Below are 72089 nucleotides of genomic sequence, written 5' to 3'. Positions count from 1 at the left end.
GGTGCATTTTCTTAGGTTCCAGTAAATTAAATTTTTTAGCAACTTAATTTGACTGTCTGCAAACACATTTGTAATCTTTGGTATTCTTTATCCTGTTATTCTTTCTGTGTCATATATCATTGTACTGTATTGCATTCCTTAAAGAGAAAAATTATGGAAAGTATATTTTTTTTAAAAATCCTTTATTATTATGGCCTATAGCAATTAAAGCTTGAAATTAGAATTAAGGATTGTGCATTTTGATTCAGGCAGCAATATAGATGTATTAACACTGTAGTAAGGTTTTCTTTGCAGGCACAAAGTTGTCATTAGGAAATATAATACTCATTTTTTGCTTGATTAATTATAGCAGAGGCATAACAAAATATATATTGTGTGTTGAAGCATGCACCATTTGCAAAATTAAAGTCATGAATAAGCTGAGGTATGAATCCAAAACAATCTTTAAAAAACTTGCAGAGTAAGTGTGAAATTTATTTTTTGAAATACTTTTGGTTAAGAGAATTAATACACTTAAAGCGTCTTAAAGAAATACACCTTGAAAAAACAGTCCAAATCTAAATTAGTCTGAGTTCTCCTCCCAGCTTCCTAAATCTACCTTGCCTTTAGGTATGTATAACATTGCAGGATGTTCTGATAGTGATATAGAATAAATATTCTGTAACACATAATAAAAACATAATAAAGCTACTATTTTCTGGTAGTAACCAGATATCCAGATATCAGTGTTCTCCATGATTATCTGATATAATCCTTATGATGACTTTGCCAAATAGGTCTTGTTTTATTTATTGTTGTTGTTGTAAAACTTATGCTCAGTGAGATGTATATATCTTAATTCGTAACATTTTATAAGTTTTGGCAAACGTATACATTTCTGTATTCGGTACTCCAGTCAAAGAGAGAACATTCCCTACATCCCAGAAGTAGATACTATATTCATCTCTGATTTCCATATGAGAAAAAAGTAGGCTGAAAAGAATTAAACAATCTACCCATTATCACACCAGATACTGGTACTAAATAGTAAAACTGGTGTCCAAATGCATGTTCCTGACTGCGCTATGCTAGGGCATCTCTGGATTAGCTACAACATCTGTGGATGTTCTTCTCTTTGTATATGTGCATTAACGGTAGGGTTTGGAGAGAAACAGATTAGAAGGCTGAGTGAAACAAGTCTAACAGTGTTTCTAATAGTATTTTCAAAACTGCTAATCAGAATAGCCTAGCTTGTTGTAAAGACACAGATTCACAATCCATCCTTTTATTTGTTTTTTTTTTAAGATTAGTTTATTTATGTATACAAGAAGTGGGATACAGGCTAGAGGTGTGGGGGCGGGGGGAGGGGTTTGAGAGGATTCACCAGAGACAGTGGGGAACAGAACAGGCAGACATACACTGCTGAGGAGAGCAGAGGGAGAGACAGGAGAGGTCTGCTGTGCCATGTGGGTTGCTTCCTGGCCAGCCAGGGATCGAACTCCTGCTCAGTGCTGCAGTGGCTGCCAATAGCTTCATAGGTTGCTTCTTAACCCCTTGAGCCATGTGGGAGGCCCCATCATTTTATCTGTGTGTGCTTCCTGAGTGATCCTGATACAGTGTATTTATTAGGGAAGGCTGTGGAAAGCTGTTGTAACAAATTAACTTGGAAATGTCAGCAACTTAACACATCCCAGTTTATTCTTACAAAAGAAATGCCCTTTTTCATGTTATATTTCTAGCTTTATTGAGATGTAGTTGCCATATGTGTAAGTTTAAACTGATTTGATACACTTACATATTTTGCAGAATGATTACCAACATAGCCTTAATTCCCCATCATGTCATATAATTACCATTTATTTGTGGTGAGATCATTTAAGATTCTACTCTCACCAACCTTCAAGTATATAATACAGTATTATTAACTGTAATCACCATGCTGTACATTACATACTCAGTAATAATTCATCTTACATCTGGAATTTTGTATCTTTGGACCAACATCTCCCAATTTCCCCATCCTGGGGTTAATGCCCATTCTATTCTGTTTTTAGGATTTTTTTATATTGTACAAGAATATAGAGAAAGGGCAACCCTGTGCGCTATTGGTGTCTATTTAAATGGGTAGAGCAACTATGGAAACAGTGTGGAGTTTCCTAAAAAAAAAAAAAAAATGAACACTAGAATCACCTTATGATCTGCAGTCCCATATCTGGGTATATAGCCAAAAGAAATACCTGGATCTCAAAGAGATCTCTGCACTCCCATATTTGTTGAAGCATTAGTGACAATAGACAAGATATGGGTATGACTTAAGTGTCTGTCAACAGATGAATGAATGAAGATGTTACACACACAGAGCCACAGGAATTTTTTCAGATGTCCACTTTGCAGTAACAACTTGAGATTCTCTGTCCTTTGTACTGCCATTGAAATGGTTATGTCCTTGCAGCAGGTAGAGAGAAGAGCTGTAGGGTCATGCACTTAGCTCTTACACCTGTCCTAAATCCATCAGTCAGAAGTCATATCAACTTCTTGGAAAAGAACTGAGAACTGCGGAGGAGAACATAGACCTGGTGAGAATACAGTGAATGTCATCTCCACAGTTAGGTTTTGAGAATAATTTCCCTCTAAGTCCCTTCCTCTGAAAGTTTGTGGATATGATGTGGCATAGATAGATTTAATCTTCTGCATTCCTGAGAAGCAATACCCTCACTGTAACTACTCCACGATGGCATATGCTCTCCCATGTCTTCTCTTTGGCTAGTGTATGCGTAAAAACTATGATTCTGTTATATTGATGCTGGTCATCCTTGGCTTGTCCCCACTGGACTTGGTTGCTCTTTAATTCCTTTGAGATAGTGCTATTTAAAGTGTTCCTGGCCAGAATGGTTTGCATTCCCACCTGAACTTGCTACCACCTGGATGCTGGCTTTCTGCCTGCTGATACTTAGAAGGCAAGGGTTTTAAGGGTCTAGTCTCTGGTGGTTATAAACCTCCACTGGATTCAGACTGTCTTGGCTTCTCATCCAAGAAGGTTGTGTGAGTTTGGTAAGTGACTTGACCTCGCTGAACCCAATTCCTCTTGGTAAAATGGGTTCTTCATTTTGAATGCTTTTATAGTTCTAATATGAAGAACTCCCTCTGCATTGCCTCACCCAGAGAAGTGGATTTCACTGTTACAATGCTGAGAGAGAAACCTTTTGCCGTGTCTTCAAATTAAAGTAAATTCATTCCCCACCTTCTTGCAAGCTACCTTTGACCCTGTCTTTCAACTCTAGGTGATAATTTTATGGACGTTAAAATAAAATTAACAAAATGGTACTTTTCTGTCAACGAAAGGATATCAGCTATTAAAAGCTTGTGAACAATAACTCAGATTTCTCCTCCACTTTCCTACAGGAATCTGTGTGTTATCTAACAACAGGAGGATGTTAAATCATGCAACGTAAACTTTCTTCCCGCAGGGCGGCAAGTGAGCTATTTTAAACTTTCAGTTGTGACACCATTTTTTAGGTTGTGTCAGCATGCCTATTATCAATTTACCCCTTCACAAGGTGCATGCATCTTCTCCAAGGGAGTTTACTGAGATCTCTTTCCCAAGAAGGCCTGGATGTCTGAGTTTGTCCTTGAAAGGAGACTTTCTTGTTCAAATCTGAAAACACTGCAGATCTGTGTTTTCACTGCACATCAGTATACACAAGCCCATCCAGCATACATTCCTACACATTCTCAAGTAATACCTGCTTACCTTTCTTTACCCGATCATTTAGAAAACTAATTTGGCTGTGAAAAACTCATTTTCCCAAAAAGGGGTGTTTCAGTGAATGATGTATTTGTCAGAATCCTGGGCAGGATTGATCATCACCTACACCATGGTACTTGGCTGACACTTCAGGCTTAGAAAAATAATAACAAAGGAGCTATTTCTGGGTCTGATCTGATTCATAAAGCCTATGAGGACCATAAGCACATGACTAATCAGATTGACAGGACTGGGATTAGGGTGAAGACTAGAGCATGTGTTACAGGTGTCTCACTATTTAAGGAGGTAACAAAAAGCTTGATAGTCAAGAAAAATGCTATTTTAATGCTATATTTTAAAAAATTTTAAAAATGCAATACTTCCTGATGAAAAGAATTTTTAAATAAGGGTAGGATAGGTATTACTTTGTTTTCTTTTTCTTCCTGCTGTAATATGGCTCTATGCAGTACTGATACTATTCCTTTTCTTACTTAAAATGTGGTATTTTGTGCATCATGAATTTTTTGCATTAATTTTGAGATTTTTTTTTAAAAGAGTGCATTGAAATGCTATGTGCCTTAATTGCTGATTTTATTTTGAACTCTTTAAAATTTATACCCATGACAGATGCCTCATTGCCTCACTCTGCTTCCAGCTTTGCTCCTTGATCTTAGCCCAAATGCAACTGGAGAGGGAAGGGCAAACTCATTTTATCTTGCTCTGAGGTTCTGCATAACATTAAAATTAAGAAGAAATTACATGTTCAGGTACACAGAATTATTCCCAATAGCCAAAAGATGAAGCTATTTAGGTGTCTTATCAACTGGTGAATGGATAAGCAAACTGTGTTATAGAGATTCAGTGGACTATTACTAACCCCTTAAAAAGAAGGGACTTCTAATACATGCTATAGCATAATTAAATCTTCAGGAAATTAGGCAGAGTAAAATACATCAATCATGAAAAAACAGATACTGTACAATTTCACTTTAAAGTGATATTGAGAGTTGTCACAATAATAGAAAAAGAAAGTAAGAATGATGATTGTTAGGTTCTGGGGACATGGAAGTGGGAAGTATAGAGTTTCAATTTTGAAAGATTAAAAGATTCTGGAGATTGGAGCCACAACATACATACATACATACATACATATATATATATATATATATATATATGTTACTGAATCTACACATTAAAATGGTTAAGGTAGAATATTTTTAGAGTACTTAACACAAGTAAATAATTTTTAAAAAGACAAATAATGAGAGACAGAGAAGCACATTATCAAAAGCAGAACTTGAGGATGGAGACAAGGAACCAGAATGCCAGGAAAGAAGAGAGAAAGAGAGGTTGGGTGAATGGCCACAGGGCTTCTATCTCTTGCTGAAATTGGGTGCACAGAGAGTGGGACTGAAATATGTTTACTCAACTTCACATGTCTTTTCTGGCTCTTCTTCTTTGGTTACTTCCTAGGTAAAAAGTCCATAAATATAAGATATATTTTGATTAGAGAGTGTGTCTGTTAATGGACACCTTCATAGTGCTGTCGGACTGACCGAGATGTGCAGAGCATTTTGAATGCTTTTATAGAAAAGCTAAGACTTATTTTTCTAATAACTCTTTCATCTGCAGCATCTAGTTTTTCCATTAGGAAAACTAAAATAGCTTGTGGAATTGCTTTTTGTCCTTCTACAATAACAGACGCTGCAGTGAGCCCGTCGCTTTGGGATATATGTAGAATATGATGTGGATACAATGAGAAAAACCTCTCTTCACTCCACACCCTTTTGGCAGAAGGACATTTTTTGACATCCCCTTCATGTTTCCAGGTCAGAGAACATCTTCCCTTGTGTGAACAGAAAAGAGATAATTTATAACAGCATATGCTGAAATAATGGACTGTGATCTCTTTGAGGGCAAATAGCATCTATAAATAATTTTAGTAACTCACAAATAGCCTTGGCCATACTTAAGTTATAAGCAAGCATACTTTTTGGTTAGTTGGTTGACTTTACATTTCATTTAACCTGGATACACTAGATGCTTGTTTTTTCATTGGAGTGGGTAGAGAGAGTAGGCTAAGTTAAACTGTGATAATAACCTCTTCCAGAGCTCTCCCATATGCTCCATGTCCATTGAAGGTCAGCTCTAGCTCTGCCCTCTCTCATTATTCCTCTGCAATCCAACTAACAGAACAGTCTCCCTCAGGTTTTCATGACCTAGAGTATAAACAGGCATGATGCACCAAGCTTCTTTGTCAACTAACTAGTTGAGTGTGTTATTGTTGTAGACTCTCCTGAAAGGTCATCACTTAGTCTTCATTTCATTGGTAAAAAGAGGGTAGGTCTGTATACCTTTCCTTCCAGGAGCTTCTCTGCAACAACAGTAACCACACTATACTTGTTAGTTGACAAAGATAATCTAAGGGGAAGAGAGCTAATATCTCTACAATTTCCAAGAACTTTATATATTGTTCTTATTCAGTCTTGACCACAACCCAGTGAAGCGCATATTGTTCCTTTTATTTTTCTTCTACGTGAAGCAACTGAGATCAGACTGACTCAGAAATCTGGGTAAGGCCATAGAGTTAATATACATGATAGCTGGTGTTTCAATCCATCCCAGCTAACTCAAAGACCACATTCTTCCCAAGACAACATGATAATTCTCACACTTAGTTGTAGACCATGTAAGGTCTAAAACCCCATTGTGCCAACCATTTTTTTCAATAATTCAACCCAACATGAGCACTCATGTTCATTGATAGCTCAGCAAGTAAAGACTGATGCAAACATTTAAGTTATAGAAGCAGAATGGTAGTGAAAATGGCATAGTTATACCACATTACACATTTTTCTCATGAAAAACACATGAATCTCACTGCACATAAAAGTACAGGTGACCCAACTCCTCAAGAAAAAATATTACTGAAAATTGCTGTATTTCTGGAACATTGGAAATAGTACTTAAACTTGTATTTCTAGAAATGACTAAGAGTGGAGAATTAATAAGAATAAATTCATTAATAATGTAAGAAAAGAGTTTGCCAAGGCAGTGCATTCATATCACCATAAAGCCAGAGGTTGGAGTGCAAGTGGATTTTCCCTTCAGGAAGAATATATAAACAGCTTTTAAACTCACACTTAGAGAACCCAAACCCTTCCCCTCCCACATTCTGTTGTTATCTGATCCTCAGGACATGATTTTAAAGAATAAAAAAAAAAATTGGCACAAATGCTATTGTCCTGTTAATGAGAAGAGTGAAGGAAGAATGGAAAGAACCTAAATGTCCAGTAACGGGCAGATGGATAAGTAAAATCTGACTCATCTCTTTGAAGAAAGGTCATTCCACTGTCAGAAGTCTTCATTTCAAATAATGGGTGAAGATGGTTTGGCTTTCATTTTAAATGAAGTAATTAAAATAGAAAATGGAATGTCTCATAAGATCTCTACTTGTAAGACAAATGAATAGAAAAACAAAGGTGTGTGTATATGTAGGAAAAGGTAAAAAGGAAATATACACAGATGGGAAATCTATTCTTAGTATCTGCAGTATAGCCTGAATGACCATAGATGATTAGTATATTCTTTCATTTATTCTTCCAGTAGACATAATGCTAGACACAACAGTGAATAAAATTAACCAAACTACTATCTTGCGCTGTTTATAATGGGGGTAGGACATTGATAAAAATCAACTGGGAGAAGGCTAAGTAGGATAAACGAAATATAGTGCTATTGAGCAGGGAGTGTTTTACTTGTTGGTCATGAAAGGCTTCTCAAAAAAGATATCTTCAGTGGAGGCCTAAAGGAAGTTGGGAAAAGGCAAGTAACAGGAGATAAGCTTTCTTTCAGGCTGAGTGAATAGCAGGTGCAATGGCCCTGGGGGTACTCGGAGTTTTCAAGGAAAAAAAAAAAAAAAAGGACACAAATGTAACTTGAATAAAGTGAAAAAAAGACACGAGAACTGAGAGAGGTATGGTTGTTGGCAGGGATAATCATGTTGGTCTTGTAGACAAGTTTTAGAACTCTGGCTTTTATACTGAAAGATAAGACACTTTTTAGTGTGGGGAGATTCTGAGCCAAGGTTTAGAAAGCTCTATGTTACAAGGATTGTTCTAGCTACCCTGAGGGAATTTGACTGAGAGCAAGGTAGGGCACACGGAAACAGCTAATTCTAAATTGTACTTGGAGATAGCAGTGGGAAAAAGAGGAATGTCAGGATTCAAAATGTTTCAGAGATGAATGTGACAGGGTTTTGTTATGCATTGGAGATGTAATATGAGGAGACGAGAACTCAGTCTTGATACCCCGGTTGTACAGTGAGACACTGGTAAGATGAAATTGCCACTGCTGAGAAAAGATGGAAGAAGGCGCCATTAGGAGGGTGGCATGGGAAGAAATCAGGAATCTGATTCGGGATGGAATAATTTTGAGATGTCTAGTTAAATAGGAAGTTAAACACTTGAGTTCAAAGTTCAAGGGGTGGATGAAATAACCTAGGGATTAAGTACAGCTAGATGAGTTCCAGAACTCAGTCATGGGACACTTCTCTACTTACAGCTGGGGAAGGGGAAGGAAAACAAAAATAGGTGACTAAAAAGTGATGACCAGTGAGGTATGAGGAGTGGACTTTCTCCCAGAAGCCAAGTTAAATATCTAAAGATGAACAGAGTTTATGTCATTTGCTGCTGATGGAATGTATGTGAGAATATAAAAACATTATATTTTGCAACAGAAATAATTGACAGGTATGGTTCCAGTGGCAATGTCAGACTAAAAGCCTAATTAGAATTCATACAAGGGGAAATGGGAAGGGAAGTCAAGATACTGAACTTAGTCTTGTTCAAGAGTTCTGCTATGAAGGGAAAAATATATTGGGCAATGTTTTAGAGGGTTATGGGATAAAGGGAGAACTTCTTGTGAGATAAGAAATATTACATTTTTTTTGTATGATGATGGGAATGGTACAGTACATAGGGAAATTTGATAATGAGAGCGAGAATATTATGGTCAAAAAAATAGCCTTTGCTAGGTGGGAGAGGACCCAGGGGACACTGGGGAAGTTGGCCTTCACAGCAAGGTGAGTTCATTCTAACAGGAACAAAAAACATACCCTAGTGAATATACATGCAGAAACTTTGGGAATTTTGGTGATGGACACAGGTGGAACTTCTGATAGGCTCTTTTTTCTGAGTGAATCAGGAGAAATAATGTTGTTTTTTTTTTTCCAAGTCACATAGCAATAAATCATAGAGCCCTCTGGATCCCAGATTCCAAATTACCTTTTTTTCCATGACACCACAACGGTATTGCCTAACCTTCGTCAGAATAAAAACTAAAATGTCTCTACATTTTGAACATCTTCGTTTATGTTAACATTCTGATGAGGGTCATCATTCAATTTCTGAGTTTGTATTAGAACCTTTTTTATGGTCAAAGGCATCCAGTGAACTTTCCACTTCTATAACTGTAATCCCTTAGCTGATTTCCTAAAGTTTTCAAAGCTCAAACTTAATAATAATAACCTAATCTCCATAGCAAGATTATAAGGTCAGTATTAGTAGCATGACTTTACAAATTAGTAAATTAAGGCTCAGCAGGATTAAGAAACTTTATCACCATTACACCCTTCACGCCTAGCATGGCTCATAGGGCACACTAGGTATTTGGTGGATGAAAGGAGATCACCTGTCTTGTAAATTGTGTTACTTAGTGGGCTTTTAGTTGCAACAGAAAACACTGTAAAATTGTTATAGAGTGTGATCTTTATCAAAAGGATACTAGTGCCAGTTTCAGTCCAATAGTTAATTTAATGATTCAACGTTGTCTCAGTTCGCTCAGTTTCCACTAGCTTCGCGTTTTGCCACCCTCAACTTGTAGCTTCTCCAAATAAGGGGTCCTTATTTGGACAAGCTAGATTTTGTGCCTACATACTCCTACACCATTAAGTTGGTAAGATAAATGAGGCCACCGTAATATCACCTGAAACCAAAAAAGGTTCAGGTTGTGGAGCACAGCTGGGCTCAGCCTCCCTGGGGACATAGACATTTAGAGGAAAACAGAAACAAAATCTTGGTGGGGAAGGTAGAAAGAGAAAGCCTGTGGGTAGGCAGAGTCTCAGCCCTCACGACCAAGAGTGAGGGTTGGAATCGGAACTAGATTGAACTGATTCTGAAGTCTGGCTCTCTTCGTACTTGAGAGAATTGCTTACCTTTTTCTTTTCTTCTAGTTTCACCTTCTCCTTCTTTTCCATCTCCCTTCACCACTTTATCTTCCTCCCTCTTCTTTTATCTCCTTTCTCTCTCCTTTGTTCTTCTCTCTCCTCTTCTCTACTCTTATTCCTTCCCCCACCTCCCTCTCTCTCTCTCACAACAGTTTTTCACTGAGTGTTCTGGAAGCCAGTCAATTAAGTAAACTTAATCCCTCACATAATACTTTAGATTATTCCAAAAAGACCATATTCTTTAAAAACAAACAAACAAACAAACACAGACTTGAGAACAGTAAATTCAGATAGGATTAGTTTAGGGGCACCTCTCTCTTTGGACTTTATTAATTTTTGTTGAAAATTATTTTATCAGATCATTAAAGAGTAAATTTTTATAACCCCATGGACTTAACTATGAAACTTAAAATCACATTTGCAGAAGTCAAGGACTCTATTTCTACGAGCCCTGTCATTTATCTGATGATAACTCTACGTCAACGAGACAAGGAATGACATGTTCAAGGTCAAGGTGAAAAAAAACCAAAACAACTAAAGACCTATTGAACAGGAACCACATCAGGTGCTATAAACATAAACCAACGGTCTCAAAATGTCCTTCAGGCTTTCTGATGGGCAGACCCTCATGTTGTTTCTTTTCTGCATAGTTCATACATTCATGCTTTACGTTTTTTTGCAATAAGTGATCTTTTTTCCTGGAATTAGTGTCACCTTATTTTGGCACCTTTCTTGACCACTATTTATAAATACTTCTCTTACCTTCTAAACTCCAAAATCTACTTCTTGGATTCTTTTCCCAATAGCACTTACAACACCAGGCACACTCCATATTGTTAAATTCATATTTATCTTTATTTCCTTACCAGAAAGTAAACTATGATAGACTGGTATATATTTTTTCTGTTTTGTTCCTTGTTATGCCATGACTACCCTGAGCAATTCTTAGTATGTGGTAGACTTTGAGTGCTTCCAAAATAAAGGAATAAATTATAATCCTTAATTTCAGGAAGCTCCCATTCTATTGGGAAAGGTGTGAAAACCCACCAACCCACTCAACAGCCATCCACCAACTGTATTATTATTGCATTATTGCATTAATACCATGAGACTTAATAACGCCATACAGGGTTAGATGCTTGAGACGCCCTTCTAGCTCCATTACTGCATCCTGATATGTCTAGTAGGCTTCTAAAACTCTCTACTCATCAGTTCCTTCATCAATGACATGGAAATAATGGAAATAACATGATCTCATTGGAACTTTTTGAGGACTCAATCTCTGTAAAATTCTTTACACACCATCTGACATAGAATAAGTGCTCATACATGTGAAATATGTTTATGTATAAAAAGAGATAGATTCAGTGGAAACACAGATGAGCTCTGCCTAAGATGTTCAAGAAAACAAAAGGGCATGAACCTAAAACTTGGGTGTTGGTAGAACAGTAAGTCATCCTTGAAAAATGAGGACTAGGATATGAAAGATTTTAGTCCCTTATAACTTTTAAGTATAGAGAGACACACATATTTCTCTATGATCATCAATCTGTTTTAAAATTGTAGTGATTGGTGTAGGAACAGAATCATTTCCTTGGTGCTACAACACCAGCAAGTAGGATGTGCCTTAAAAGTATAGTTTGAGGGCCTCCCCGGTGGCGCAGCGGTTGAGCGCTGGGTTGCGAAGCTGCCCGCCGGTTCGATCCCCGGCTGCTCCCCGGCCACCGGAGGAGGGTCCCACATGGCGCGCAGACCTCTCCTGCTGCCCACTGCTCCCCTCAGCAGTGTACTTCGGTCCTTCTGCCTGCTCTGCTCCCCACTCTGGCTCTGGTGAATTCTCTCACCCTCCCGTGCCTCTGACTGTACCCAGTGCATGTATAAACAAAACAAACAAGCAAATAAAAAAATAAATAAATAAAGACATGCCTCTATTAAAAAAAAAAGTATAGTTTGATTTAATTTCTGCTACAAATTTTGCTCGTTTAATGTGCTACTGGGCAAAAACAGGGATGTTCAGAATTACAGTTCAACTTAAGTATAATATAATGCTATTAAATATAACTAGGTTACCTTTGTTGTCAGGAATTGTATAGGTGATTTCCGTAATATCAGAATTTCTCTATCATTTTAGTGCTTTCTCTGACTTTCACAGTAAATAAGAGTGCTTTATTTTGCTTAATTGTATATGCATAATATATAGACTATTAAACCATGATCTACACAGAGTAGGTGCACAAAAGAACATTGGAGTTCAAAACTATAAACAGACATGGTAATTTGTTTTTGCAAATAATATACAACTTGTGTCAGAGAAAGAAAAAATAAACATGTTATTTCACTTAATAACAATTATCAAGGAAATGTTGAGTCGTTATTATTCTGTATTAGTTCTACTTGCATTCATGGTAAATGGATGAAAGCTGAATTAAAATTTGACATTTGGGCCATTTCCTAAAAATATGTGATTTCTCAGTCTTTAAGTACATTTCCTGGCTCATGTTTTCATCTAGGCAACTTTGCAACTTTAATGTTGTTTAAAATTAAATTTGTTCTTTGGTTTGTTACAATACTTAGCAAGTTAATAAGTTTATAAATCATAATTAACTACTACTTTCTGTTCTGCTGCCCTCAGAATTGCTTTCCCTGTGACTCTTTTTTCTTTATCCTTGTAATTTGCCACAAGTGTATAGTATTTTAAAGATGGGTAGACCTTATTTTCAAGGTGTGTTATACTGGCTTCACTCAGATTGTGTAACCATGACATGAGTGACATGTATGTGAGCGTGTTGTCACATGTGCTTGCACATGTGTGTGAGCTTACAAGTATGCTCAAGTGCTTAACTGCCCTCTAGGGAACATCACATTTTTAATATTCTCTTCTACTGTGCTCGGTACAATTCCTGAAACATGTTGATTCCAGAATTCCATCAGGGACTTCCTGCTTCTGTACAATAAAAGGAAGTCAAATAAAGTGTAATGAATTTTCAAGTACTTCAGCAAGGAATTTAAAATGTTCAAAGAGAAGTCAAAATGCCTCAATCATTAGGATTCTGCTTAGGGAATGTGGGTGAGCTTCATTAGAATGTGAAATCACTGGGGGCAGAAAAGATTCCTGCAAATGCCTCTTACTTCATCATATACATCAGACAGATCTTCCCTAGTGGTTTATCTAGAAAGAACTGTGAGTTTAGCAAGACGGGGGCCAGAGGGAAATGCTTACAATAGTTAGGTCTTACACCTCACTGCACTCAAATATTTGCAAGTCCTTGCTCATCCTTGGCAAACCTTGCTCTCACAGGTGTTCTTGCTCACCTGCATGGCATGATACACACCTGCTTATCCTTCTTCTTAAGCCTAAGAAGAAATATAAAAATTTATATTTCCTTGCTAAATCTCTGCCTTTCTGTCTTTCTCAGCCATCCCAGGCTTTCTTTGTTATTTTCTTTCTTGTTGACAATTTACATTTTGTATTGATGCCAAAAAATATTTAACAGTGATAACTGTAGTACAGTTTATGTAATAGAGCTCAGGTACTTATTTTTTTTTTCAAGATTTATTTATTTATGCATACAAGAATCGGGTGCAGGCCAGCGGCGTGGGGGGTGAGGGGATTCACCAGAGACAGAGTGGGGAGCAGAACAGGCAGATCTACTGAAATACACTACTAAGGGGAGCAGCAGGTGAAACAGGAGAGGTCTGCTGCGTCTTGTGGGTAGTTCCCTGGCCTGGGATAGAACTCGTGCTACAGAGGCTGCAGATAGCTTCATAGTGCTGTGCTTAACCCCTTGTGCCACCAGGGAGGCCCCAGAGCTCAGTTACTTTTTACAGTTGGCTCATACTGTTCATCAGGATTGTTTACCTGCCACAAAACCTGAGAACAGGTGCTCCTCATTTCCTTCTTTTCTCTCCTCTCAAGTCCAGAGTGTTGATACAGCTTTATCCATCCTTCTTGGTCTGCTTTGCAGCTGTGGACAAGGCATGGCCTGAGGCTGTTTTCTATAGTGACCTTTTGATTGATGCCACTATAAGTTCAAAGCCTCCAGCACTTCCCTCTCACCCCGGAGAGCAGATAGGTAGATAGGTATACCTGGCCAACCTATTAGCTGGTCAGGGAAGCAACGGAAGAGCTTCCTGGATTGGTGATGTCCCTTATGTATATATTTTCCTATATTCCTCCTCAGGGAACGCCACCATCTTTCACCTTTCACCTTTGAAATCTGATCTAGTCTAATTGGTTGCCATCCTAATAGCTCCACATGTAGATACTCACTTTTCATTGACTGAGAATTCATTTGAATGCTGTCCCAAACATTTTTACTCCACATTTGCCTCAAGATACTGGGTTGCTTCTTGTCTACATTTAATAAAATGAGTCTAAAAATGAGCATTAAATTTTGATGCTAGGGGTCTCCCTGGTGGCCTAGGGCTTAAGTTTAAGCGCTATCACTGCTATCTGTGGCCTGAGTTCAATCCCTGGCCAGGGAGCTAACCCACAAGGTGCAGTGTATTTCAGGAAATCCATCTGTTTTACTCCCCACTCTGTCTCTGGTGAATCCTCTCAGCCCCCCTCCCCCAATATCTCTGGCATACACCAAAGTTCTTCTATGCAAAAATTAAAAATAAATTTTGGACCTAGGTGGGAGGAATTCAGCATTCTAAACCCAGACATCTCTAGATAAATGCTGGTGTAGATGAGAGGGGATAACACAATCCCAACACTTTTCTAGAGAATTCTTTCTTCTGTGATATTCAGTTATGCTAATATTGATGTCAAGAATACTGATTTTAGTACTACCTCTCTCATACATCTTAAATGGGGAATATTTTTTTCTTATATTGTTATTCATTTTTGTACAATATTTGATTTCTCCTTTGGGGTGTAATCCCCATAAATCTTCCTTCACCACCTCACCTGTGAACCATCACCATAATCCCTGGTGCTCTAGTCTCCCCTGTTTTGACACCCTCCTTTCCCCCTCTCATATTTCTAAGATCTATAATTTTCCCGCTAGTTTTCTCCTTTTTTTTCCTCTGACCTTTTATTTGGTTTTGCTATATTCCTCCTATATGTGAAACCATCTAATACTTTTATTTTTCCTTTTGATTTATTTCACTGAGCATAATCTTTTCAGATCCATCCATATTGCTGCAAATGGCATGAGTGTATCCTTTTTGATTGCTGAATAGTATTCCATCGTGTATAAGTCTCTTTCTTTGAAATTTAAGATTCATAATTTTAACAGGAGATGTTTTTTTTTAAAAAATCTTACCTACCTCTTACATTCTGTGGAAGACCTGCTATATGTAACATGAGGAAGACCTGGTGAAGAAAGGGGAAGAATTTGTCAATCTTTCTATAATCCACTTATAAAACAACTTTTAGGGTTATTGTGAAAGAGATAGAAAAAATAGGTGTAAAGTTCTTAAAAACATAGATGCTCAGTACATTTTACATCTTATAACACACAGATATTTGTATTGGTATGTTAAGTCACAGTGTATATCAAAGCTACAAACTACATGCAACATCTATTTCTACCATGTTGATTTTTGAATAAAAAATGAACTTTTCACTCTTTCAGAGCAGAAGAGAGAAGCTAACTTCTCTGAAATCTCTGTTAATCACTTACATGATGTTATCTAAAGAAACACCCTCAAATCTCAATAGTTTACAATCGAAGATGACTTTCAACAACTCTACATGACCACCATGTGTTGGATGTGGTCTGTACCACTTTATTTTTATGCCAGAACATAAACTGAGAGAAGTTTCTCTTGGGAATAGTGCTGGTCTTATGACAGAGGATATGTACGTTGGGACCAAATGATGATTATGTTTCTGCTTAAAAATAAACATGTGATTTCCACTCATATTTCATTCACCATGCAAGTCACAAGGCCAAGCCAGAAGGCAGTGAGATCAACATATTTAACCCTTGCCAAGATATACACAATAGATATTTTAGAATTTCATATCAAAGGAAGAAAACTCTCAAAGTACTAGAGAAGAGAGTTAAAATTCATGCAGACATCTACTCGATAAGTCATTTGGCACCAAATACTAAACTAGGTAGTTGCCTACCTACAAGTAGTCCACTTGATCTCTCTAATGAGGACATTATTTATTTAAAATAGAAATATGAACCTCCTTGTCTAGTTCTGATAATAGAAGAGGATCAGGTAATGGAAATGTCTGTGTGTCTTGTAAATCAAACAAAGTCTAAATAAACAAAAGTCCAGTGAGAGCCAGCTATCAGATACCACTATTTTTATTCACTTCACAGATCAGGGATTGTTCTGGACAGGGAAACCCACTGTACTAATGACCTGGCATTATCTGCAACACAGAAGAAGAAAATAAGTAAAGATTTGCTTCATGCTCTGTATCTTGGAAGAGTTCAATTATATAGTATTATTTTCAAAGAGATGTCCAAATACATAGATATAGATATATATATATATCTGTATAAATATATGTGTATATATACATATTTTATATTATATATATATGTATATATATATGGATATCGATTTAGTTGGAAAGGCAATCTTCAAACTTGAGTGTTAACCAGACATATTCTAGAAGACTATTGGGTCTAAGATTAAGGTGTTAGTAAGACCATGCTCCCTCTAAAGATTCTGGGAAAGGACCTATCCCAGGTCCATTTCCTAAATTCTAGTTGTTCCCTAGTGTGTGATGACATGGCATTCTCCCTATGTATATTTCTTTCTCTGTCCAAATTTCTGCATTTTTATAAAGACACCAGTCATACTGAGTTAAGAAACAACCTAATGACCTCATCTTAACTAATTAGATTTGTAATGACCTTATTTCCAAATAAAGTCACATCCTGAGGCATGGAGGGTTAGGACTTCACATGAATTTCTTTCTTTTTTCTTTTTTTAAAAAAAGATTTATTTATGCATACAAGAGCTGGGGTGCAGGCCAGAGGTGTGGGGGGTGAGAGGATTCACCAGAGACAGAATGGGGAACAGAACAGGCAGATATATTGCAGTACACTGCTGAGGGGAGCAGCATGTGAGACAGGAGAGGTCTGCTACGCCATGTTGGTCAGCTCCTTGGCCAGGGATCGAACTCATACTGCAGGGGCTGTGGATAGCTTCATAGTGCTGCATCTTAACCACTTGTGCCACCAGGGAGGCCCCTCAACATGAATTTCTGAATACTAATTCAATCTGTGACAAGACATAACTTGATTTTTTGTGTGACTTTAATTAAATCATGTCACTCTCTGTCCTTTAACACTAGTTTCTTTAATTTGGTATCTCTTTGCCAGAGAGTGTCTCAAAGTACTCTTAGCTTCAAGAATCTAAGACACTGACATACTAGACTCTAAATTAATTTCATAGAAAATAAGACCAGTCTAGATGACAAAAAATTTTGACCTATTGACTTAGGAATCCAGAAAAGCTATTGTTCTCTCTCAGAAGCCTTTGGCCTAGGGAAAGAATCAGAAAATGACCTTGAGTTAAATGATCCTTTCATGTCAGGAAGCTGCATTCCCTCCCAAGTGGTTTTCTTGTCTTTGCATAAATGTTTGGCAAGAAACTCATTACCTCTAAGCTGTCTTCTTCACATGAGATCACTCTGAACTGGTCTGATATTCACTCTAAAGTTGGGTCAGCTTCACTTACCCATAGGTGTAGATTCAATCTTCTGTGAACAGATGGAGTAACATTATTTACTTAGAGGCAATACAGTTCCCCTTCCCCACCAGTGATCATTATTTTTATACCCTTGGGATAAATATTTGAAGCTATAGCATCTGAGGAGAGAAGACAGCTTGGATGTTCCTGGTTCTTTTATTCCTTAATCTAAATTCCACATTCTTCAGCTACAGTATGAATTACACTGAAGCAAAAATACTGACTCAACTTCACCAGAACTACATTCTTCTTACTTTCAAGAAGAAAACCAGTTAGGCTCTTCTAACAGGTAAACATCAGCTGTGGCACTTTTATTGTGGTGGTTAAAGTAATTTAAAGGAAAAATATCTTTGCACTACATTTAGGAGGACAGATTAATTATGACATGCTTAGAAACCATTAATATGTGTGGATGCCTATCAAGTAATTATTCAAACCCACACATTCACAAGAAAAATAGAAAGATTCTTGCTAGAAATTTACATATACAAATTTGAAAAGTTCATTTCTAAACTCTGCTATGATTTATACACCCACATTTTGATAATTTGAATTATGTATTAAACACATACTTTAAAAATACTTGTCATTACAATATACTTTACACAACAATGTGTTATATTTCTTGCTGGGAATTCATTATTAATATATATTTATAGGACACATTCAACTGTATCAAGAAATATAGATACATTTATTGGTACCAAATGAAATTAATGAAGCTTCTGTGAGTGAGATTTTAATTCACTGTTACCTGAAACTTAATAAAACCTGATTTATAAATTCATCAAGATGCTAAAAATGGACTTTTGTTGAGGGTAGGAGAGAAAGATATTAACGTGTTTCTACTTTTCTCCTAGCACAAAGCACAGTTTACTAAAGACTTCAGTATGACTGCGACATTGCAGTGACCTACAAAATAAAAACAGGCAGAATCTAACCTAGACAACCTACCAGCAAAATTATTATATATGTGTATATATATTCTATGAAATTGACTATGATAGCTTCAAGGCAGCCCATGGAGGTGAGACAAAAGGGAGATTACCAGAGAATAAAGAACACAGAGCACAAAGAATGTTAATTGCAGTATTATTTAAAATACTACATTATAAAATCTCAATGAATCCTAATGAATCAGAGGATTTATTTAAGCCTAACAATGGATAAGTACTTCTTAAAATGAAATCAAGAGAGATTAGGGGAAAAAATTAAAGAGTCCATCTTGAGCTTAAAAGTCAGGAAATAAAGAAGGATTGCATGTAAGGTCAGTGGTAACTTAAAAATCCATTCTGATTTCACCGACATGTTTAACTCCCTGCAAAGCTGGGCCTTTGTTTCATAGTCAAGTCATTAGACTCCACCCTGGGCAATATTTTCTCAACCTCTAGCTTTGCATTCTGCTATTTATTTCCTTTTCTGCCACATAGAAAGGGAGACTTAATAAAAGCATATTTTATTTCCATTCTATTATATCATGGTTCTTGCCCTGATAATCGTTACTTCTCTTTATTGCAAAACAGATTTTATCAAAAGGCATGCATCTTGAATGACCATATTTTTTTGTGCTGATTGTCCCCTAAATGATAGCAGACTTCCCTTTAGCTAATACAGCTCTCTGTGGGTTGGGGGATGGGGTGAATTGAATGATTGATGGGCTTCATTGGTGAGTGAGGTGCTCTTGGTTTGGCTCCCTTAGGCCAGAGCTGAATAGCCTAAGCCAAGTGGAGGATTGATAAATTACTCAAATATGTTGCCCATGTTACACTTGAAGCCCCACAACCCTAAATAGTTATGAAAACAGAGGAAAAATGTGGATAGGATTCTAAGACTCCTAATCAATTTCATAATCCAATCCCCTCTGCAGTAGAATAGTGTCCTCCTTTACCATCTCCAGCCAAAGAGACTATAGGGAGTCTGGGTTCCACTGGGAACCCCCTATAACCTGTTTTTGCACCTTCAGTTTCCTCACCTATAAAATGCAAATTCACTCTTTAATCACTGCCAAATAAATGACAAATCAGTAAACATCAGTAAACAAATCAGTAAACAAAAGGGATTTTGTAATTTGTCTTCTGGTCATGTAGGTAACAAAACGCAGAGGTCCAGGGCATTATATTTCCTTCACTGATCTTTTTGATTTTTTCACAATCTCTATTTCATACTGTCCTTACACATGGAAGTTAAAGTGGTTCTCAATTTATTGGTCCTGGGGCACCCTTAGCTGGCCGTCCATGCCAATGTCTTATTTATCAATGCTTTGATGCAAATGGAAGGAAAAAAAAAAAACACATCTCAAAGACTGTCTTTGGGAAGAAGATGGAAGTGGCATCAGGTCACCTACTTTTTACTCTCCTATCATTGTAATTCCTGTATATATTTTTTAAAAGATCTATTTATTTATGCATACAAGAACTGCAGTACAGGACAGAGGTGGAGGGTGAGAGAATTTACCAGAGACAGAGTGGGGAACAGAACAGGTGGATTGACTGAAATACACTAAGGGGGGCAGTGGGTGAGACAGGAGAGGTCTGCTGCGACATGTGGGTAGCTCCCTGGCCAGCGGGGGATTGAACTCATCCTGAAGTGGTTGCAGACAGCTTCACAGTGCTGTGTTTAACCCCTTGCACCACCAGGGTGGCCCCCATTCCTCCATCATTATACATACCAACATGGGCTTGGAACCTGACTTAACAAAAGCTATAAAGTTCTGTGTTTCCCCTCACTCTGGCCAGACCTTCTCCTGATATCCTTACCTTGTGAATCACTTGTTACAGTGTGAAGAATCCCAAAGCAAAAATAACCCACAAAAATTACCATGTATCTTCACACTGCCTTGGCAAAGTTAAGACTGTAAAGCATCCCTTTTACTAAGGGTTACAATAACAAGAGGGTTGAGTGAGCCTGGATCCCTGCTTGGGAAACCAAGACTTCTGTTTGTCAGACACTTATCACATCTATTGAAGCATTTATGTCTGTTGAACAGAAAGCACCTATACAATCACTGATTATTTTTCCCCTCAGAAATCTACATAGCTCATCAAATTATTTTCTCTCTGTGTGTTCCATAGTCCTGTGAGTTGCCTCTCTCCTTGCCGGCTCTGTGCCCAGTACACTTAGTAAGAAGTTGGAAGCCCACCTTTCCCGTACCGTCTCCTACTGCCATCTCAGACCCCAGCCTTGCCCTTGTCTTCTTTATCTGTTTTGTTTTTTAGAATCCCAAGAAGTCAGTTTTAAGGCATTCTTAGACTTCCATACTGTCAATAGAATAGTCATTTTAAAATATGACTGTGAGGCCTCCCTGCTGGCACAAGGGGTTAAACGCAGCACTGTAAAGCAATCACAGCCTCTGCAGCTTGAGTTCAATCCCCGGCCAGCCAGGGAGCTAACCCACATGGCGCAGCAGACCTCTCCTGCCTCGCCCGCTGCTCCCCTCAGCAGTGTATTTCAGTTCATCTGCTGTTCTGGTGTCTGGTGAATCCTCTTATGTGACTGGGATCATTTTTCTTTGCCTGTTTGCAATCCTCAAGTGGACGGTCTCCCTCCCTTACCTCATCACTGCCAATCACCTGTTGCTCTCCTCTACAACCAAATCCCTTCAAGGAGCACTAAGCATAAAGCTGCCTCGCTTATGCAAGTGCAGCATTGTGCCACATCTTCCCGCCCTTGACCAGGACCCTGACTTCATCTCCTCCAGTACTGTCTGTGAAGTGGTTTGTTTAGCACACCAGATAAAACTGCATGTTGGGAGCCTCCCTGGTGGTGCAAGGGGTTAATCACAGCACTGTGAAGCTAACGCAGCCTCTGCAGCACAAGTTTGATCCCTGAACAGCCAGGGAGATGCCCACATGGCACAGCAGACCTCTCCTGACTTGCCTGCTGCTCCCCTCAGCAGTGTTTTCACTCAATCTACCTGCCTGTTCTGCTGCCCACTCTGTCTCTGGTGAATCCTCTCACCCTCCACACCCCTGGCCTGTACCCCAGTTCTTGTATGCATAAATAAATAAATCTTTTTAAAAAACTGCATTTTGGAGGCCCTTCTGTGAACTCTCTCCTGCTACCTCTGTCCCCACATTGCATTTATTTGTATAAGATTTGATTATTTTCCTTTGTGCGTGGTCTTCCTGGGGCAGGAATCACACCTCGTCTGCTTTTGTATCTCCAGTGCCCAACACAAGGTTTGGTATTTAGATAGTATCAAGTAAATATTTGTGGGATAAATAAACAGAAGCGCTATTCATTTTCCCAATTTCCTGTCATCTATCTCAGAACAACCCTTTCAGATACTCTAGAAAATTATTTTCATTGTCTCCGATTTTGCAATAACTCAGACATCCTGTCTATAACACTTATTAATCATAATAACTTCGAAATAATTTCTCTGTGCAAATATTCAGAGTCTCATCCATAACTAAGTGAAATGCAGTCTAAAATAATCAATCATTATTTTCTAAACCAAAGACCCTGTAATTAAGGAGTCTATCAATGTGCCAACAACTTGTGGGTCTAGAAATTAATTTTTGTTTGTTAAAGGACTTTAAAAATAATGTAATAGGGGGCCCATTGTAAAATGAATTAATAAATTGCTTGTCTCGTTTCACTTGTTCTTTTCTATTTAAATTCTGTTGTAAAGTAAAAAAGTCATGCAGTCTCATGCCTTTAAAAGTTTGACACTATGCATACTTTCATTCAAAGTCAAAGTGTCATTCCCACATCACCCTGTTTACTTGTATTTGATGTAAATGCATGGAAAGGGGCAGTGAACTCCTGAACACTTGTGTCAGGTGAAATAGATAGATTGATTTGGTTTTTGTTGAGTTCCTTCATTAAATGAGTATGTATAGATTATCTTTTATATGCTGTGTTCACAGAGCTGTTTCTCTTTGGGAGATGATAAAAGATACACCTCAGAGGATGGGTCTGTACTGACTCCAGGGCTTGACCGTTAGTAAATGGCAACACCAGGTACCAACCTGGTGGCACAGGAGGTTAAGGGACAACTTATGAAGCTATCCGCAGCCACTGCAGCACCAGTTTGATCCCCGCCAGGGAGTTAACCCCACATAAAGCAGCAGACCTCTCCTGTCTCACCCGCTGCTCCCCTCAGCAGTGTATTTCAGTAGATCAGCCAGTTCTGTTCCCCACTCTGTCTCTGGTGCATCCTCTCACCACCACCCCCACCTCTGGCCTATACCCCAGTTCTTGTATAAATAAATAAATCTTGAAAAAAAAATGGCAATGCCAGGATCATAAACCAGAACTGTCTGAGTCTAGTACCCACATCCAATCTGTCACACCTTCGGTCCATAAACATTTGAATATAATTTATTTATTGTTTGATGTCTTTTCCTCAAAGCAGTTGAATACAAGTTGAAAGTCTAGAGAGGGGGCCTCCCCGGTGGCGCAGCGGTTGAGCGCTGGGTTGCAAAGCTGCCCGCAACCCTGCTCTGCAGCACCGGTTCGATCCCCGGCTGCTCCCCAGCCACTGGAGGAGGGTCCCTCATGGCACACAGACCTCTCCTGCCACCCGCTGCTCCCCTCAGCAGTGTGCTTCTGCCTGCTCTGCTCCCCGCTCTGGCTCTGGTGAATTCTCTCATCCTCCCATGCTTCTGACTGTACCCAGCGCTTGTATAAATAAATGAATAAATAAATCTTTAAAAAAGAAAGACAGTCTAGAGAGGCCTACATTCTTATGAAAAGATCCGTTTTGACATATAACTAAAGCACATCTGAGCTATATTAAAGTGTGGTGAGTGAGCCGCACATCTAGCCCTTTCATTTGTTTGTTTGTTTTTAGATTATTTATTTTATGCAAGAATCAGGGTACAGGCCAGATGCATGGGAGGGTGAGAGGGTTTACCTGAGACAGAGCAGGGAACAGAACAGGCAGACTGATGAAATACACTGCTGAGGGGAGCAGCGGGCACAGCAGGAGAGGTCTGCTTCGCCATGTGGGATTCTCACTGGCTGGCTGGCATAGAACCCGTGCTGCAGAGGCTGTGGAGAGCTTCACAGCATGGTGCTCAACTGCCTGTGCTACCAGGGGAGGCCCTAGCCCTTTCATTTGTAAGAGGAGTGAACATTTACTTACACCTTAAACTCTAGGACCCCCTGCCTCCCAAATTCAGCAGCTTTTATTGATAGGCCCTATCACTTAAATTAACTAGTTTTTTAAAATTAATTTTAAAAAATCACATACTTTTATAAGTAGCAATAGCCAGCAATTCCTTTTCTAAACCTTCCCCACCCTTATTCTTTCTACCCAGAAATAACTGCTCTCAAGTCCCTTGGTTTGTTTCACCAAGACTTACCTTCTTCTAAAATATATGCTCATACTTACTTATACTTCTTTTTCCTTCATTTTGTAATGACATCTCCTGACTTCCTAGCATGAAGATGAGAGTCAGTTATTTTATATCCACTTCCCTTTGTCAAAAATTCCATCTCCTTCTCTTCTTCCCCATACCACATTCTGAAAAAAAGATTTTTGTAATGCTTGTATATCTGCTGGTCTCTCTTGTCTGTCTACTACCTACTTAACTGCTTCCTTCCTACCTTCCTACCTACCCACCCACCTATCCATCCATCCATCCATCCATCCATCCATCCATCCATCCATCCATCCTTCCATCCACCCACCCACCTACTCACCCACTTATCCATCCATTCATCCATCCATCCATCCATCTACCCACCTACCCATCCATCCATCCATCCATCCATCCATCCATCCATCCACCCACCCATCCACCTACCCATCCATCCATCCATCCATCCATCCATCCACCCACCTACTCATCCATCCATCCATCCATCCATCCATCCATCCATCCATCCATCCACCCACCCACCCACCTACTCACCCACTTATCCATCCATTCATCCATCCATCCATCCATCTACCCACCTACCCACCCACCCATCCATCCACCCACCCATCCATCCATCCATCCATCTATCCATCCACCCACCTACTCATCCATCCATCCATCCATCCATCCATCCACCCATCCATCCATCCATCCATCCATCCACCCACCCACCCACCTACTCACCCACTTATCCATCCATTCATTCATCCATCCATCCATCCATCTACCCACCTACCCATCCATCCATCCATCCATCCATCCATCCATCCATCCATCCATCCACCCACCTACCCATCCATCCATCCATCCATCCATCCATTCAATCATCCATCCATCCATCCATCCATCCATCCATCCATCCATTCATTCATCCATCCATCCATCCATCCATCCATCCACCCACCCACCTACTCACCCACTTATCCATCCATTCATCCACCCATCCATCCATCCATCTACCCACCTACCCACCCACCCATCCATCCATCCATCCATCCATCCATCCACCCACCCATCCACCTACCCATCCATCCATCCACCATCTACCCACCCACCCACCTACCTACCACCCACCTATCCATCCATCCATCCACCCACCCATCCACCTACCCATCCATCCATCCATCCATCCATCCATCCATCCATCCATCCATCTACCCATCCACCCATCCACCCATCCCCCACACACCCATCCCCCTATCCATCTATGTATTTTTTCCTTTTTCATTGGAGCTGGCCACTTTCCCCAGTAAAGAATCCTCATATCTCCTACAATTTTAAGACTACTCACCAGAATTACAGGAGCTGAACAAGGAAAGGGTTTTGAGGTAGAGTCTCACCTTTCAGTCTGTAGACATTCACTTACTCTCTGTCTAATGTGTTGTCTCATTTAAACTTTTCCCTCTACCTTACGAGGTATGGTGGTTACCTAGTCTCACGAAGTGGAAGAGGTGATCAGAATTCAGTCCTGCAACTCTGACCCAAGTGAAGAGTCCAATTTCAGAAACATCAATTTCTCAGACACAAAATGGCTTGTTTTTGTTGTTTCCCCCAGCTATTCTACTAAGTGAGTTTTCACTCTCCCATCTGCTTTCTGTCCTCTAAACCAGAGCTACCATTTCTTTTATACTTCAGTTTCCTCCTTTTTTTTCTTTGTCCTTTTAGGCTTTTGCCTGTAGTCTTTTACTGTCATTGAACTGAACAATTAGGAGGGTTCAGAGACAAACTCGTACCTTTATTTTGCCGTGTTCAGTGGGAAGTCCATAACAATTCAGGAAGAGCTTAATGTCCCCTTTGTACAGATGAGCCGATGAAGGCAGGGAGAGTATGCAATGTATTTAAGGCCATAAAATGTGAATCAGCTTGTCCATTAGGTGCTTTTTCCAGTGTACTAGCCACAGCCTGAGTCCCTGTTACTGTGGTGTTTTTCTGCCTCCCTCAGAGCCAACCCTTTATTTATTACTCTGCTCTAAACTGTGAAGTTTAAAGAAAGATATATGTGATTTCCAAAGCTTCATTCTCACCTCTCAAATGTATCCTTAATTTATTTCCTTGAAATCCAAATAAATAAAATATTATATATGACTGATGTAATGGCTTCAGGCCAGAACTCCCTGTGATCCAGATACAAATCTTGGGTTGGTTGTTTCCATAAAAACGTCCCTGCCTACACTCAGAAACACATATAAGCCATCATTAATCTCTCAGCTTATGACTTGTGTTATCTCAGATTGATGCATAAATATTTGGGTGAGTGTGTATCAAGGAGAGAGACTACCTGAGTGACCTTTAGTGGGTACTTTCTACCATAGAGGTATTTTGCAGAAGTTCTTTTCTACAATTTTATGGAACAACATTGTTAGATATATAAAACATAGGTGATGCTTTAAAATAATTTAATGAAAAAAATAGACTTCATGCTCATTGTCAAAGTCAGGAGGGATCAAACTGATCCCTCTGATCAAACTGATCAAACTGATTATTTTGCTTACATTTTACATTCTTTGGTAAATCTTTCCTCTTCACCTTGTCCCCCCCCATATTTTATTGTTATAATTTCAGGTATAATGCAGAGTTGAAAGAATTTTCCAGTGGGCATTCACATATCTATCACCTAGCTTCTATCATGAACATTTTCCATGTTATGTAGATCATATATATCTGTTCATCTGTCCATCTCTTTGTCATCAATTCATCAGTTTCTTCACATTCCCAAGTAAATAGTAGATACATGTACACATTCCCTTATGGCTTCAGTATGCACATTATTAACTAGCATTTAATATTTTATAATATTTTATTTCATATAAAATTCATATGCAATTAAATTTAAATGCAAAAATCCTAAGTGCACATTCATTGAGATTGTACAGATGCATGTCTTTCCTGGTCTTTTATGTCTCATGTTGTCTATGCATTTATTTAATTCAATAGATGTTTATCAAATGCATCCTTTGTGCCAAACATTAATAATGACACATATTAGTATGGTGTATGCTAAACAGAGAAGGCAATGGCTGATTCTCACAATAGAAATCTGGAAGTAAGCAACAAGGAGAGAAATGTTATAGAAAACATTTATCACTGAAGAAACCCATGGAAAAAAGCACTAAGAATGAAAAAAATCTCAGTGGTTTGGAAGCAAAATGAGTTGTTTTCCATCGTGTGAAGCTATTTAGAGTGTGCCGGTGTGGCAGGAGATGGGTAAGAAACATATAATTTTTTAATTCAAAGTCAAAACCACGTATTAAACAAATCAACAATAAATGAGGCATTAAGCCCTACAGCACTGAGCTTAGGAGAAAGCTAACACTTCTTCATTTGTTCTCCTGAACCAAAAATGACAGTTCAAAAACTCAGATTTCAACCTATTTTGTGTCGTTGGCAAACTTGAAATTCAACATTAATATGTGTTTGATATCAGGCAGACTACAAATTTGCTCCCCAAATGTCTTAATTTAAATATGTTTGGGAAAACAACTGAGCGATTATTTTAAATGTGAAAAGATCGCTATGTAAGCTATGTAAAATGCTTCATTACTTAAGTCAAACTGTAAATGCATTTGCTGCAAGCTGCTGGGTGGGGGAGGAGAAATGTGAAGATTCAAGATGAGCACAGAAAATAAAAGAAAAAGAAAAGCTTCCTTTAAACTTGTCGATATTACTTTGGGCCTTGAAAGGTTCGGCGCGGTAAAGAAAAGGAGAGCCAGGCTACATTTCCCAAAGGGAGGGAAAGTTTATTGCGCCCCGGGCGGACCTCACGGACCCTAGGCTTTTAGGGGGAAGCAGGGTTTTATAGGGCGAGGAGAGGTCAGGTGGGTAGTTGGGCTCACACGGAGGGAAAAGTTTGTAGGGCAGGTAGAGGTTCTTTGTCTGAGATGAGACTCATAGGGGGAGGGGGGAGGCTCCTTGTCTGAGTCCTCCAGGCAGGTATCCGCATTTCTGCCCCCCAGGTGGGCTTCCTGGTTGGCTCCTGCATTCAGGCCCCCTGAATGGACCTTTCATACCAGCCTTTTGTTGATAGGAAAAAGGGCAATGGTTTTTTCTTTGGCTACTTCCTGCTGAAAAGGGGCGAAGACCAAGGGCTCAGGCCTGGTTATGAGGGTTTCTGCAGGGATGCGAGAATATGGATGGAGCAGGAGCTGGTTAAAGGTGGTACGAGACATTTCCCGAATGGGAGCCTGTATGAACTTTAGGAGGCAAGGAGCGAAAAGAAAAAAATAAGGTTATCATTAGTATTGGCCCCAAGAGTGGGAGGAGCCATGACACTATAGGATTTTTGTTATAGGACAGGGAGAGGGGCAGCCCAAACCCCGCAAACCTGCCTATTCTAAATGGGTTCTGCCATCCGCCGCATCAACACAAAACATGAGACTTTAATGGGAAGGAACTTTAATAAAACTAGGAAACAATACAGGTAAGGCAAAGAGTCTAGTTTCTAAATGAAGCACCCAAAGTTACCCGTCCCCTCGTGGGTAAAACTCCATCCATATGGGATCGGCCCAGAACAAGGCCCCAAAGCCTGCTACAAGTCTAAAGCATCTTCCAGTGGGGACCCACAGAAAAGGGTCACAAACAACCGGACAAGCCCGGAAGGAAAAGAGCAAAATCAACATCAAGATAAAAGCTGCCATTGTCACCTCCCCACGGGTCTCACCCACATCTGTGTCACCCAGTCCACGACCAAAAGACAAGCACAGTTTCTTTACGTGTCTCTAGGCTCCATGCGCCTCCTCCAGGTCTCCCTCTGGCTCCATCCAGCTTCCTTCCTCAGTCTCTTCTGCAGCTTCTCCTCTTCCTGCTCAGCTCCACCCTCCCTTGGGTGGGGCAGGGAACCTCCCCCTTTCCTGGGACCACCCTGTTACATTTTGAAACCATGTCAGGGAAGAGTTGGAGTCCCCGGTTTTACTAGTAATAGCATTCTTCCCTGAGGAACAGGCAGGTACCCCCTTTATTAGCTGTTAACAAGTCCAGAGCCCGCCGGTTTTGGAGAGTGACCTGTGCCAGGGAGGTGAGCTGTCTTTTTAATGATGTTGAAGACACATAGGTTTTTTCTAAGGAGGTATCAATTTGTTCATAAAATTCCTGGGCAGAAATCAGGCTGTGTCCCAGGGCCCCACCTGCCATACTTGCAGCTGCTATCGATGATGCCAGGCTGATTCCAACCATGATTGGAAGAAAGGCTGCCCGCTTAGTCCAATGTGGTGAGACTAACCAACCTAGCTCAGACCGTCTGTACCTAGCTAACTGTGGGACCGCGAGGACTTGGATACGTGGGCCTGGAGTAGCAGAATTAGTACACTGAGAGAGAGAGAGCCATTGCACCAGAAAAAGTTTCTCTTTGCTGTTGTTCGGAGCACAGAAGTAACCGAAATGTTAGAAGCACAGGAATGAAAGCTGACAAGGGCATCAGTTTGATAGCAGGGGTAGCTGTGATTGGAGTCCCATAGGGGGACTGAGAGTTGGTGAGTCTGGCAAGCAGCGTCCATTATTTTGCCCCCCAGGTGGGCTTCCTGGTTGGCTCCTGCATTCCGGCCCCCTGCGTGGACCTTTCAGGCCTCCCTGGTGGCACAAGGGATTAAGTCTCAGCACTATCAAGCTACTGTGGCATGAGTTCAATCCCAGGCCAGGGAGCTACCCTGGTGCAGCAGACCTCTCCTGTCTTGCCTGTTGCTCCCCTCAGCAGTGTATTTCAGTAGATCCGCCTGTTCTGTTCCCCACTTTGTCTCTGATGAATCCTCTCACCACCCCACACCTCTAGCCTGCACCCCAGCTCTTGTATGCATAAATAAATAACTTTAAAAAAATAAACTTGTGGATAACTTTGGATGTGATGCAGACCTTACCATCATTTATTCATTGACCCAACAACATCATAACAAGTCCTTGGAGTGTCTGTGAATGTCCCTAGGTAGGTCATTATTATTATTATTTTTTGACTATCCAGTTAACTGTCTGACTTCTCTACAACTATCCTAGTTCAGAATGTCATTTCGAGCAACACCCTTTATTTAAGTTTATCTATATCACGGCTACCCATCATTCCTGAATGGTTTTCTAGATGCAACAAACTCGCTTATCCAATCATTTCTTTATTTATAAAAGATTTACTGAGTATTTACTTTGTGCCTTTTGCTCTCAACATATCTTGCACCTTCTGTGGTAAAGACTCCTGTGTTTTACCACTGTAAACGATGTAAAAATAGAAAACAAACTTCTTGAGTGAGGATTGCGATGTGGCCATTTTTTTTTTTTTAATCTTTAAGTTCCTGGCACAGAATATGCACTCAATAATTTTTATGCTTACATTGAGTTCTGCTATTTAGGCAGTGTGTAATTATACTAGTTTTGAAAACAAGGTAGATTATTTAAAACAATGATCCAGGGGAATGTTTTTAGATCTTGAAGAATTTATTTTTTTCAAAGATTTATTTATTCATGCATACAAGAACTGGGTCACAGACCAAACGTGCAGGGGATGAGAGGATTCACTGGAGACAGAGTGGGGCGCAGAACAGGCAGACTGACTGAAATACACTGCTGAGGGGAGCAACGGGCTAGTCAGGAGAGTCTGCTGCACCATGTGGGTAGCTTCCTGGTTGGGGATCGAACTGGTGCTGCAGTGGCTGCGGATAGCTTCATAGGTTGCATCTTAACCCCTTGTGCCAACAGGAAGGCCCATATCTTGAAGAATTTATGGGATTTGGATGAAACCAGAGTAGACACTCAAATGTCACAGATGGAGGGAACTGCGTATGCAAGAAAGAGAGAATATGGAGCAGAATATCATGCATTTGCGATCAGAGAGTTTGATCCCATTGGCACTGGTGTGCTTCATTTTACTTTCTTTCCAAACAAAGTCCCAGTTTTAAGCTTGATATTGCAAAAGATGGAACAGAAGAAAGAATTCAAGATAACAGGCCAGATGGTACTGTTTTCCATCAAATAACACCAAATCTAATCTTCTACTAAATCCATTCATTTTTTCCTGTTTGTCCCTATTGAATTATCTGCCCATCAAGTCAGCCTTACATGATTCAGACTATTCCAAGCAATCCACCCAAAAAAAAATAATGGATACCTGATTCACAAGAAAGTGAAAGTGATGTCTTCTGGTCAGAAGGTGAATTGAGAATTGGAGACTAAAACCAGTCAGGAAACACAGGATTGGGAGAACGAGGTTACAAGTCAGATAGTAAATGAATCTACCAATGTCAATGACAATTAACATATTGAGGAATGTGCAAACCAGCTGTACCTGGTTCCAGATCATTCCCTGTACAGTGAGAAAGACACAAGGATTCCAACCACTCCCTAAGATATCTCTGGTAGCACAAAGCCTTCCTACTGCTTTACCAGGCATTACTGATTTCCAGACCTCACACTTTACCTGGGAACAGAAACCACCATTACTGTGGGCTACCTAGATATTTTTGTCAGAATAAAGAACTTATTATTCAGCTACTGAAAGTGCCACTGGCAGATAGACCTCAACATTCAGTTCCTTTCTGAAGTTTGTTGACTGAAGAGAACTGCTTTGCTTGACTAGGGCAGCCTGTATCCAATGTCAAGTTGACATGGGCTTAAAAAGTTCTGTCCTCCACTCCAACTGGGGACAATTATAAAAGGCTGTCAAAGATTTAGAACTCCTTAGAACATATTTTGAATTCTTTGTTGAGGCTATGTTGCTGCTTGACTTCTCCAGCTCTCTAGCTCTGCTTTCTTTCCTGACCTTCCACAGTGTCTATCCCAGTATCCTCTATAGTAAAGTTGCTGCAACATTAATCTCCATCTTAGGGAATCAAAACCTGCTACATAAACAAAGACAGGTGAGGGGCAGTTATCCAAGGGAAGCTCAGATAGATGCAGGTGATGAACTGAGACCCATAGTAACATCCTACCCATGTGGGACACGATGGATGGTTCTGTGAGGCTGGTCCAGCAAAAAGCCTCACTCAGGGCTGATCCTGAAGCAGGGAGCTCAGAGGATCAACATATCAAGGCAAGAGTGATCTCATCTTCAGTTTACTGATAAGAAAACTGAAGTCCATAGAAATTCACTGATGAAACTGGGCAGTATATCCTGTTTTTGGTTTAAGGGTCTTTCAGTATATCTTTTGTTTCATGTGGAATAACAAGGCAATAGTTAATCCTAGCAAGGCATAACTAAAGGGGAGGTTTAGAATTGGGGGACTGCATCAGTAGGAACAAAGCAAAGGCCATTTTCCCTGTTTAGTAACTCAGGGTGGATGATACAGGAAGTTATCTAAATATTTTTGCAACATAAGTTTAAGTTTTATTTCATTACATAATGTGATCTGCTACCTATTTATCCTCGTCTGCTTGTGTCAGTGCATCCATCCTGCCACCCATTTTTTTTTTTTTTTACAGCTCTTTCTTAATATGAACGTGGAAAATGACTTGAGCTCACATCAATCTCTTCTTCTTACCACCCTCTTTCCCATCTGTTTTCCTCCCCATGTAAGTTATTGACAGGCCTTTAGTTTATTTTATACAATTTGTTTAAAAGATATTAGGCAAGATAGAGAGGGTTTAGGACTAGGATCAGGGCTTTGAACTCTGAATTTTAAATGCCAGTAAATGTGTAAGCCAAAGGCAGAGGATGTAAATAAGCAGTTAGGATATAAACAAACACAAAATAGGGAGGGCTGATTAAAAAAAAGAAATAGTGCTTTTTACATATACAGATGGAGATAGAATGGGACATATTGTAAATATTTTGTAATTCCAGGATAAACATTATAAATTTATTCAGTATCTAATGAAAAATCACAAAACTGTTTCTAAGGATCATGAAAATCTGCTAATAGTGCAAAATATTAAATGGAGAAAGAAGAGAAAAGTTGGAGGTGAAATGTCAGTTAAGGAATCCATTGCAAGTGTTTAAAAAAAAAGCCATTGGTATTTCAGAGGAAATGAAATGGGGAAATTGAATATTAGAGGTCATTGGAAGATTAAATATAAAGGAAGAAGAATGGTTAAGTGAAAAGAGTCAGGACTGGGGTTTATGACATAGGTCCATTAATTTTACTTTGGTATGAATTTAACATTTAATCACTTTTTCCTTAAAGGAATGGGTGTACATGGTCTAATTACTATGTAAATGCTAATTCCAATACTATGATTCAGAAGGGGGATACCATATTCTAGAACTATCTCTAGGTTTCTCACTTAGATGAATTGGTTGGTAGAGATGGCTTTTCTTGAGATGAAGAGGAATGAGAAGATGACTAGTGTCTTGGAATGAGAAGATGACTAGTAGCTCATGCTACTACAGCAAAATGTCATTGCAGTCTTTTATTTTGCACCGGGCATTTATTTTTTGTATGTCTGGATGGCGGGCAATCTAAGATCAAGGTGCCAGTAGATTTGGCTCCTCCTGTGGTCCTTCTCCATACTCACAGATGAGGTCTTTCTTGCTGGTGGTGAGAGGAAAGGTTCTGTCCTTTCTTCCTCTTCTTGCAAGGACACTAATCCTATCATGGAGAGCCTGCTCTCATGAGTTCATCTGAGCCTAATTGCTTCCCAAAGGGGCCAACTTCTGCAACCATCACAGCGAGGGTTAGGACTTCAAAATAGAATTTTGAATTTTCACAAATATTCAAATAATAACCATCAGCATTGGGAAATTGCAATTCAGCTTTGGGCACATTGGTTTGAAGCTGCATTCACAGTATCCAAATGGAAATGCCCAGACATCCATTGATATGTGTGTGAATAAGACTAACAGCTGACTAACAAGACAAATTCAAAGATATGCCAGAAAGAGAAATGACACCATGAAAGTGGACACCAAAAGGGAGCAGGCAAATAACAAGATGTGGGTCCTGAGGATGGAATTTTATGAAAAAATAAGGATTATAATTTGGGAAATTGGATGGAAGGTTGCAAGAAACAAATATAATGAGACCTTAGGGAGACATTAACAGAACAGATAACATAATCATGAAGAAACACAGAGCCATAAAAAGAATTATGTTTAAATATGGGGGTATGTGTAAGGGTGTGGGGGCTATGAACTACACAGCCAAATTTCCAAAAGTGGTTTCCTATAGAACATCAGTCCCATGAATCAGCTCCTTTAAGGAAAGCTTCTGTGAAAAGATACTTAGGGGATTGCTTCAAACTCTGACGAATTCTTATCTATTCATAGAGTAAATCACCTTATTAAAGGCTCATGGAAATTTTGCAGCAAAGCAAGTTGTTTTACTCAACATTTTAGAAATGTATTTGAATAACAGATTAAGCTGCCGATTTCCCTACTCAAATATCTTTCATCAAATTAGTGATTTCAGGAGTTTGGTGAATATTTACCACATGATTAAATCCCATAACATTGCCAGAGACCTCAAGGAAAATAATTAAAATGAATTGATAGGAGGGAAATAAAATTGTCGGTGATAGAATTAAAGAGAAAGAAAAGCAATAGAGTTAAATGTAGGCTTTCTCACATAAGAGGGGAAAAATGGAGATGATTTGTAGGTAGGGGTAGTATGCTCATGGGAATTTTAGTTTTTGCTTTTTATTTTGAAATACTTATAAACTCATAGGAAGTTACAAAAGAATGTGTGAGAAGGTACCATGTACTGTTTGCCCAGTTTACCCCAGTGGTGACATCTTGCGTAAGTACACATAGTATATGCAATGTGAAAATTGATGTTGGTCCCCCCATTTATATATGACTCATTTGTGTACATAGTTACAACATTTTGTCACAAGTGTAGACGTGTGTAACCACCACTGTCAAATCAAGATACAGGATTTTTCCATCATCATCAGACTCTTTGTACTATCATTTTATATTATAGCTATACCCAGCAACCTCACCACTACCCCACCAGGAAAGTCCTATCTGTTCTCCATTGGTGTAATTTTATTTCAAGAACGTTTTATTAATGAAGTTATACAGTATTTAATGTTTTGAGATAGGCTTTTTTCACTCACTGTAATGTTTCTGCGGCCCATCAAGTTGTTATCTGTAGCAATAGTTCATCCCTTTTCTATTGGTGCATAGTAGTTAATGGTTTAGCTGTACCACAGCTTATTCACCTGTTGAAGAATATTTGGATCTTTCTAGGTTTTATTTGGTTTTCTAGGTTTTATTTGAATTTTTTTGAGTTTTAAAGCTTCTGTGGACTTTCATGTAAAGGTTTTTGTGTGAACACATGTTTTCATTCCTCCAGCATAAATGCCAGAGTACAATTGCTGGACTGTGTAATAGTTGCATATTTTGTTTCTTAGGAAACTGGCAAACTGTTTTCCAGAGTGGTAGTACTGTTCTATATTCTGAGTGACTCTATTGTTTTTTGTTTTTGTCAGCCCTTGGTATTTCCTCTAATTTTTATATTAGTCATTCTGATAGATAATGATACCTCTTTGTGATTTCAAATTACTGTTCCTTGATAACTAATGACATTGAACATCTTTTTATATAATATTTGCCATCAGCATATCCTTTATGGTGAAATAGCTCTTCATGTATGTTGTGAATTTTCGAATTCCAACTGTTATGTTGTTTATTTTCTTTCAAATTTTAAGAGTTTTTCAGTTTGGGCCTCCCCTGGTGGCTCAGGTGGTTGAGCGCAACACTATGAAGCTGTCCGCAGCCTCTGTGGCACAGGTACAATCCCAGCTGGCCGGGGAGATTCCCAGATGCTCCCCTCAGCAGTGTATTTCGTCAGTCTGCCTATTCTGTTCCCCTCTCTGTCTCTGGTGAATCTTCTCACCCTCCTGCATGTCTGACCTGTATCCCAGTTCTTGTATATATGAATAAATAAATCTTTACAATTTTTTTAAGAGTTTTCTCATATTCTAGATATTCGCATATGTGGTTTGAAAGTTTTTCTCCCTGTCTGCAATTTGTCTTACCATCCTCTAATCAGGAACTTTCACAGAGAAGATTTTAAAAATCTGATGATGGGGTTCAGTGTTTTATTGCATATTCCATTTATAGTCCATGCTCTTAGGGTTAGTCTAAATTATCTTTTTTTTGGTCTAACCCTAGATTCTGATGATTTTATCCTGCTTTTTCCCCCAAAGGTTTAAAGGTTTTTTGTTTTTCATTTATGTTTGTGATCTGTTCGGAATTATTTTTTGTACAGGTTGTGCGGTTTAAGTCAGTGTTCATGCATTTGAACATCTGTGTGTTGTTCCCTTGCCAATACTGCATTAGCTATAAAAAAGCTATAAAATAAGCTTTAATATCAGGTATAGTTCCTCATTTCTTTTTTTTTTTAATTTAGTTATTTATACAAGAAACGGGGTATAGGCCAGATGTGTGGGAGGTTGAGCGGATTTACCAGAGACAGAGCGGGGAACAGAACAGGCAGACTGACGAAATACACTGCTGAGGGGAGCAGCAGGCGTGGCAGAAGTCTGTTGCACCATGTGGGCCCCTCACCTGCCGGCCGGCCGGTATCAAACCGGTGCTGCAGAGGCTGCAGACAGCTTCACAACACGGCGCTCAACCGCCTGTGCCACCAGGGAGGTTCTTTATTCTTCTTTTTTCAAAATTATTTTACCAGTTCTAAGTCCTTTGCCTTTCCATAAACATTTTAAAGATTGATTTATTTACACGTACAAGAACTAGGGTATAAGCCCGAGGTGTGGAGGATGAGAGGATTCACCAGAGATAGAGTGGGAAGCAGAACAGGCAGATCCACTGAAATATGCTGCTGAGGGGAAAAGTGGGGGAGACAGGAGAGGTCTACTGTGCCATGTGGGTTGCTCCCTGGCTGGCAGGGGACCAAATTCATGCTGTAGTGTCTGGCAGTAGCTTGACAGCACTGTCTTTAACCCCTGTGCCTCCAGTGACGCCCCTCCCTATAGGTTTTAGAATAAGTTTGTCTATATCTAGAAAAAAGAATCTAGCTGGGATTTTGATAGGAATTACATTAAACTTTCAAAAGCATATTCTTCAAGAGCAATACTTTTAGCATGGGGAAATTTCAGAAATTTTAGAGTCAAGGATTAAAAATGGGTGTGATTGAAGTAGAGAGTTGTGAATCAAGGGTTCCGGTGGAAGGGCTCAACCAAAACACCAGACCCCCAAACCAACATGAAAAGAGATAGAGAACACCAGGAAATTTACTGACCAGCAGTGAGAAGGAAGAAGCCAGACTCTGACCTTGAAGCTAGTTTTTCAAATCCAAAGGGAGACATAACTCCACCCCAAGGACCACTTTCAGTTTTCACTTCCAGCCCAGTAAAAAGAGGAGATAAGTACTGTGAGGACCAGTGAGGACCTATGAGGACTCGACTCTGCAACACAGGAGCAGCATCATTCAGAGACAGAATTTTACCTAGAGACAGAGGAAGCATCAGGAAAGCCTGTTGCCCTCAAGCAACAATCAAAGCTTTGAGCATGGCCTCGGGGTGCTAAGGATTCTTACTCTTATAGGATTCTGCCTGAAGCCATCTTCGATGCAAGAGATCAGAAACATCCATCTTTGGGACTTACCTGTTGCTTATCTTTCCCACCTGAGTTCGTAGCTCCCTGATGCTGAGTGATCACCTATTTGCCATGACCTGTGCTCACTTTGTATCCATTCTCCCTGGCCTGGCCCTACACAAACTGCTTTCTTGGTTGGCTACACTACCTGTGCATGGTTGAGCTTACCTTTGTCCATCACAGTAATGTACTGAAGAGCTCTGCAGGAAGGTGACTGAAACAAGGTGCCAAGGTACTGCCATCAGATGTGCAGTCCACCAAAACATGTGTAGAAATTCTAGTGGGAACTCATACTTTCATTGGCTTTTTTCCCCACTTATATTATCTTCTGCTCTACTGACATCAAAGCCATAATATCCTACCCCTCACTCATCCTAAGCTACATATTACAATCCCTTGATGTCTTTCTAAATTTTCCATGGTAGCTTTTTAAGCTCAGCATCACCAACTATTTCTCTTCCATCTGATTTTCTGGGTTTCTTAGAATTCAAGCACAGTGACATTCAGATGTGTCCGTGCATCAGGACTCCTTCCTTTGGGTGGCTCCTCGTAAGCAGGCCTCTGAATATTGCAGTGTGTGGTGTGTATATCCGCTCCACCTCTCCACACCTTTGTGATCTTTGTCATTCAGGTGGGCCTCCTTTGTTTCCACTTTTGTGAAGTGCACACAGGAAGTCTGCTTTATGATGTTGGTGGGACTCAGTGAGATGATGTCATGGAAATATTCTGAAATTAGATGGTGGTGATGATTGGGTGATGTTGTTAGCATACTGGAAAACATTGCTTCCTGTGCTTTAAAATGGCTAAAGTAGCAAATTATATGTTATGTGAATTTGATCTTTTTTAAATTTTAAAAAGTTTAAAAATTATTTATAGTACACCACCTACCTGGAAGTTATCTAGTAGATTTCATTCCTTTCTCATCTAGTGAAAAGTTACATCTCTGTACAGAAAGCTTGGGGCTGTTTGCCTTAGCCCAAGTGAAAATCACTTGGAAGCAAGTCCTAAGATCCACAAAGAGGACCAGTAGGGAAATAAACAGAAGTAGAACTGGAAGGACTTTCCAGGTCTGCTAATCATCCTGACAGCCAGTCTCTCCCTCTCCCAAACCACCTAGGATCAAGAGGCATTTTTGGCTTGGGTTTTCCCTGCCTCCCTCCCAGCTTTGCCCCTCTTCCGAAGGTTCTTCCTCAGAGAATGCCTTCATCAAGGCAGGGTAGACTAAGGATTTCAGGCTTGGTTCTCGAAAGAGCCCTAGAAGCAGCTGAAAGATTTCATGTGGATGATGATTGTTCACACTTAAGCCCATAAGAAAAAAATAAAACTAAAGCGTGGGAGAGGAAGGGTCAGTGAAAATAAACATCTTCTCAGGAAGACATCCCACAGCTGTGTGCTGATGCAGCCCAGTGCAGAAGTTTGGGAGCTTCCAAAATGCATAGCTGTGGTTAGGAAGGAACAAAGCAAATCCTTGTCCATATGTCCTCACCCCTTCATGGTGGCTATAACCCAGATATTAGAGGGACTTTCCTTAGCATTCATATTTGTCAACTGAACGCCTTTCAAAATGTGGAGGTCACCCAGATCACATCTGTGGTTAATCTGCAAAATCTTGAATTAGACAGATGGTGGAATTTTAGGTATATGTCCTAATCATAGTTCTACTGCTTATTGATGACCAAGTCAAATCACATGATCTCTTAATCCCCCATTCTCCCAGTCTCTGAAATGGGATCATAACATTTATTGAGATGATTTCTTGAGAAGAGGAGATATTCTGAATATGAAGAAATTAATGGTGTCTGCCTAGTACCAGTTCAGTCCCATAACATTCATTCACCTCTTGCCACTTTTTGTTACAGAAATGCTCACAGAATGGCAGACTTATTTCCAATGGATGTTTGTAGGCATTATTAAATAAGACAGGGAGGCACACCTGGTATCTGGCAGGAAACCAGATAAAAAATACTTGCCATTTAAAGTTTGCAAATAAACCTTTGTAGAATAACAGCAACAATAATAATAATTATGCTGTTGTCAGTGGGAAGTTGGTACTTCAAGCTACTTGTCATACCACCCAGAGCTTCACTTTCAAAGAGAGGTTATCAAAATAGATTTGTTAACAGTTATTATAATGTACTTTAAAATAAGCCACTCCCTGCCTCACTGATTTCATCAACCTCGGCTGGAGTACATGTTTGTGATTCACCTTGAAAGCGACAGATGGGATGCAACGATGAAAACCACAGGATGTAGTCACTTCACTTCTACTCCCCCTAACTTGGGAACTGTAAGGTAAACCCAGTATTTATTTGGAAATAAAAATCCCCACACCCCTCAAAACACTAAAAACATCTACCATATGACCCAGCAATTCCACTCCTAGGAATCTACCCGAAGGACACAAAAACACTAATCTGAAAGGAACCCTGAACTGATAGCCAAGATGTGGAAACAACCTAAATGTGCCAAACAGATGACTAGACCAAGAATGTGTATATAATATATATATGTATATATATATATATAATGGAATACTTGTCAGCAATCAAAAAGTTAAAATCATGGCATTTGTGGCAACATGGATGGAACTGGAATGGATTGTGATAAATTAATCAGAAAGAAAAAAAAAATATTGGATGGTTTCACTTACATGCCGAATATAAAGAAACTGAACAAAGGGTCAGGAAAAAGATAAAACATGTAAGCTGACCATAGATCTGAGGCATACAGCAGGGGAGGAAGAGAGAGAAGGGTCAAAATAGAAGGGAAGGGCACAAGGGACTGTGGTGATAGATCATGTGCTATGGCAGTGGGGACTATACCTGAGGGGAGAAATCAAATACTGTACAAAAATGAGCAAAGATATAAAAATATAAATAAATAAATTTAACTTGAAATAATCCCCTTTCCAAGAATGGGGATGTAATTTGAGCTCTGATTGTCAAGAAGTGTTAAGAAGACTCCCCAAAATTAAAAGGTGAAAATATATCAGAACTGAGGTGACCACCTAGGTAGTTAACAACAGACTGAGGTCAGGGGTGGGGAAGCAGTGACCCCAAATGAGATTGGCAGATGGTTGTGAAAACGCAGTCCTGCACAGTGAATCTTTTTGAACAGTCTTTACTCTGGACATTGGTGGTTCACAAAATAACACACAATGAGCCTGGTATTGAGCCCAGAGCATAAATGGAAATGTCTCCTTTCATGCTTCTGCCCTCTGACTAGGGATTAATATCATTGGTCAATTAGACATTGGAAGGGATTTTTTTCAGAATCAAACTCCCTGTGCCTTGTTGGGTATGCGGAGATATCCCTTATGAACCTGTTTCTCCCTTCCAAAACAAGGGAAGTTGGCAATGTGTTTATTTTTTAAGACCTATAGTCTAAAATTTAAAAGAATTCTTGTGACATTAAAATTCATAGGGTTAAATTTTGTCTTTACACTAATTGAGTGACTTTAGCAAATAACCTTACCTTCTTGTGTCCTAAGTTCTTCACCTGCAATATTGGGGTAATTTTGCTACTCCTTTGTGATTTTGTGAAGATTCAATGTGAATCAGTCCAGATGAAGAGCAAGGTAGCCCTCAGTAAATTATATAGACAAGGTGGATCTCTTCTGATGTGAGTATATAGATGACTCCAGTATTTTTAACTGCTTCATAATGCTATATTGTGTAGAAGAAATATGGTTATTTAGCCAGTCTTACATTTTTGGATATTGTCATTTTCATTTTTTTCCCAACAGTGCTAAAGTAATCACTCTCATATCAGATCGTTAAGCCTTTAAGAAAATATTTCTGATTCATCAGTTCCTCAAAGTGTAGCTCATTTAATATGCATCATCCATTTGTCTTCCAAAGGTGCCTTAAGTCTTGGTGGGTGAGTGGGAGTTATCTAAGTGGACAAAGGCATATTTGAGGGAGGAAAATCAGCCTGTTGGAGAATTTTCTAGTTTTTAAAAGAAGGTATATAAAAGCCTGGAGATCAAAGGAAGCAAAGGCCACCTTGTGTTTGAATCCCAGCTTGGGGACCATGAAGCAGGCAGAGTTCATGGGCAGGAAAAGATCAGGTAAGAATCTAAACTGCATCCACTCCCAGGTGCTGATGACTGAGCCCTTAAGGAGCTGAGCCTTATGTGACACGGGTTGTGTCTGTAGAGGCAGCTCCCTGCTCCAGAGGCTTCCTGAGGTACAGAATACAAACCTGCTGAGGGTATTAAAGATGCTTGTCCGTGGAAGTATAAGCACATGGCAATCAATATTATGTGGTGTACAATTATAACTTTTTCAGTAATAATCAGTCCATTCCATGACTTTATTGGTTTGTTTCTAACACCTACTCTGGCTTGCTAATTTCTCTTTAAACAACAACAAAAGTGGAAAGAGCAGGATTAGTGTCTTCAGGAAACAACATTTTTTAGTAATACTTTATTGCCACATCTGTTGTTATCCATAGATATTGTTTGATTTTCATTGTATTTATTTTTTGCATTGCCTTTTACTTGTGGCCGTTGATATCAGAGAGAGGCATACTTTCCTTTTCAAACATATTTAAAAATGTGAGTCAGTTTTGACAATAGAATTTTGAAAAATACCTAGACAGACGGGGACTGGTGTAGGAAATGGCCCTTGTCTGATTACTCCTTCATCAATTAATTCTGATGATGGTAGCTTTGGTTTTACTGTTAAAATATCACTGAGTTTGGCCAACTGTATGTCTTAGTCTTGCTCAGACAATTCCAAAAGTTAAATCAGCTTAAAGTAAACATGCCTCTTGATTGAGGCATGAAGCTGTCCACAGGAAGTGACTGTCCTAAAAACCCTCTCCGGCAGAGTGGCCACAGCAGTGACCACAGCCCCCGATGAAGCCAGTCTGAGTGGCCTTTTATTTTAAAAGCAATTCCTGGATTAGGAAGAAAATACCTGGAGATGTTTTGATTATTGGTGTCCTAACTCCAATTTTGGGATCGGTGTCGCAAATTCAAAGGGCTTCTCAGAGACTCAAAGTGAAGGTTGGGAAATTCATGTTTGCCAGTGCCCTTTGGAAAATAAACCTGAGAAGTTTTATTGCAATGACAGCACACTCCCAGCACAAACATGTGGCAGATGCTAGAAATTTGGAGACCAAGTCCAGAATTTCAGAAGCACATCTTTTTTGTATTCCAAGAGGGAGAAAGTGAGCCCAGAATTGGCCTGATTTGACTGGTTAATTCTTTTCTGAATCTCATAAATGGAACTGCATGTTTAGGAATTTTATGCTTACAAAGTATTTATAGGTTATCTATGATTCCTTGAGATCTTGAAGAGTTATAGCTGTGTAGTAGGCTTTCCAAGATTTTTTTTCTCCTTCTTTTAAATACCAAATAGGCTGAAATCTTTCCTGGGAAACTGGTGGGGATTAGATAATTTTTAGGTCAGAAGTTAAAAGACTCCTAATACTCACAGACATTCTATGTCTAGGAATGTTTGTTAATTTGAGCCCCCCTCTCTCTCCATGTGTATCTTTAATCTCCCAACCAGCTGTCTCCCATAAAAAGATATTTCTGTTTTTAGTTACAAATCTGTTTAGAGATAAAACTCACTCATAAATACACAGCCGCATGCAAAGATTTTTTTCTGCTGACAGTATAGAAATAACTCCAGATGAAAAATATTAAAGTTTGTTTGGAAATAGAAACGCATTCTTCTTGCCTGGATGGGGCAAATGTTTTATAGATGTTCAAGATCTTTAGTGTCTCTGTATGAGCCTCTCTTGGTCAGCACAGTCCTCTGTTACCTCTGTGATTTAGTTCTTCAAACAGTCAAAACTATTGGGCACTTTCCTAATGGAGGAATTAACTCCCTACCAGTATTGGTCACCTAAGGGAAAGCAAGCAAGCTAGGAAATAGGTTCTGAGCATTGCCACAAATGTGCCTATTTTACTTGAAAGATTGATTCAACTCCCTACTCTTATTTGCTTCGGAGTTGCTTCTCCTGAAAAGCAAGTGAGAGTTTGCACTTTCTTCTTTCAAAAACCAGTGCTGTGTCTGTTATGGAGTATTAGATCATTGTTCCAGTATATTATTTGATATTAATTAGTTACAATATTATTTTATGATAAATTGTACAAAAAAGAAAAATATTATTTTTAAAGATTTATTTTTTTATGCATACAAGAGCTGGAGTACAGGCCAGAGGTGTGGGGGAGGGTGAGAGGATTCACCAGAGACAGAGTGGGGAACAGAACAGGCAGATTGACCAAATTATACCACTGAGGGGAGCAGTGGGCAAGTCAGGAGAGGTCTGCTGTGCCGTGTGGGTTGCTCCCTGGCCGGCCGGGGGATCGAACTTGTGCTGCAGAGGCTGCAGACAGCGTCATAGGTTGCATCTTAACCCCTTCCACCATCAGGGAGGCCCAAAAAAGAAAAAAATATTTGAACATCACTTTTTTTTTTAGTGATTTAGATCTTAGGACTCCCCTTCCCATGTATTCATCACCCCCTGCATGTGCATCCTCAGTAAACATAGTTAACAAGGGAATTAGACAGTTCTTTCTCTCATGGATTGGTTGCTATTATCTAACAAGATCTCAAAACCACATTCTACATGTTAAAGTTCATCTGGCCACTGTGGAAAGCTGTGTGGAGGTTCTTCAAAATAGTTAAAATGGAGCTACCATATAACCCAGTGATTCCATTCGTAGGAATATTTCCAAAGGACACAAAAATTCAAAAGGAAACCTGCACACCTATGTTTATTACAGCACTATTTACAATAACATAGATATGGAAAAAACCAAGATGTCCCAGAAGAGATGAATGAAACAAGAAGATGTGGTCTGTATACATAATAGAATGTTACTCAGCAATCAAAAAAAGATAAACTCATGCCATTTGCAACAAGATGGGTGAAGCTTCAAGGGATTTTGCTAAACAAGTTAAGTCAGAAGGAAAAAAGATAAATATTGAATGGTTTCACTTATATGAGGATTATAGATAAACCAGACAAAGGGTCAGGTGGAAGACAGAACTTGCAAGCTGACAATAGATCTGAAGGGCAGAGTAGAGGAGGGGGTGGGGAAGGGATCAAACCAGGAGGGAAGAGCAAAAGGGACTGTGGTAATGGATCACAAGGATTATACATGAGGGGAGAAATGAAATACTGTCCAAAAATGAGTAACAATGTAAGAAAATAAATATATATTTTAAAAAATTCATTCAGTATGACTGATGCAATTTATTGCAATGATACATTGAACAAGGAAAATGAAAACAAATTATTGCCAGTACCTCACAAACATAAGAACAACTCCTAACTCAGTTTTACAGATGAGAAAATGGAGGCTCAAGAAACTTAACTTGCTCAAGTCCATAACAGACCCCATGCCTGTTTGACTGCAAACCATCAGATACTCCGTTACAGGAGGCAACATCCTCTAAACAGGAATGGAAGGAGTAATTTCAAGTGAAACCTTATATAACACACTGTGTTGTGGTCATTTTATTCAATTTCTTCATCCTGTCCTGACTAAACTCTGATGACAGAATTAAGGGAATGAAGACTCGAGGTAACTTGTCTAAAGGACAGACATAGAGCCAGCTCTGGATGCAGGCTGCAGACAACTCAGCCTCTCAGGAAATGGTATCTTTGGTTGAATTTTCATTTAAATACCCCAGGCATGCAGAGAGGCCAGATTTATCCATCCACAGAGTTATGAGATCATTTCATCAAGCACAAGTTCTTGTCCTCGTATTCAGCATGTCCTGAGCATTAACCCTGGCTTGGGAATACTTGAAGACTGACCATCATAATGCAGAATCGTTTATAAAATCACAGCTGAAGCTTGCTGGCCAGAGACTCCCTTGGGTGAGACCGTGGTGGCGACGGAGGTAGTGCTTTCTCCCTCTGCCGCAGTAGGTTGTCTTCCAATTTGCGGTTCTTACACATGGTGAAACCAAGACTGTGGAGGAAAATGTCTTGATTTAAAGCTTTCCTGAGGATAATGTTTTAATTCACCTGGGCATACTCAAGTAGGAGACTTAAAAACGAATCTTTCCCCCATTTCTTCCACATCTACTCAAACTCTCCTCACAATTGCTTCCTCAGTTTAATGACTCTCCTCCATCCTGGCAATGATTCCTCTCTGATATACTCCATGAATATTACTCCGCTATTAAACAGATGAAATAATACCTTTTGATGGACCTTGACGTCATTGTGCCAAATGAAGTTACTTAGGAAGTGACAGCTGCTGGTGGTTTCACTCATTTATGGAATATAAATAACCAAGGAAAACAAACTCGGAAAGCAAAAGAAAGATAATTCTTAAACTCTGGAAGATATACTGGTTAGGAGGGGGGTGGGCAGTAGGAGGAGGGGTTGGGGAGGAAGGGCATAGTGTTGGGGGAAAGGATGTCCTGAGCAAACTCCATACAGGTTTTATGGACTCTACCCTCACTCCATCAAGACACGGGGAACTACAGATCCCACCCCATGATCACCAAAAGGAGGATTGTGAGGACCTGAGGGGGGAGTTAAGCAGCCATGTGGCCAGAGGTTGCTCTCTTGGCCCCATGGAGCTCAGCTTTTCGCCAGCTCTTGGTGGGTAATTGGGATTCCAGGTCAGCGTTATGGGTAGGACACATTTACGGATTTATCTCCCTTATTTCCCCCTGAGTTACTCATTTCTTCATTTCCCCTTCCCTTGTAAATAAACCTTCTATTATCCTTTTGTGTGTGTGCCTGTAGTTTAGCATTAACAAGTCCCTTTTAAGTGCAGGTGAGGACCTTTGATATCAGGGTTGCTCTGTAACAAAAGAACATTGGTACTGGAGTTTTGGTGCAGGATGGGTGAAGTGTGTGATATGAATGTGCCTGTGAAGTTGTGTCCACAAACTTATAGTTATGTAAATATTTTTTAAAAATGAATGCAATTTGAGGAAAAGAGCTGTGTGTGTGTGTCCGTGCATACGTGCACACACATGCTGCATGGTTACAGTTGGTTAAGATGCTCAGAACAAAACACAGATATATAATTATGAAACATATAATGTGTAATTATGATTGTTATATAATATTTTTACATGTGAATTTTTTAAACATTTTTTTTTTAAGATTTATTTATTCATGCATACCAGAACCAGGGTACAGACCAGATTTGTGGGAGGGTGAGAGGATTCACCAGAGATAGACAGGGGAACAGAACAAGCAGACTGACTGCTAAGGAGAGCAGCAGGCAAGACACAAAAGGTCTGCCATGCCAGGTGGGTATTGCTGGCTGGCCAGGATCGAACCCGCGCTACAGAGGCTGCAGACAGCTTCACAATGCTGCGCTCAACCACCTGCACCACCAGGGGAGGCCCTACATGTGAAATTTTAAAGTCTAGATTACTTCAACAACTTCCTTACTGGTGTCCACTGGTGATTAAGTTATTTCTTTCCATCCTTCACAAAGACCACCAAAGTGGCATTTTATAAAAATAATCTGATTGAGCCACTGCCTCTATGTCTTCCCTATTTGTGTGGATTTTTTGTGGCTCTTGAGAGCATTACAGGTTCTGGAAAAAACAAGGACCCTTTAATTTCTGTTCTCAACATCCCTGTAGGATCTTATTTGATCCTTCATCATCCCTTGAATTCCAGAGGCTAAAGATACACTGAATGTCTGAAGCTTTCTGTATACCTCAGGGCCTTTAGGTGCCTCTACACCTTGGCATATGCTGTTCCCACCCCTTGGATGTCATTTTAGGGGAAGAATCAGGCTGAAGCTATGTCTCCTGATCCCCATTGAGTGTCTTTGAGTGTGACGTTCCAGGTGATCTTAAAAATTGGGGGTAGCCCAAGACCATTTGCCATTTCCAGAGTTAGATGCTGCAAGTGAAAAATGAGCTGACAAACTTAAAACTCTTTGCAGAAACCACCGGGGAGAAGATCTGGCAGCCAAGCAAGCCAGGTTAATACCTGAATTACAAGGTGTTCCTGACCACCCTTATTTGCAGGACTCAGCTGTGAACAAAAACCTCTAAGGTGGGCCCCAGGTGCCTGCCCTGCAGCCACCTGACTGAGAGCAATAGGAAGCCCCATTCTTTAACGCCCATCCTCCACTAGGCCCTGGGGAGTCACTGTTTTTTCTATTTTACTGTTTAAAACAAAGCATCATCGTCTGGTTCTTTCTCAAAGCAGTAGAGGGAACGAGAACAAAAGCCAGTAGCCAGGCTTACTCTGGCCTTAAATCTGCTTTGCTTTACTGACGAAAATTTCTGTGACATCACTTTGCGTTGGGATGTTAAGGTTTGTGTTCTTAAAATAATAACGCTAAAATTATTAGTCATGGAAGACAACAAAAATAGCATTAATTATACTTTATAACTGGACACTTTACATACCTTATTTATATCTAAGTTAACAAAATACAACAAATATTAAACATTCCCAGTTAAGGGAACTGGTGGTTAGGGAGGGTCCACATAATTCACTCAATGATTCAAATCCTGCCATGGGCACAGGTCGGATTTGAGCCCAGGTTACTGTGACCTACACTTAGCTCCCTTTCTTCCTGCTGCACAATCTTTGTGCCTCTGTTGCAGTTTCCAGTGATAAATTTGGAGCCTGACAGCTTTGGGCTTGCAGAGCAGGGAGGTCAAAATAAGGCTGTTAAAAAGATCATGGATGTTGGGCCTCCCCTGGTGGCACAGCGGTTGAGCGCTGGGCTGTGAAGTTGCCCGCAGCCTCTGCAGCGCCGGTTCGATCCCCGGCCGCTGTGAGGGTCCCACATGGCGCGCAGACCTCTCCTGCCGCCCACTTCTCCCCTCAGCAGTGTATTTAGTCAGTCTGCCTGAGTCCTCTCACTCTCCCACGCTTCTGACTGTACCCAGTGCTTGTATAAATAAATAAATAAATCTTAAAAAAATAAATAAAAAGATCATAGATGTTACCCTAGATTCTCCAGGGGGCCCTGGGAAGCTTGTCTGAGTTTCAGGTTTCTCACGTAGGCTGGCTTGTGTCACATAAGCCACCCAGCCCCAACTATCCTCCAGTGACTTGCTGTGGAGTCAAATCTAAACACAGTGGTGAAGCCCAGTGGGCCTTCAAGGTTTAGCCGAGAGAAACAATGTCTTAAAATATGGCCTGAAGTATATCGAGTCCATCTCTTCCTTTCAGGACTCTAAGCCAGCTCTGGATGTAGAGGCAGGATGACACGGTACAGGTTTCTCTATGACAGGGCGCACAGGTAAAGAAGGAGAGTCCTGGAGCCCTCGGTGGCTTTTTCAGGCTTTTATTGGGATTTTACCAGGTACATGGCAGGCAGGGGTGCTGGGGGACCAGGAGGCTGGCAGGCCTCCTGGCCCCCCGACGAATCTTCACTCTTCCTGGGCTCTCTGGCATTCTCTCGTGGCCTCTGCTTCTCTGCTGATTCTCTTTCTGTCTCTCGCTTGTTCTCTTTCTGGTTCTTCTGGCATCCCCATGACACCCTTATATGCCCTGTCTCAGCCCAGGTGAATCCCACCTACATATGCCCACACCCTACTCCAGGTGCCCACCATCAGGCATGCATTCAGGACCAAAGGGATCCATCATCAATCCTAATGGCGGGAGGGCAGAAAAGCCTGACAATCGTTTACCCCACATGGATTAAGCCAAACCACCAGCCATCAGCAGTGCACCTGCCAACTTTCATGTTCTCCACATGTCACTATTATGGCTTGCGCTGGAGCTCGTCCCCCAGCCCCTGGAAAAGAGTGAAGGGCAAAAACCAAGACACCGGACTACTGGCTTTGCAGTTAGGATGGCATCAATGCACGGCTTGCTGCTTTTGGCTGATCAGGATGTTTGGGTCACATGCAACTTATACCCCACTGTAAGAATCAGAGATGGTTATAATAGTTCCTTGCAATTTCTGGGTAAGTGAAGACTGTGAATTGCATTATTAATGTTGTTTTTGTTCCATATGTGACTAGAAAGTTAGAGCTAAATGTGAGACAAACTTTAACAAGTCTAGGAAACTAACCAGAATCCAGAATCTAAAATATTTTCATTCCAGCAGATGTTAGAAAGCAAACCAAGCAATGGTGGGGAAAGAGATAAGAGGGCTATGGAAACTTAGTGAAAGTGATGCTGGTACAGGTGAGGCTGGGTCTTCAAGTGGGTTGTATTGAGAACACTTGTTCTATATGCCAATCCCTAGGCCCTAGATTCAGATTTGAGATTTTGCTGGTTTTGGCATGTCTCAGGCATTGGTGTTCATAAAACCCCTCCATCTGGTGGTTCTCATATTGATGGGTTGAGAGCAAATGTAGTCACTGATAGAAAAGGACAGGACACAGAAATCTCTGAATTTACAGTATAGGTTGCAGTGTAACTTGCCTACAGAACGAGCTACTCAACAGTGACCTGAAAAAGTTACCACATCAGAGGCAAAGTCCTGAATCCCAAATCAAGGATCTGATTTCAGTATCAAGCCATTTAAAATGTCCCATCAGAATCTCATGTGGCATGTCAAATGCTTCTTTGGGGTCTCCGAGAAATTATAACTCTTTATAAGAAATTGCCTGAGGTTTCTCAGATGACTGTTATCTAAATTATCTAGAGATAGTTATTAAAGAAGTACATATTGTGGATGCACCCCAAACTCATAGGATTGGAGCTTTTGGAAAGAAAGCCTTCATGTACTCCACAAGTGCTTCTCTGACTCCTCAAAGTCTTAGTTCAATTGCCATGATCCTCTGTCTGTTCATTCATTCATTCCAAAATACTAAAGTGCCTGTTATGTGTTGGGAGCTCTGCTTGGCGCTGGTCGTACATTCGCGGGTAACATAGACTTGGTTCCTGTCTGCAGGGATTTTCAATTTTAGCTTTTCACCATTTGTTCTCCATACTTTCCCAATTACACAATCCACATGTTGGTACATTTGATTTGCCTAATTTCCGTTAGTTTTAGTTTTCCCCATGTAATAGTTAGAACCTTGGGCTTAATTGAGTTTTGGACAAGTTCAAGATGCTATCCCATTATTCACCATCTCTCAAGTGACTGGGTCTGTCAGACCTTAGTCACTCACTCCTTCAGTTATTCACTCACTTATTTTTAAAGTGGCTTATTAACCGAATTCATCTATGTATCCATCTATCTGTCCACCCATCCATTCATTTAGCAGTACTCGCAAACACTTCTTAATAAGCTGGAATCATATTTTACCTGATTAATTTTCAGCCTATTAAATAAATGAACTAAGGTGTGAATTAAGTGTGTTTTCCCTTACTCTGAAGTTAAGCTCAATCTGGCTACGTAGAATTTATATCTCTTGAATCCCGTGTTACTTGATAAGTCAGTGATCACATCCCAGGGACAGAAATGTAAGCCCCAACTTGCCTGTTTATTTTGGAGAGAGTGTTGCCACAGCCCCTGATGGGAACTCGCTGCTCTGGAGCATCCATTTCTGGGAAAACACGAATTTTGCTGCGATCTTCAATGTGATTGACTTGCTCTTGTTTAATGATGATTCCACCATTCCTAACGACCCGTACCCTGCCCGGCTCTGCTAAGAATGTCAATTTCCTTGAAAACAAGGCTCAGGTTTTATTGCCACTTATGTCTCCTAACTCCTTCCGTTAATGACATCGGTCCTAATGAGGATTAAACGGTCTGACTCCTGGCAGTGAGGACTGTAAGAACCTTAATGGTGCTGCAGCCATTTCATGCATGTCTTAGTTGCTAATGTTGCCATTTTTGTGATTGAGATACTTTTGTGAAAGGTACAATGTGAAATGCAGGGGGCTTTACCAAACTAGAGAGTGAGAGAGGGGGTGAGTCAGAAGGAAGGAAAGTAGGGAGTGAGGAAGGAAGAGAGGGGTAGAGAGGGCCAGAGGGAGGGGGAAGAGAGAGAGAGAGAGAGAGAGAGAGAGAGAGAGAGAACATATACTAGGCATTGTATAGTTAACAGAAAAGTGTTAAATTCATATTCTAATGCACCGCAGCCAAGGGAGCAAAGTGGAGAAAGTAGGGGTGGGGGCTTCATCTGTTTCTCATATACTTTGTGAGTTTTGAAGATCACATGAGACAAAGCGGGTCAAGAACACAGCCCAGCACATTGCCATTCACAGGGGGTGCCGGCCAGCAGGCTCAGCGTCACCCAGGAGCGTGGTGGGAATGCAGCCTCTCAGCACCCACTCCAGCTTCTCTGAGTCGCAGTGATCATTTTAACTAACAAGATCTGCAGATCAGTTTCACGTACCTGAAAATGTTAAAAGTATTGTGGTTAGCATTTATGGCCCCCCCGCTATGCCCTTGGAATGAACCACATGGCTAATACTCATCTTTTAAAATAACTAGGAAAAACCCATTCATATCTAAACTTAAGAAAGATTCAAGTATGAGAGAGATAATTTGGAAACAGAGATATGTACAGGGCCTCCCTGGTGGTGCAAGGGGTTAAGACACAACCTATGAATAAAGATTGACGAAATTATATATATATACACACATCCACATATATACACACATATATACACATATACATATATACATATACATTTGATGCTATTACAATGTTTTAAACTAAAAGTTTTTCATTAACAAGAGGAAATGGCTGTATCTAAAATAACTGAAAAATGGATTCTTTAAGAACATAAATTTCAATGTATATAAGATAAATAGGAAGACTACTTGAAGGAAACAGTAAAATATTTTAGTCATAAAATACAGTTTTTATCTAAGAACTGTTTTAAATTTACTGAAAATTTGTGTGGACAGCTTTGAGAGTTCCCTCCTATCCACTAGGTTTCTGCTGCATCCAGGCATTGGGGCAAGCACTAGAGCAGTGATCCGGAAAAGGTCCTTGGCCTCAGTGTTCACTACAGAAACACGCAGTGTGTCTGATGACAAATATGTTATGGATGAGGTGGAAAGAGAGTGCTGGCCTGGGGAGGGGGCACTGGCAGTCACTGTTTATACAGAGTGATAATAGAAGCCTTCTATATGAAGAGGACTTTTCAGCAGAACCCAGGGACACCCTGACTTGATATCCAGGCAACACCTTCAGTGTTAAGGCTCTAATTTCAGCACATAGTTCTAGGCCTGGGTGGACACATCATGACTCAGGGTATTTCCTCAGGATCATCATTTAGAAGTACTGTTAGGACACTTAGATTTAAGTAGCCAAATGGAATCGACTCACATTGACCAAAACCACAGGAGCTCAAAACAGAATTCAGAGACCAACTCTTAATTCACAATTATGTATTTGCAGGTTGTGCTTTGAATATAATCATCTCATATATATCTGCCATTCCAAGTAATCCACATCAGACATTTAAATTATTTTATTATGAAATGCAATTAGAAGGAAATCAATGGAGAACACTGAGAAATGTATTCAGTAGATCTTGGAGACACCTCTTGAACTATCTCTAGTTTCCTGAACATGGGTATATGCTGTGTTTATTATCTCTCCCTGGGCAGTACTGAATCAGCACTGACAAAGTGTTGTTTTCTGTTATTCTTCTTGGATGCAGAAATCCCCTCCATTTTCTTAAACATGCTCTTTCATCAGATTTAATAGTACCATTGAGCAGAATACAGGATTCTTTTACATCCTGCCAAGCCTTGACTGAATTTCAAAGCACATCTATTCTTGTCTTTGAATTTAGATAAATCTAGTCCATAAAAAAAAAAAAAAAAAAAACCTGCTTCAGATGACTAGTCTCGTGAATTTTCTGAGTTGATCTCTGAGAAGACAGCCCAGTCTCCTCTTTTGGGATCCTGCCCTGTGACCACACATTCCTAAGTTACCTCCAGTCTCTCCCTGAATCCATATTTCCTTGTAATGTCTACCAACTGACCCAATTATATTGCAATTCATGGATAGTTCTAGATGATATAACCATTTAATATGCTCATTAACCATCATAATGATTGGGTCCCTACTCAAGGTCAGTATACATACTGTGTCCTTCAGAAACTATTGCATGTAGCCACAGTAGATTATGTCCTATAAAGGGTTCAGGCAGGAAACCAACAGGTAAAAGTAACATGAGTGCTGGACCTGAAACAGATAATTTTCCTTGGTAAATTACTCTGTCTGGATAAATCAGGTGTTTATTTTCGACCTTTGTTAGTAATAGTGTGTTGCACCTGGATGACATTTTGAATCAACTTATGGAATTGTTTCTACCTTTTTTACCTTCCCTAACTTACCCCTGCAAAAAATACACACACACACACACACACACACACACCCCTCAATCACACAGTGACTCTATACCTCACATAAATATATTTACATATTTAATATATTTATATATAGTGTGTGTATATATATATATAGTGTATTGGAAAATTGCATAATATATAAGACTACTAAGAAGCATCATGATATAGTAGGAAAAAGAACACATGCATGCATTGTCTTTTATCAATTGCATCCACTTGCTCCAATGAACTATATCCTTTAAATCTTACTTTCTTCATCTTTAAAATGGAGCACAAAAGCATACCCTTTACAGAATTGTTGCAAGGCTCAAAGGACATGATGTTTAATGTACTTGACCCTGTGCCTGGCCCCTGGTGGATTCCCCATAGATGCTCTCTTTCTCTCCCCTCCCTCTGTTTAGTGTGTCCCTCACGTAAAGCAGTGGATGCCCTCCCCCCAGGTAGGCATCCATGATTGCAAAATGAAGAAGGATTGTGTTTATAATGCAGTCAGTGCTCTGGCGGTCTGGTTGCCAATATGGCAGACATCCATCATTCCATGCAGACCTGACTGCATTCCCCCAGTGCCTTCCCTTCAGCCCTTCACTTTAGCTGTCCCACAGCACGTGCTGAATTTTTCCACCCATGGAGGTAGCTAAGTCTGTATTCCTCCTGAAACTTCCTGTCACCCACCACCAGCACCCCTACCGCCCCAGATTAGGAAACTGCTTTCACTTCTACCTCCTCCATTGTCCAGTTTGTGGCACCTAAGTAGAGCAGATGTTAATAAAGGGTAATCAAGTGAGACTGAGGCCAAAATTGGCCAGCTGTTTTCATTTCAAACAGTTATTCACTTCTCTTCTGACTTTATCAACTTGTCAATCTCTCTGTCGGAGGGGTTTCTGATTCACACACCTCTCCTGTGTATCAGGCCCTTCGAGTTATCTTCTCACTCCATCCTGACCAAAATCCTGACAGCTAGGTGTGATTATTGCCCCTAGTTGTTGATGAGGAAACAAACCCAAAGGTGTTACATGCCTTAACCCTCAGCCAGGTCATTCAGACATGGTAGAACTGAGGTCACATCTGGCCAACCTAACCCCAAAGCCACGTGGCCTTACAGTGGAATGTTTCCTTCAGTGAAGGTTAACATTTATTAAGCGCCTACTTTCCCATGCATACAGTTGCCCATCTGCATTTCCTTACCTGATTCACTACTAGGACAGGAATCATGGGTCTGTCTCACTGTTGTCTACCCAGCACCTAACACATTGCCAGGAACAGCATAGCTGCAATGACTGAGACATTCTACACATCTTCTGAGACTGATGCTGCTATTACCTCCATTTTACATCAATTAGATGAATAACTAGAAGCCGAGAGAAGTTAGTGACTTACCATGGCCACACAGTAAGTAGCAGACTTAGCATTTTAAGTGAAGTCTGTACTTAACCTCTCTGCTATCCTCCTTGAAGAAAGACAGGTAAATATTTATGAGCAAAAAAAAAAAAAAGTACAGAAAAAGGATGCATTATCATTCTCCATCAACTAAGAATATGGTTACAAATTCTTTAGCAGGCCAAAGAAATAATGGGTCATAAAACACTTCTCAGCCCTGGCCCCTCACCTCTCTTTGTACATCGCTACTTTCAAAATCATTAAGCCTGTGACTGTTCATGGGGTAATTCTGAGCATATGACAATTGCCTCTAAGTCAAAAGCTGTATCCCAACAGTTTAAATATAACAATGCTAGGTTCTTTTCAAAGGGTACATTTTCCCTCACAGCTGCCAGCTCTGCTTTCTATACAAACCTAAAAATAATGATCTTTCCATTATGGGAGTACTAGTATTGTTGCTTTCCCTCTTAGCTTATATTAGTGCTTAAATTATACACCCCCAATCTCCAGGGGTTTAAACTTGGCCAGGGAAACTTTTCTTGAGGCCAAATAGTGGAGTTAGCTGGGAGCATGAAGCTTCTACTGCAGCCTCCTGCTGAGCCTGAGGCTAAATGACAGAACCAAAATTGGCTCCAGATATCATTGTTTGTCAGCTGCAAAGGTCACTGGTAGAGAGAGCCTTTCATGGTGGACCCCACATGCTTTATGGGAGCAGACCCTCTCCTCTTTCTTTCTCTGTTTTCCCAGTTCCTTAAAACAAAGCACAACACTACCTCTCCTCATTTGCAGCGCTGCAAAGGTGATCTTTATTCAAATAACTGAATGTAGGATTTGTCTTCCGAGGTGATGGGTACCCCAGTATATTTTGGCCAAAGCCTGAAAACACCCTTGTTCAAGGGCATTCTGGCTCATGCTGGAGGCGTGAGCCCTGGTGAATGAGCAGAGCAGTCTATAAGGCAGTGGGTTATGGAGTGGGTGAAGAGGTAGAAGGGAGGAGAGGGTAGAGGAGCAGTGTGGAGGGCAGAAAGGAAGCAGTGGCTTAATGGGATGAGGAGAGGAGTTGAAAAAAGACATTTTGATCATCTAGAAAGTTGTCTCCAGGTGATCTCATCACATAACTGAGATCCTGTGATCTGAGCGCTAATATAGAACAATAATGACTTTTTCCTGCAGAAATTACAGGGGGGAATAGTAGATTTATTTTTCTTGTCCCTTCCTTTCTATTTTATCTTAAAAGTTTGCATCTGGTACTGCTTATCTACTGATAGAGCTGTATTATTGTGTTATTTTACATTTAGAAGGGAGCCGCTGAAAAGTTTGCCAGTGTGGTACTTACCCCAGTGTGCACACATGAAGCTTGGCTTGGATGGCCAGTCAAGGTCCACTTAGCCTAACTCGCTGTATGTGATAGTCTCTGGAGGAACTCTTGCTTCAAGACTTCAGACAGGTGACAGATTGACTGAGAATGACTGAGCCACACTCTGGAATGAGAAGCAGACACTGCATAACACACCGTTAACTGAAGCGTAATTACATACAGCATGGTACAGATGGCATCCTGGGGCTTTCTAATACTAATTCCCAATCCCTCTTCACCAAGAATTGCTTAACACAGAAGATTGATCAACTTACAATTGATGATTGTAAGGAGATTGAATTCATCTTCTCAGGCGTCCCTCCCGTATTTTCCAGGTAGACAGTAGCCCTGTGAGTGGGTCCTGTTGGCGTCTTCAAACAAGCTTTATTTTTAAGCCTGTTTAAGGGCTCATTTAAAATACCTCTTTGTCAGCTACACAGCTTAGGAGTCTTTGCTTCCCCCTAATAGGTTCTGCAGATGACTGTTGTCGTCTATTCATCTTGGGAAACATCTGTTCTCTCTTCTTTTAGTCTTAAAGATTTCATTCTCATTTGAGAACTCTGGCTCCTGTGCTCCCTGGGTTCTTTAGCAACAGCTCCAAAACTGGGATATGAAGAGGCATTTGAAGATTGGATCTAATTTGAAAATAGATCTAATTTGTGGGGCACACACATGAGCCTGCCGACTGTGACCTCTCAAGATACTCTTGTTTAAATATTCTACAACCTTGTTCTGTGGGCTTCTAAAACATTTCCAAGGAACTCCACATTGAGGAAACAAATTTTAGTGTAAGGATTCAGAAACTGTTTATTAGGCTTAATTTAGCAGCTTTTCACCCCTTTAATGAATGTGTTATAGGCAAAGCATACAATTGTGTTGTTTGCTGCTATTATTCTTAGTTTATGTGAGGACATGACTATGGTAATATGTCTAGATGTTCCATGAAGATTGCTGTGAGTTCACATCTTCTACTTCTTGGTCAACTTTGAGAATCATAGATTTAATGCTTGATGTTCTAATTTCTAAGAGTGAGAATTACAAAATTTGAAATCTGTTCCTTGATGCCTTGTTTATTTTTTATTTTTTTTTGAAGATTTATTTATTCATGCATACAAGAACTGGTATAAAGGTCAGATGTGCGGGAGGGTGAGAGGATTCACCAGAGACAAAGCAGGGAACAGAACAGGCAGACTGACTGAAATACTCTGCTGGGGGGAGCAGTGGGCAAGACAGGAGAGGTCTGCCGCACCATGTGGGTATCTCACCAGCTGGACTTGATTGAACCAGTGCTGCAGAGGCTGCGACAGCTTCACAATGCTGCGCTCAACCACCTGCACCACCAGGAGAGGCCTGATGCCTTGTTTATTGGTAAGACCTTACAGCAGTCCTCTGTTCTTCCATAACTTTGTTTTTTTTAAAGATTTATTGATTTATGCATACAAGAACTGGGGTACAGGCTAGAGGCACAGGGGGTGAGAGGATTCACCAGAGACAGGGTAGGGAGCAGAGCAGGTGGATCTACTGAAATACACTGCTGAGGGGAGCAGTGGGCAAGACAGGATAGTCTGCTGTGTCATGTGGGTAGCTCCCTGGCTGGCGGGGGATCAAACTTGTGCTGCAGAGGCTGCAGATAGCTTCACAGTGCTGTGTTTATTCCCTTGCGTCACCAGGGAGGCCTGTTCTTCCATAACTTTGATTTTCTAATCTACACAATGGGAAGAGTAAGCAGAAGGTACCCTCACAATCTTCCCAGCTTTGGTCTTACAAGATATGCTGCTGTTTCTATTGTTATCATCGCTTCTATTATTACTGTTACTAATATTACTACCACTGCTGCCATTATTGCTATTACTACTACGATTGCTGCTGCTACTCTTTGCATGTCTACAAACACCATTATAATTGCTTCATACTTGCATTTTTTGACAAGGAGCTTTCCTATATATTTTCTGGTTTAAAACTGCAAATCAGATGCAGCATGAGTCCCAGGGAGGAGGTAAGCTATTTCATAAATAAAAGACCATGCATTTCCTTATCAGCAACATTTTTATTCCTCCATCAGCCACCACCTCAAGAAACCTTCCTTTGGCAGAGCCAACCCCTACATTCCCACAGCTTTATTCATCTTGATTAAGAATGAAGTTAATTTGATTCTGTTGAATTTCCATGTGTCCCACAGTGAGTGAATTGACTCAGAGGTCTCAGTTGCTGAAACTCTGGCAAAGTATCATATTATTTCAAAATGTTATTGTTGTTTCACCAAATTTGACTATTTCCACCTAAAATTGTTATATTTAAACATTTCCTCTGAGGGACAGATATAATTGATGTTATTTACCCTCTTGGGTATTAGTGGAGGTTTTCCCACGAGCCCTGATTCATCAGAGACAGAAGACAGACCCAGAAACCAGGGTTCCGTGCTACTGTTTCTCAAAGTGCCCTGTGTCCCAGTGTCAGTAAAACATAAAATGATGCTCATTAAGTTGAGATCCAGATTTATTGTAAGCAAAGTCTCTTGCATATTAGGTGTGTTCTTAAGGATCATATAATCATTTATCACTCATGGTTTTGTTTTTTTTTTTTACTTCAGTCATACTTCTTCTGGAAATCATTTTAAAAAGCATCAGTAACAATAAGTAAACATATCTTCTGAAATGGGGTTGCTTGTGGCTCATGGTATCTCAGACATATGTATCAGCCTTGGAGATGCCTGCTGATGACATGGAAACAGACCATGTGCACCCTAACCCTGGCTCAATGGAGTACACTCTTGTAAAGGCCAGAATGCTTTGCCCCAATGCAAGGTCCATGTGACATTTCTCTGATTCTGACTTTTTTCCAACACAAAACAATCCCAATTTTGTGGCAAGAAGAAGATCAACCCGAGATGAGTAAGAGCTACAAAGCTGCCCTCATTCTTAACTTGGAGATCTCAGCTCTCAGTAAACTTATTTTCTTACTGTAATTTAATTCATGGAACCTTGTGATAAAACAGTACAAGCACTGAACCATAAACACTGAAATACTTCTTGATGAATTCAAGACGCTCCTGACACCTTGACCCCAATAGCAATTCTTGAATACCCGTTCTGTGGGTTTCCCACTGACCAGCATCAATTGCACAAACAATTCTTTGCACTGGTATAATTTCTACATATGAAGCTGAGGAAAGGCAAAAACAGACTTTTCTATGATAAAGGAGAATTGCAGTTATCACTGGTGGTCCCTTCACAATCAGGCAATGGAAGAAATGGAGCAGTGGAACAGATCCTGACCTGAAGATCGATGGGATGCAGAAATGTCCCTTGTCTGAACAAGTTAACCTGTGACCTTGCTCACAGAGGTAAGAGCCCAGGGCAGTTTGCACCAGTTTCACTAAGTGTCTTCTTTTTAAGCCATAAAAATCACCTCTGTCACAGAATCATTGTAAGAAATGAGCATTGCCAGCCATAGGGGACATCACATGGACAATGCTGGGAAAATGCTTCCTCACACAATTACAGTATTTGGGTCTTGTTGAAGGTTGTTGTTGCTACAGACAGAAGTAGCCTCCTTGGTCTTTCTTATGGAAGGGCAGCATAATCCCGAATGATCTTTGGTAACTTTGAGTTTTACTTTTTGTATTATATTTTTGAGCACTGTATTTATATAACATAAGACTGGCTGTGTATATTTCAGATAGAATATTCAAGTCATTTGCAGCAACATGGGTGGAGCTGGAGGGATTATGCTAAGCGAAATAAGTTAAAAGGAAAAAGAAAAGTATCAAATTGTCTCATGGGGGAACATAGGCAAACTAAATAAAGGACCAGGAAAAAGATAAAACTTGCAGGCAAATCATAGATCTGAGGCACCTGGCAGGTAGGGGGAGAGAAAGGGGTCAAAACAGGGCAAGAAGAGCACAAGGGATGTGTGATGGTCCCTTGAGTTTTTAAATTTGCGTACAAAGGAAGTTACAGAAATGAAGAAGCCTTCATGGGTAGCCCCCGGTGGGCAGGAGTCAGGGAGTAGCATGAGACAGGAAAATGAAACCATCCCACAGCTGTGAGCAAGCCCTGATTCTGGCAGGTTATGAAGAGTTTGACACAGCTTTTCAGAAATGAATCATTTAAACTTTATGTGAACACCTGGAGTTGTCTCTGTTCTGTTTGTCTCAGGGAGAAATCTCATGCATACTTTTTTCTCACATGCTAACTGAACACTATCATAAAAGCTTGGCACAGGTCCATGACCAGACTCTAGGACTCCACCTGGAAAAATGGGGGCATAAAGACTCTAGTAGAATTATAGATAGATGTCCTCAAGACCTCGCAGTAGGATAACAACAGATTTAGTTTTGGAAAGAGAAACTGAGATTCCAATTTTGGTGCTGTTGGTCCTGGATCCTTCTGTTGATTCCCTGAGAAACAGTTATGTTCTGTCTTAAACTCTGCCTGCTTTCTCTGTCCTGTGAGCACTGCATTCATGGTCCTCTTGGTACCTTCCATGTATTATTTCATGCCAGGGATCATTCTCTCTCACACACTCTTTTTTTTTTTTTTAAACCATCAGATAAAAATACTGAGATTTGAGAATTCCTAACATCTTCAGAGTCAGATTTGTAGTCAGCAGCATATAGGTTAATACAAAAGTATTCAAGCAAATCATAATGTGGTAGTTAGGGAATTGGGTAAGGATTTTCCAAATAGAAACTCTGTGTGTGCATGTGTTTATATAACTTACCTTTCCCAGGTTCCTCAGCTCAGTAAATGACACAGTCATCCACCCATTTGCTCTGCCCTGAAGTCTGTGAGTCGGTTACGAGTCTTCTGTTCCCTGTCTTTCATCAGTTTATCTGCAAGGCACTATAAGGACTGCCTCCCAAAATGCATCTCATTTTTTGTCCATGCCTCACCAATTACCTTTCATCACTTTATTCCCACACACCATTGTCTCACATGGCTTGTTGTAGAAGTTGCTTAAAGAGAGACTCACCCATCTTGCCCCCTGCATTTGACACACACATTCTCTATAGATATATACATATATGTCTATAGCTAGAGAGAGAGAGAGAGAGAGAGCAAGAGAGAGCAAGTATGTACATACACACATAGTGTATGTTACATGTATGTGCATATATGTATATATAGTGTGTATGTATATGTATCTTAGCCCAGATATATATATCTACCCCAGACCCACAGAATTCCATCCTATAAAATAGAGAAAATCACACTCTAGTCCCTTCACCTTGGTCTGTACTGTACTATTGCCTAACACTTTTAATTTCCTTAGTTCTTTATTATCTCTCTCCTCCATTGTAATGATGACGCCTTGAAGGCAGATTTTATCTACTCTGTTCAAGATTGTATCCCTAGGGCTGGTAATGCCTTAACATACAGTGCCCTTGTATGTCCTAATAGATAGTAGATGCTCAATAAATATTTAATAAATGATGGATAGGAACACTTTTGTATGATAGTCACACTGAGAATTTAAACATTTAATCACTGACAATACATATTTTATGATGTATTTAGTATTTCAACCTGTGCATTTTAAGTGATATTTTTAATTCTAAAAATAAAAAATAAATTTGGAATAGTATCTTTTTGCTTGTTGGAATAAGAGCTTTGCTCCTTAGATGTTGGTCAAACTAGACTCTGGCAGGTAGATTTTATGAAGCCACTTGAGTTTCTCTTCAGAATTAGTATTTTTTTAATTTTAATTTTTTTTTTTGCTTTTTAAAGATTTATTTATTTATGCATACAAGAACTGGGGTACAGGCAGAGGTGGAGGGGGGTAAGAGGATTCACCAGAGACAGGGTTGGGAGCAGAACAGGCAAACTGACTGAAATACACTGCTGAGGGGAGCCGTGGGTGAGTCAGGAGAGGTCTGCTGTACCATGTGGGTAGCTCCCTGCCTGGGGATTGAACTCGTTCTGTAGTGGCTGTGGGTAGCTTCACAGTGCTGTGTCTTAACCCTTTGCACCACCAGGGAGACCCCCGGATTAGTGTTGTTTTTTTTTAATTGCAAGTCCATGTTGAAATCTGAATCTTTTTACATTTGAAAGGATCAAAATGTTGATAATTCACTAACTTGCTGTTGGTATTGTCACATTCCAAATAGACCATCATAAGATCTTCACCTTCTTGCTGACTGAGTAGGGAAGATACCTAGACATTTGTGAGGAGGCAGAGTACTCAGACCATCTAGGGGAGGTGAGGAACATCTCCTCATCTCCCTCACTTCACTTTTCCCATCTGTAAGTGAGGTCTTCATGGCAGTGCTTTCAGGAAATATCTGTCCATTTGAATTATTTTCACAAATCATTTTTTTTGGAGGAAAGTGCCTAGTTCTCATCAGTGTTTATCTATAAAGGGCTTATTTTTGTCTGTAGTTCTCGAACAGATAATCCAGAAAACAAAAACAAAACCAAAACCAAGAGGCTTTAAACTGAAACAAACAGAAAACCAGGGGGCACCTCGCTTTTCCCCAGTTCCATGTCTCTGCTCATCAGGAGGCCTGAGGGAGGACAAGGAGCTTTGGTCTGTGGTGTCACCTGGGTTCTCCATGGCGCGTCTTCTGGTGCAGAGCTGGTTCCCAGACCAAATTAGTTGACTTAGGATGACTGACCTGTGTCTTGAAGAGCCTGTTCTCGCCAGCTGGATGGGCATGCTCAGCAGTAAAAGTCAGGAGAGCAGAGAGAGACCCTGAGGAAGTTCTAAACAGGAATTGAAACTGTTGGCATAAATGAGCTGTTGCATGGAAGTGAGAGGTGAAGGCAGAACTATAAAATACCTCACACTTGAATGATGATAGAAAAAGAGTGAGAAGGAGGAGCTTAGAATAGGATCTAAGCTAGTATTGGAGCTAGGAGGAAAAGACCAAATAAAATAAATATTTCTACTCTGGCCTCCAGGTCAATGGACATGTTTAGTTTCTCTCTGCCTGTCCCAAGCCATATTCTCCTGGGTGCTCCCCTAATTTTTTTCTCAGCCATTTTCCTTAGTTATGGTAGCATCCACAGCAAATATGATGCCCATCAACTCATAATTCAGCCTTGCCGCCCCATATCAGACACTGACCATGATTGTTAACACTATCTGCAGAATGCCGGAGCCATCTTTTATTCTTAAAACTGCTTCTTCCATGAAATTCCCTCTGAATCTGTGTTTCAGGCCTCCCTGGTGGCCTAGGGGTTAAGTCTCAGCGCTATCACCACTGCAACCTGAGTTCGATCCCCAACTAGAGAGCTGACCCACATGGCACAGCAGACCTCTCTTGTTTTGCCCGCTGCTCCACTCAGCAGTGTATTTCAGCCCATCTGCCTGTTGTGCTCCCCACTCTGTCTCTGGTGAATCCTCTTATTCCCCACACTCTGGCCTACATCCCAGTTCTAAGCACACGCACACACACACAGCTGTGATTCTCCAGGTGTCTGTAACCCCACACCTGGGACAGAGTCACCTAGGATGCTGGCTAAAAGGCAGCTTTCTGGGCTTTGTCTAAGTGCTGTTTTCCTACTCATGACCATTGTCCTAGGTCTCCTTGAAGTTTCTGAGTTGGGGAAGGGGAAGAAAAAAAGAAAAGACCATTTATCTGTGAGTGTGAGGATCACAAGTTATGTAATTAGATAAGGAATACATTCATTAGAAGCCTCAGATTCAGTTCGTTAATTGCAAGATAATAATCACTGCTGTGTTTGTGAATTTCTAAGGTTGGGACTCAGATTTCCTTTTCTGTGTTCCCTAGCATGTGACAGTGTCTGGAACAGCAGGCAGTCAACCAGTCTGTGTCTAGTGGAGACTAAACCAAATATGTTTCTGTCCTCTTGCTAGTATAATTGTGGATGATACCAATGGCAGCAAAATAAAATAAGAGGTGGTAAGGCAATTCTTAATAACTATAAAAGAACCAAATTCTATGGAATTTGGTGGTGATGATATCAATGACAATACTTTAATAATCATTGTGTGCTAATAGTTTTACATTTGCTATTATTTATTCCACATCGGTTTATTGAGTGCCTACAGTGCCAGGAAATGTTCTGGAAAATTTGGGATAATCTTGAACAAAGCAAAGAGCCCTGTACTCACTGATCTCACTTTCTTCATGGTTATGAAGAAATAAGTAAATATAAAAATAATAAGTGCAGCAAATAGAATGTTAGAAGGTATCATAGTAAAAAGAAAAGGTTGAGCTGGAGGAAAGGAACCAATTTGCAGAAGAGGGTAGGTTACAGCAGTATATTGGAAAATATATATTATTTTCTATTCAGTGAATGATATAGGCATTATCATTGTTATTCCTGTTTTTGAGTAGGGGAAAGTCTGTGAGTTTCCCCAAGATCATTCACTTACTAAGAGGTGTGGACCTGAATCTAAACCCAGGCAGCCTTGCTCCAGAGCCTGGATTTCTGAAAGTTCCATCATTGGCAAATGATGGATATATTATGTGCATTTAGGGTCAGCTGTGGTAGTCTTGCAGGAGCTCCAGGGCAGGAGTAAGCAATTCTAACTTTCATAATCCCAGGTTTAATTACACAGTGGGCTCTAAAGCCCCTCAGTCACCTGCAGAGTCTTCTGTTCAAACAAGACACATGATTCTAATAAAGAATCGATAATGGGATGACCAGTGCATGTTTTCTTACTTGCCAAAATGGGGAGGGGCTCACTGGGGATGCCCCACTCAGGCCCAAGAGAAGAGAAACGTGTAAAGGATTACACACTTATTTTTAGTTTCAATTAATAATTTCTGCTGGGCCATCAAGTTTAGGGAGACTTTTTAAAATCTTGCAGTATAATTACTTTCTAATTGCTGGAGATGAGTAGACATCTGAGTGCAATATTCCTATATTTTTTTTAATTGTGGTATTATTGGGCATTGTTTTACACACTCTGACACTTTCGTTATTACCTGTGAGAGAGAAAATGGTCTTAGGGCCAAGGATTGTTTGCATGAAAGGACACCTCAGAGATTGCTTTGCCCAAATTCCTCATTTTAGAGGTGATAAAATTTGGAGACTGAGAAGCAAACTGCTGGACCTGAGATCCCTTAGACAGTGTCAAAAAAAAAGACATCACATTTAGAAAATCGTAGATTATTAGCATTGGGAATTATCTGTTCCTTTCCTCTCGTTCTCTACATAAGGAAAATGAATCCCAATGCAAGCTCATTGCCTTTCTCTTGGAATCTTACTCTTCCAGGTACATCTTCTACACAACCCACTGACTTTCTCTGAAGCCACTATAACTATGCTATTCACTTAAAATGTTTTGATAATTCTCTGTCTTGAGAATACAGTTGAATTTTGTTACTATGCCCAAAGCTTCTCCATTATTTGCCCTTTACTCTTGTTTGTTGTCACTTCTCTTGTACCTTCCTCCATTGTCCCTGCCCTTTGTCCTTATACTCTGCTCTCCTCCATGCTCACCTAACTTGGCCTTGGTCTTCTCTTCCTACAGGTTTCATTTCAGGTGGTGTGTCATCCAGGAGAGCTTTCTGGTCCTTACTATTTTTTTTTAAAGATTTATTTACTTATGCATACAAGAACTGGGGTATAGGCCAGAGATGCGGGGGGTGAGAAGATTCATCAAAGACAGAGTGGGGAGCAGAACAGGTGGACTGACTGAAATACACTGCTGACAGGAGCAGTGGGTGAGACAGGAGAGGTCTGCTTTGCCATGTGGTTCAGATCTCTGGCTGAGAATCAAACACATGCTGCAGTGGCTGCTAATAGCATCATAGTGCTGAGACTTAACCCCTTGTTCAGTCTCCCTTGTTAGGCCTCGCGCCAGGGAGGCCTCTCCTCTTCACTTTTTACTGGGCAGGTGCCTCTTACCTGTGCATGCTCTATTTTTCAGTTATTCTGTACCACTGATAATTTGTTCATGGCCTCCTTTGCCATCCTTGGAAACCCATTTAGGACTAAGATGGTGATTTTATTGATCTTCATCCTTTGGTAGCACCGGGATTTGCACATGGATAGCCCACAATAAACACAAAGTAAAAAAGCAAATGAACAAATGAGTGAATAACTGAATAAGTTGTGGATTAATAAAGGTTATACAACTCGTAAGATTTCTACAGATACTCTTCAAGGGAAAAACAAAATAAAAAGTAAAAATAGAATGTTAGCCTCTTACTGAAATGTCTCCAGTAAAATATGTACTTGTTAAAATGTTGTAATATTGATATGGAATTTATGGATCATTGACAAAAAACACTTTGCTATTATCTCTCTAAACTTCAGTCTCTCCCTTAGTAAATCTTAGTTCATTGGCTCCCCTCCGCTCCATATAGTTTTGACACTTTATCAAAATTGTGCATATTATATTCTGAATTCTTCATTCATTTCTTTAAGACAGTAATTGAACTTACACTAAATTTGTCAATATGCTCCAGGGAGCAGTGAACAGATGAGAAAAAATAAAGGCGCTCGTAGTCTAGGAAGAGAGATAAGAAACACATAGAATTAGTTTATATCCTGAGATGCCATACTTAATGAGCAAATGGATATGCAAAGGACCAGGGAAGTTCAGATGAGGTAGATTATTTCTATGGGAAGACTTCATGAAAAGAAACCAGTTAAGTGGAACCTGCAGAATAAAACTGACAGGAAAGAATGGTAAAGGCCATGATAATAGTAGAAATTCTAAAAGATACCCTCGATTTTTCTTGGAAGAAAGATAATACCACAAACTCTCCTCGGAGTCAGTGTTATTATTTTATTTATTTATTTTTTAAAGACTTTTTTTTTTAAGATTTTATTTTTATATATTTATACAAGCACTGGGTACAGTGAGAAGCGTGGGAGGGTGAGAGAATTCACCAGAGCCAGTGCGGGGAGCAGAGCAGGCAGACTGACAAAATACACTTCTGAGGGGAGCAGCGGGCAGCAGGAGAGGTCTGTGCGCCATGTGGGAACTGCCTCAGGTGGCCAGGGAGAAGCCGGGGATCTAACCGGCGCTGCAGAGGCTGTGGGCAGCTTCGCAACCCAGCGCTCAACCACTGCACCACCTGGGAGGCCCAGTGTTATTATTTTACTGTGAAAATATTTGGGCCAGACAACCTCAGGAGTCATAAGGATGAGTATTGTTTAACCTGAGTTGTTAGTCTTCAAACAGATTGTTTTAGAATCATGGAAGTCCCCAGATGCCAGTGAGGGTGGCAAACTTTGTTCATATATATAATTTTATATAATTCTTACATCATTTTTCATTTTTTTAGAAGATTTATTTATTTATTTATACAAGCACTGGGTGCAGTCAGAAGCATGGGAGGGTGAGAGAATTCATCAGAGCTAGAGCAGGGAACAGAACAGGCAGACTGACAAAATAGACTGCTGTGGGAAGCAGCAGGTGTGGCAGGAGAGGTCTGCGTGCCATGTGGGACCCTTGCCTGCAGCCAGGGATCGAACCAGCACTGCAGAGGCTGAGGGCAGCTTCCCAGCCCAGCGCTCAATCACTGCGCCACCAGGGGAGGCCCACAACATTTTTCATTTTTGCACAATGTATGCATTTTCATTTTGGTTATATTCCCCATACAATTGCACCCCCCTTGTTTTGACCCTAATCCTTCGCCTCCCAATCCCCGTAGTGTGTCCCGTAGTGTTTCTCTGGTTTATAGTTGCTTGTTGATTTTGATTTTTACTTTGTATTAAGTAGTCTTTCTCCTGGTCCCTTATTTAGGTTTTCTAAATTCCTGCTATGAGCGAGACCATCCGTTAGTTTTCTTTTTCTTTCTGACTTATTTCGCTGAGCATGATCCCTTCTAGCTCCATCCATGTTGCTGCAAACTGCATGTGTTTATCTTTCTTGATTGCTGAGTCATATTCCATTGTGTATATGTACCACATCTTCTTGATCCAGTCATCTATTTTTGGGCATTTGGCTTGTTTCCATAGTAAAGCTATTGTAAATAGTGCTGCTATAAACATAGGGGTGCAGGTGCTCTTTGGAATTAATGTTTCTGTGTCCTTTGGGTAAATACCTAGGAGTGGAATTGCTGGATCACATGGAAGCTCTATCTTAAGTAGATTGAGGAATCTCCACACAGCTTTCCATAGTGGTTGGACCAGTTTGCACTCCTACCAGCAGTGCAGGAGAGTTCCTTTCTCTCCACAACCTCACCAACATTTGTTGTTGCTAGTTTTTTTTAATATGTGCCATTCTTACTGGTGTAAGATGGTATCTCATTGTAGTTTTGATTTGCATTTCCCTGAATACAAGTGATGTTGAACATTTTTTCATATGCCTGTTGGCCATTTGCATTTCTTCTTTGGAGAAGTTTCTTTTTAGCTCTTCTGCCCATTTTTTGACTGGATTATTTTCTTTGTTGTTGTTGACTCTCATCAGCTCTTTGTAGGGAAAAAAAAGTGCTCCTGTCAGTAAGCAAATATAGGGGGTCCCTATTTCTGTGAATATTAAAATGTGTTGTCTTTGTCTATTTTAATTTCAACATCCTCTTCATTCAGCAAACTCTTACTTATCTCTCAACCATCAGTTTGACTAACACTTACTGTGGAGAACCTCCTCTGTGCTTACCATCATGCATACTTTTAGGAGAACAATTAAGTTATAATATTATTACTTGTTTCCATGGTTGACTCTTAACTCGACTTTAAGTTCTTAAGAACAGAGGCAATATGTCTTTCAGTAAATACTATAACCCTGTCCCCTAGTAGGTCCTAATAAATATTTATAAAATGGATAGAGTCTACATTCAATGCTTTCATTAACTCTAATACCCATTAGATCTTGCCATTCAAAGTTTGCCATCCTCATCACACTCCCAGACTTCAAACTATACTACAAAGCCACAGTAATCAAAACTACACAGTATTGGAACAAGAACAGACACACCAACCAATGGAACCAAATAGAAAATCCAGAAATAAACCCACATATTTATGGCCAACTGATTTTTGACAAAGGAGCAAAGAATATTATACTGGAGCAAAGAAAGTGTTTATAGTGACCTTTTATCTTGCAAAAATACTTTTTCCCTCTTCTGGCCTTCATCTTACTTATTGTTCCTTCAAATATGATTTTTAGGGACTTCATTACATATGTATTACACCACTTAAAGTATCCACATACTTTGGTTCTTGCTATATTATTCCCACATCTTTATTTTCTTTGCATTTCATTTTGTATAATATTTATTGCTGTATCTTCAAATTCACAAATCTCTTTTTGTAATCTTCCGTTAATTTCATTCAGTGTGACTTTGGGTCAAGTTACTTAAATTTATTAAGCATCAGGTAATTAATATAATAGCATGATAATGACATTACAAATCCCTAACTCAAAATAATGAACATGTTCTCAGTTTCACAACACTCTGACGCTAGGCCCAGTCCTTACCTTCATTGAATATGCCCATTAGTACATTATAAAAAGTAAGGAAAGGGCCTCCCCTAGTGGTGCAGTGGTTGAGCACTGGGCTGCGAAGCTGCCCGCAGCCTCTGCAGCGCTGGTTCTATCCCAGGCTGCCGGCAAAGGTCCTACATGGCACAACAGACCTCTCATGCCTCGTCCGCTGCTCCCCTCAGCAGTGTATTTGGTCAGTCTGCCTGTTCTGTTCCCCGCTCTGGCTCTGGTGAATTCTTTCACCCTCCCACACTTCTGACTGTACCCAGTGCTTGTATAAATAAATAAATATATCTTAAAAAAAAAAGTAAGGACAGTAGAGTGGGATAAATATGTAAAAAGTTGAGCATGATTATCTATTAGAATTTTTGTTTACCTCAGATATTTATGGATCAAACTAATAATGTTGGACTCTATAAAAAAACTGCCTGGAGCATTATAGTTGCTCAATAAATGACCAAGACATTGCACTGAGAGGTAATGATGGTGGAAAGCATCTCTACTGAAGGAAGGCCTTATAAAAGTCTGTCATTTAGTGGGTCTGTGGAAGGGATGGTAATCAAAATTTGATTGAAGCATTGGTTATATATATGAAGTAATTTAGCTGTTATGGCAATAGAGTCTGGACTTGGTCATGGAGATCTTTCAGTGACAAATAAGAAGCACTTTGCATAAAGAAGTTTTGTACAACAGACACACATGTGCACATACATTGCATGCATATATCCACATATAAAATTTTTACTACTTTCCCCGAGCTTGATAACTTTCACAGAGTCATTTTGATCAATCTTTACCCAGAAGTGTCGTCGGTGAATAATGCCATTGGGAGTCACATTAAACATATCCTGCACAAGTATATCCGGAGCAGAGATAAAGTGTCGACAGGATGATTGAGTTCAGCTTGCAAAATTGATTATTTTACTTCCCAACTCTCTGGTCTTTAATTGAAATGGATAGATTTGACGGAGCACCCTTGGCCTTGGCCATGGTGTTTGGCAGAGCCTGAAAACTGACACCCTGACTTCTGAGGGCCCTGAGCCAAAGGTTTCTCTAGGTCAATTCTCCCTCCACTCTCTGCACTGGGATAAGGATGGGATCAATGGGAAACTGGCCAGGTCGCCCGCCTGACGCCTTCCCTCCTCAATGCAGGGAAATGCAGCTTACGTTACCCCAACAGCAGGGAATAAAATTAGATTTTAGTGCACACTACAATGTTCAGCCACCCTTCAAAATCAGCCCCACTAAGGGAAAAAAATGATCCTTACTGAAAAAAAGGAAAAATCTGGGAATTGTTTCTCCAAGATAATGAACTGGTTCCACTCTGATTTGGAAGCAGTGGGTAATTGATCCTGACCTCAAAGTCTGGAGTCCCTTCCCACAATGCGAGACTTTTCAAATACCAGGTGGGAGAGGCAGACTGACCTGAGGGATCCTGTGGGATTGACTGAGGATGAAGGGAGCGAAAAGACCATGCTTCCTTGGGAGGATGTGTTACAAGCTGGAGAACCAAACAGCTGATTGAGAGGATCCAGCTGCTTGAAAAAGATAATTTAAATGTCTGAGATGGAGAAGTTTAACACAGGGCCCCTTTCTCATGAAGTCTGTTGTACTTGTTTAGGGAAGCCAGCATGGCTTGACCTGGCCTAACACAGGGCCCCTTTCTCATGAAGTCTGTTGTACTTGTTTAGGGAAGCCAGCATGGCTTGACCTGGCCGTTAATATAAGCATCTGTTCATGGCAGCAGTACCTAGTTACACACCGTGTAGTGGACTAGACAGCATGCCAGCTTTTTTATTATTATTATTATTATTATTAAGTTTATTTTCTTACATCATTGTTTATTTTTGGACATTATTTGATTTCTCCCCTAAGGTGTAGTACCCATAGTTCTCCAACCAGCACATCACCTGTGATCCATCAACACAGTCCCTTGTGTTCTTCCTTCCCCTGTCTGACCCCACTCCTTCTCCCTCTCTGCTGTGTGCCTCAGATCCAGGTCACCTTGCAAATTTTGTCTTTTTCCATGCCCTTAGCTTTATTTCTCTATATTCCACATATAAGTGAAACAATCTGATATTTATCTTTTTCCTTCTGACTTTTTTCACTTAGTATAATCCCTTCTAGCTCCATCCATTTTGCCATAAATGGAATGAATTTATAATTTTGATTGCTGAGTAGTATCCCATTATGTTTATTTGTCACATTCTTCTTGATCCTTTCAAATGTTTTGAGACATTTGGGTTGTTTCCATGTCTTGGCAACTGTGAATAGTGCTGCAGTAAACATAGGAGTGCAGGTTTCCTGCCGAATTAGGTTTCTGTTTCCTTTGGGTAGATTCCTAGGAGTGGAATTG

This window comes from Talpa europaea, assembly GCF_964194135.1.
Source record: "Talpa europaea genome assembly, chromosome: 16".
Taxonomy (NCBI): Eukaryota; Metazoa; Chordata; class Mammalia; order Eulipotyphla; family Talpidae; genus Talpa; species Talpa europaea.
The sequence above is the reverse complement of the archived record's forward strand: the minus strand, read 5'-3'. Positions refer to the sequence as shown.